The 72,089-nt window shown below is 40.1% G+C and overlaps 1 protein-coding gene and 5 pseudogenes across 1 annotated transcript; all 6 read left to right on the top strand.

Annotated features, from left to right (window-relative positions):
• Positions 1–3,940: 3,940 nt before the first annotated feature.
• LOC110905299 lies at positions 3,941–5,278 on the top strand. The gene is made up of 4 exons (XM_022151263.1): positions 3,941–4,064; positions 4,190–4,474; positions 4,550–5,062; positions 5,253–5,278. Exons 1-4 carry the CDS (start codon positions 3,941–3,943, stop codon positions 5,276–5,278), a joined length of 948 nt encoding a protein of 315 aa, XP_022006955.1.
• Positions 5,279–38,724: 33,446 nt separating this feature from the next.
• LOC110934946 lies at positions 38,725–40,894 on the top strand (annotated as a pseudogene).
• Positions 40,895–40,972: 78 nt separating this feature from the next.
• On the top strand, positions 40,973–43,155 carry LOC110934933 (annotated as a pseudogene).
• Positions 43,156–43,230: 75 nt separating this feature from the next.
• On the top strand, positions 43,231–45,432 carry LOC110934918 (annotated as a pseudogene).
• A 75-nt stretch (positions 45,433–45,507) lies between these two features.
• Positions 45,508–47,728, top strand: LOC110934906 (annotated as a pseudogene).
• A 75-nt stretch (positions 47,729–47,803) lies between these two features.
• Positions 47,804–50,007, top strand: LOC110934895 (annotated as a pseudogene).
• Positions 50,008–72,089: the final 22,082 nt, after the last annotated feature.

Genomic DNA, 72,089 nt, shown 5'->3' with positions numbered 1-72,089 from the left:
TCTCGCGGGTCTCGCAATAAAGGGTGGTTCCTAAATGATCCTTCTCATAGAGAGAGAGAGAGAGAGAGAGAAAGTATATCGTACAATATGCCTTAACGTACGACGCGTACGCGAGTCAAGTTCGCATGTTATAAACTCGTAAAAGAAATATCACATGTTATAAAGAAGAAAGATCGCACGTAAAAAAAACAATATCGTATGTTGTAAAAGGAATATCGCATGTTCTAATGAAAAATATATTTTCGCATGTTGTACGGAAACCAATACAATTTTTGCATGTTATTATGAAAAACCCAATTCGCATCATAGTTACAAGAATTTCGCATTTGATAATGCCCCGCGTACACGTCGTACGTCAAGGCATTTTGTACGTTAACCGGCACACACACACACACATATATATATTATATACACCATGTTTACTTTTTTTGGTTTAAAAACCTACACTACCTCTGTATTAGGGGTGTTCAAAAAACTCGCAGCTCGCTCAAAAAAAGTTCGAAAAAAGTTCGTCTCGAAATTGGCTCGGTTGTAAACGAGCCAGCTCGGCTCGGTTTATAAACGAGCCGAGCTCGAGCTTGGCCTAGCTCGGCTCGTGAGCTGCTCGATAAGGTTTACATTCTTAATTTTTTGTCCCACATCGCTCAGAAGATAAAAACTAAGGGATTGTCTCCCCTATAAAAGAAAGTAAAGACAATGTACAATGTGAACTAACTATTTATACTTGCATATTTAGCCATTTGATTAAATTAAATTGTAAGTATGGCCCTTAGTCTACGAAGAGATTCATTTTTAGGGCTTTTTAAGTAGGAAATTTTGTGGTTCTTTGTTAGTTTGAGCTAGATCGAGCCGAGCCGAGCTAGCTCGAATTTTAATCGAGTCGAGCTCGAGCCTCAAACCTCAGCTCGATTTGAAATTTGAGCTTGAACCGAGCCAGCTCGAATTGAGTTCGAGCCAAGTTCGAGCTAGGTCAAGCTCGGCTCAACTCGTTTACAGCGCTACTCTGCATAGATCTGAACTAGAATTTTTCCACGTTATCTATCTCCATTCTATTTACACATGCAAGACTTATGTTTTAGAATATGAAATATCAACTTTTCATGACAAATCAATTCAACCCTTCCCTCCACCATAATGCAGTCGAAACTCGTCATCATAATATTTTGCATTTTAACTAAATTTACAAACAGCCTCCATGTTCCCCACACCCAAAGCATCGCCACCCTGGACTTCTTACATTGTTTCCATTTTACCATTCTTATCAAGAGGCGCTTCCCATGCAAGAAAGCTTATAGTATTCAACACCCCATCCACAACCTATGAGCAAAATCACTTGTAATTGTTCCCCTCCTTTCTTTCTTTCTTTTAGTTCTAACCGAATCCATCCCTACCTTTTTAATTGACTTTGTTTTGAGAGCATGCTTATGACCATGCATGCTCCGATGCTCGTACAATCCCCATGCATAATTCTACATTTTGTATTTTAAAAAGAAATAAAACCATAGCTAAGCATGTACATCATCTAGCACTCACACCCTCTTTTTCTTGGATTCACACAGCCGAGACAATCATCACTCCCAACATACTTTCTTTTTGGTTGTTGGGAGTGCTCCTTGTACATTAGTACATACGCATTAAACTTAGACAGTTAGACTAAAAAATGGTGTCTTGTACTCTAGTCATCCAATCCAATCTATATATTATAAATAACCAACCTTGTTGCTCATTCAAAACCCATCAACCTACCTCACGAGCTCTCTTTCCCTCCCCTCTCTCCTGACCAATTTTCATGAGCCAAATTTGTAGCATGAGCCAAATTTTCATGACCTACAATTTATATATGACTAGTTATCTTGCTCAACTAAGTTTAAGTTTTGCTAAAACACACATTCACGTACATATGATATGATGTTGGAAGGAAACATTTTCTTTTTACTAACATTTAAAAAATTCGAGGTAACATAAAGTCTAGTTATTTTGTTGTAACACCCCAAAAATTATAAAACTTCATATTAAAATTATAAAGTGCAAAATAAATGAGAATAAGCTAACTAGGGATTTAATAACCCAGTTAGTTATAAGTCTTGTAGTAACACATGAATGAATTAAAATGCCTAAATTATAAACTAGACAAAAGGTGAGGGGTTTATGTTGTAAAACTTGAAATTTAATTCAATTAAAACAAAATAACTCACACCAAACACACACAAAAAAGGTGTGTCTGGTCGATCAAACAGCAGGGGCGAACAAGAGCTCCCCCACCAAACCCTAACTCTCACAAAATTCATAAATTGAAGGCTCAAATCAAGTCGAAATCGAAATCTGAATAAAGATTAGTGATCACCTCGACGAAGGGATCATAAGGCAAGGAAACCGAGACGACAAGCGGACAAGCTAGTGGCGATACGCGTTTGAAAGGATTGCTCTAAAGGTATGTAACTGTGGTCTCGTTGCATTATGTTTATTATTAGTTCTAGCTTGTTGAATTGAAATTTAACGTATGAGGCAAACTCGTTATGTCGCTGAAGTGACGAAGCTCACTAGACAAACAAAACGGGTCGAAATATTGGTTAGAGTAGAGTTTGGTATGTCCTTGAAATGGTGGCCGCCATTAGACATCCAAACGGGTCAAAACAATGTCGAGTTGTAAATGTTGAAGTGAATGGACCATTACTCAATGGTCGATTATAATTAATGCGTAAGCCGTGAAGCGGACACGCTAATCTTGTCGCGAATGAACCCTTGGCCTAGGGGCTAAAGTTCAGAAATTCATGCTCCACAAATTGTTAAAAAGGAGCATGGTTGGACCCTTGAAAATAAAGCATGACGTTAATGCGTAAGTAACCCTCGAGAGGGGAGCGAAACGCTATAGTTGGTAAACCCGGGAATGGGTAAAACGGTGGGAAAAATGGGATGACAACAAAACAAGTTGTAGAACTTGTAAACAAACGGGTCGAATAAACATAGAGCCGAATTATAGGCCAACTGTTCCTAAACTGAATTTTTATGTGAATTGTGTTGATAAACGGGTCCGTAATTTAATTACGGTCATGTAGGAAAAAGAATACATAAAACGGACTTGTATAGCGAAAGTTATGCAAGTTCTAAGTTGTTATTTGGTATTTTTTCCGTAGCTGGGCAATTGCAGCACAATAGAAAGCAACATTCTGTGAAAAATGGGGCGTCGCGCTACGCGACACCAAGCTTAAATCACCGTCGCGTGACGCGACGGCTGTCGCGGGCCGCGTAAAATGGGGGCTAATCTGTCGCGGGGCGCGACAGCCCTAAACTTCAGAATTTTTGTTTCATTTTCGTTGTTTGATACCAGAACTTGTTTATACGTATTCCAACACTGTCAAAACTAACATTTAACGTGGTTTTGGCATTAGGTAAAAGCATACAAGACTCCGGGTGAAGATAAAGCGACTTTCAAGAACCGAACGCACCAAACAAAGCTTCTGCATTGATCTATTTTGTTTTAGTTTATATGTAAACTCTTGAAATTACATTTTGAAGGTTTAATTAGTAGGATGATGACTCAAATATTTTGATCATGTATGATCGTAAACCCAACAAAGTTTTTGTAAGCTCGTATTTTTGTAATTAATGCATGTTAAATATTATAAATTCTGATATTTTAAGATGGGTCTTACAAGTTGGTAATCAGAGCCCAAGGTTGTGGGTGAAGTGTGTTCGGTTCAAGCTTGATCAAACATCCGGTAAGAATTAATTATTTTATGTTAACTTTAACTAAACATCAGAAAGGAAATGTGATTCAATATGCATGGGAATAGTATGTTAACAGACTCAAACCCGGAAAGTGCACCAAACACAAATGGTTGAAGAAAGTCACGAACTTGGCTAAACCTAAGTGGAATATACAATGATAATGAAATGAAATGAAATGTTTAATAATCATTGTAAACGTTTCAGATTCAAGATGTCAACTGGTGGAAATGATGATACGGTGCCGACGGTCACCGAACGAATGAGGGAAGTGATTGCCGAAGAGGTTGGAAAGGCAATTGAAAACAGTTTATCCGGATTCATAGACAGGGTTCAAGGTACGGTGCTTTCACTAGTCGAAGAACGGATCCAAAGGTTGGAGGATAATTCCAACCAAGCGAAGGAAAAGTCCGAAGGACGAAAGCCTTGTTCATACAAAGAATTCATGGCGTGCAAACGCCAGTTTATAATGGGGAGGTTGATCCGATAATATGCCAACGATGGCTAAACGACATCGAGGGAGTGTTTGAAAGGACCCACTGTGATACAAACGACTACGTAGCCTATGGAACGAGTCAATTAAGAGGTCAAGCGAAAGACTGGTGGGATAACAAGAAAAACGAGATTGGAAGTAAAGCGGTTAAGGCTATGACATGGGATGAATTTAAGGCGCCGTTCCTTAAACATCACAGTCCCAAGGCGGTCATTAATCGAATCAAAGAAGAGTTCATGCAGCTGAGACACAAGGGTGAGACCATCGACAAAATCACGGGAATCTTCATGGATAAGATGAAGTTTTGTGATGAACTTGTGACAAATGAAGAACAAAAGATATACTACTACTACAACATGTTGAGCGTCGAGTATAGGGAGTTCATGACTCCTTCAAAGTATGAGACCCTTACTGAGATCATAAACGTTGCTTGGGAACGAGAGATTGAATTGAAAAAGCAAGTTGAACGGGGTGAACGAAGGGCACACAATGTAAATCCAAGCCCTACTAAGAAAGCACGGACGAATGAAACGGTGAAGAAATCTGATGCGAAAGGTGGGTCTCCAAGTTGCAAAATCTGCGGAAAGGGTCATAAGGGCGAGTGTCGCTTCAAGGATAAACCTTGCTCCATATGTCGGAAAATGGGGCACACGGTTCCAACGTGCCCGGACAAAGTGACAGTTTGCTACAAATGCTATCGACCGGGTCACAAAAGGTCGGAATGCCCGGAGCTAGTAGGAAAGAAAGATGGGCAAGACGCGAAGGGTGAGGCCGGGAAAGCAAAGGCTAGATCTTTTCACCTAACCGCAGCTGAAGCAAAAGTAGAACCCGATGTGGTTTCAGGTATATTTGATGTCAACTCGATCCCTGCACGTGTATTGTTTGATACAGGTGCGAATAAATCCTTTATTTCATATGGATTTATTCGACACCCTTCGTTTGTTCTAACAAAGTTACCTATGCCTTTAGAAATAGAGATAGGTAATTACAAAAGCTTTATTGTTTGTGATGTATGCCGAAATTGCAAATTCAGTATCGACAATGAAGATTACTCAATAGACTTGATCCCGATTTCGATGGGAGAATTTCAAGTGATCGTGGGGATGGATTGGTTATCCCGGTACCACGCAAAGGTTGCATGCTTCCGTAAGGAGATAAAGTCATAAAACTGACGTCTCTGAGCGGAAAGCACGTTACCATATACGGCGAAAAAGAGGGTAAACCCGTGGTATGTACAATGCTAGAGGCTCACAGACTTATGAAACACGGATGCAAAGCATATATGATATACGCAAGCGAATCGGAGAAAGTGTCCCCGAAAATCGGAGACGTACCAGTAGTACGTGATTACGAAGATGTGTTTCTGGAAGATTTACAGGGAATACCACCAGAACGGGAAGTAGAGTTCGGGATTGAATTGGTCCCGGGTGCAAACCCCGTAGCTAAGGCACCGTATCGACTCGTGCCATCGGAGCTAAAAGAGTTGATGTCCCAAATTCAAGACATGCTCGACAATGGATTCATAAGGCCGAGTGTGTCTCCTTGAGGCACACCGGTGCTGTTCGTGAAAAAGAAAGACGGGAGCATGCGAATGTGTATCGATTACTGAGAGTTAAACAAACTCACGGTAAAGAACCGATACCCGCTTCCGAGAATTGATGATCTATTTGACCAACTACAAGGCGCGAGTTGGTTTTCCAAAATTGACCTTAGATCGGGGTATCATAAGTTAAAGGTAAAGGAAGAAGATGTACCGAAGACGGCCTTCCGCACGCGGTACGGACATTACAAGTTCCTCGTGATGTCTTTTGGATTGACAAATGCACCCGCGGCCTTCATGGACCTCATGAACCGGATTTGCAAACCTATGCTGGATAAGTCGGTAATCGTGTTTATCGACGACATTCTAGTATATTCGAAAAATAAAGCTGAACACGCGCATCACTTGCAAGAAGTGTTAGAGACACTCAGACGGGAAAAGTTGTATGCAAAGTTCTCAAAGTGCGCTTTCTGGTTACGAGAGGTGCAGTTTCTCAGGCATATCATTAGCGCTGACGGAGTACTAGTAGATCCGTCAAAAATAGAAGCCGTGTCAAAATGGAACCCTTCGAAGAATCCTTCCGAAATCCGAAGCTTCTTAGGGCTTGCGGGATATTATAGGAGATTCATACAAGATTTCTCCAAGATTGCCTCACCATTAACCAAATTGACTCGCAAGGAGGAAAGACTCGTATGGGGCGTTGAACAAGAAAAAGTGTTCCAAACGCTCAAAGAAAAGTTAACCCACGCTCCGGTGTTAACGTTGCCGGACAGAGTTGATGACATGGTGGTTTATTCTGATGCGTCGCATTCGGGGCTGGGATGTGTTTTGATGCAACGAGGCAAGGTTATAGCTTATGCCTCGAGGAAACTGAAGGTTCATGAGAATAAGTACCCGACTCACGACCTCGAGTTGTCGGCGGTGGTATTTACCTTAAAAATATGGAGGCATTATTTGTATGGGATAAAATGCACTATTTTTACCGACCATAAAAGTTTGAAATATTTCTTCGATTAGAAGGAATTAAACATGAGGCAGAGGCGATGGTTGGAAACAGTCAAAGATTTTGATTGTGAGATACATTACCATCCCGGGAAAGCCAATGTAGTGGCAGATGCGTTAAGCCGAAAGGCAGATTATGCCCCAATACGGGTACGATCGATGCAGCTCATTGTGACCTCGGGTTTACTTGAACGAATCCGAGAAGCACAAGTTGAAGTAGTGAAGGTGGAGAATCTGAAGAAGGAAAGAATAGTCGGCCAATTGAAGGATTTAGTAGATGGTAACAACGTGCTAAAAACCCGTTTCGGTAGAACATGGGTTCCTAACTCGTGTGGAGTTAAAAAGCTTTTACTTGATGAAGCTCACAAATCCCGTTATTCTATCCATCCAGGAGCGACCAAGATGTACAATGACTTGAAACAGAATTATTGGTGGCCCGGAATGAAAAGGGATGTGGTAAAGTACGTGGAGAAATGTGTGACTTGTTTGCAAGTCAAAGCTGAGCACCAGAAACCATACGGTAAACTTCAACCGTTGGAAATTCCAGTCTGGAAGTAGGAACATATCACGATGGACTTATTGACCAAACTGCCGAAGACGAACCACGGATTTGATGCTATATGGGTGGTTGTAGACAAACAGACGAAGAGTGCTCACTTTATGCCGATACGTGAGGATTATACGTCAGAAAAGATGTCGGAGGTGTACACTAACGAGATAGTGGCACGCCACGGAGTACCGGTATCCATCGTGTCCGATAGGGATACCCGGTTCACTTCAAACCTCTGGCGCGATTTCCAAGAACAAATGGGAACTAAATTGTTATTAGCACCGCGCGGCATTCTCAAACGGATGGACAAAGTGAAAGAACAATACAAACATTGGAAGACATGCTACGAGCGTGTATTATCGACTTCGGGTGAAGTTGGGATGTTTATCTACCATTGGTCGAATTTTCTTATAATAAAAGCTACCACGCTAGCATCGGTATGGCTCCGTACGAGATGCTTTACGGTAGAAAATGCCGAACCCTGGTGTGTTGGGATGAGGTTGGTCCGCGAGAAGTTGCACATAAGGATGTAGTCCGAATCACGAATGAGAAAATCGACTTGGTCCGAACTCACTTGAAAGCGGCTCAGGATCGACAAAAGTCGTATGCAGACAAAAGAAGAAGACCAATTGAGTTTCAAGTCGGTGACAAGGTTATGTTAAAGGTATCGCCATGGAAGGGGATTATTGTCACACCCCTATTTCCACGTGTCTCACCAGTGGGCCCGGTGGGGGATTACCGTGACGATGTTGGCAACAATATAGTCAAACCACACAATTATATAATGCACAGCGGAAGCTTAAGATAAATATATAAACTTCAACCTCTGATTGTAATATCAAATGTATTACAGAAGTTGAATATATCCACAGCGGATCAAAAAGTAATAAATATTGTTCATTCAGATGCAGCATCGAGTTTGCGTGACTATGTACGATGCTTAGGACGCCTAAACCAGCCCATTTCGTATAGTACCTGCACTTAATCTTTTTGGGGAATATACGTCAGTTTACACTGGTAAATACATTCAACTGACACATTTGAAAATGTTTATTAAAAATTGATTTGAATGCACAAGGCACAAACTCTTTTATAACTTGGGAAAATTATAATAAAATCTTGTGAACGTTTTACATGTTCTTTTATGCGTTCAGTAGCCCGGGTCGTGCCGGGTTAAAGATTTATAGACACACCACATTGCGTAAAACCGTAGTATAAAAACCAACGGCTACGTCTTTTAATTTAATGTCGACAATATATACCGGGTGTACGCCTACACCGGGATGTCGATGGTCGTGGCCATTTCGTAAAATGATGCCAAGGATATCCGGGACAACGGTCATTAAACCCCCCAAAGGCTTTTAAGAAACAAAACTGTTTAAATGAGCCAATCATATTATTTAATTAACCACCTAAGCGATGGAAGAATATAATGCTCAATCAAGCGGTATTAATATACCGTAACCCAAGCCCATATAGGGGAAATAAGTTAAAGTATTTACCTTTGCAAGTATATTTCCTTAATTTGGATTAAATCACCGATAGCTTTTACTGGGGCTCCTAATCTGGAACGAAGGTTTTAATTAACCTCTTAGAATCCTAACGAGTCGTTATAATGGCCGTAGCCTAAACCGGTTGGTTCCGATATATATAGATATGGTTTAATCGCGCGAAAAGGCGAAAACCGAGAACGGAGTGTGATTCTGACCCAACAAGTTCAGAGACTTGTTTTATACGGGTTTATGGTTCACACTCTGGATTTTGGGGTTCAAATAATATAATTTGACCCGTATCGGCTAATTTATGAAAACTAGTTTCATAAGCCGAACCGTGCGCGCAATAGGCGAAACGGTTAACCATGAGAGTCGTACGCTTATTTCCTAAGTCAATATGCCTTAAATGGGTTGTGGTATCAGTAGGATACCTTCCGTGACGCCCGTAACGAGTTTAAATTAATATTATGCCCCGTAGGGGCTTTTCGGTCATTTTAAAGACTTTTAAAGAGCTTTTCGAGTTCTACAGGAAATCTGAGTTTCCCGAACAGCTTATAAAGCTTAAAATACTTTATTTATTATTTAAAATCAGTAGCAACTGGAATCGGGTCAAAAGACCTTGTAGAACTCATGTTTTGGCCGAAAAGGGCATATTCGGTATTTACCGAACCGTAGCCATAACCGCAGGTTATGAGCGAGGTAAAAATTATTAAAAATCTTTAAAATTCCCAAAATATTATTTTAATACAGTGGGTAAAAGTTTTGGTGACGAAATCTTGGTTTAGATAGGTGTTATGCTAATTGCGCCGTTAATTACTAAAGTTTACTTTAAATGCGCCATTTAGCATAACTCTCATTCTAGACCTCGGATTGACGTGAAACTTTAAGGACATGCTTATAATTTAATAAGCAAGGTTCTGGTCCGCTCACGTGTCCGAAATACTCGTTTTATTTACAAAATGGCGCTACGGTCAACTTTTAGGCGATTAACGGAAATGCGTAAAAGACTCGGATAACTCATGAACCGATCACAGAGGTTTATACCATCATGTGACCTGGTCCTAAGAGAGTCCTAGGGCATATCTATACCTCACTAAAACGGGTCAGAACTGAAGTCAAAGCAAAAGTCAAACTTTTGCGACATTCGGCTCCGAACCGGGTCAATATAGCAAATGATCGATTCAAACGAGCGCAAACAAGTTTATATACTTAATATCATGTTTTATAAGTGTCAAAACAGGTTTCATAACATATACATTACAGATTATGCATAAATCGCTAAAATAGCTTTCTGTTGACTTTTTAACCGCACGTTTGACTCGATATTTGACATAGTTAGAGTGGTGATCAGGGGGAACCCTTTTAGAGGTTTATTACCCACATAAATACCAACTCATAACCACTTTGGATTCGTCATAAGACTGATCCATTACTGAGTTATTTTAAAGTCAAACCGTATTTACGACGGTTTGGTTTTTAGCCATTTACTAAGGAAATGTGAAACCACAAAGGGTTAGATCACTTACAGAAGTTGAGTTTTGCTTATAGAGCAGAGATGGATGCTTGGGAGCTTCTTAGAATGATCAGTAATTGTGTTTTGAGTTGTGTGAATGTTGTAACCACAACATGGCCTTTTATAGTGAAAAATGAACCCCAAGATCATTCCACATTGGCCTATACTGATCATGGATCATGGGCAGGTGTCCCTAAGGTGTATGGGTCGAGTAGGGGGCGCCCATGCTCCATTAATTATGTGTATGATCGTTCACAAGCTCCAAAAGGCAAGAAACTACAACTTTCTGCATCTGGGCACTTTACGCGACCCGCATGGGAGTTCCCATGCACTTTTACGTGGGTCGCCTAATATTCAAATATCAGGCGTGTAATTTAGGAGGCTCGCGGCCCGCCTATACTTAAGCTTAACCTTCACGCGGGTCGCGAGAGGCCTGTTTTTTAGATTTTTAAAATCTTTTGAAATGATTACGAAATCCTGGTAATTAATAACGAAATCTTTCGTAATGATTTACCTGACCTTTCAGGTTTGAAGGGGTAACTTTGCGGTTTGGCCCTCGGTTATTTACCGATAGGGGCCTCGTGTTATTTACCCGCATTATAAAGTCCCCGGTTAGTTTATTAATTATTTGGAAAGCCTTAACTTTCACTGTTGACGCTTTTAACCCTTCTCATACGAATCCGAGTATAACTCTCTCGTTTTAAGACGGAACTTCGTGGAATTTGTATAGTATATTCTAGTGAGCGTATAATATTGTTACGAAGCCTTGGGAATGTTAAAGGGTCACTCAGAGGTAATATTAACATGTTGACACAGTTAACCCCTGTAGCTCGTAATCTCTCACTTTCTTCCGCGTTTCGCTTCCGTACGATCTATGATTTATTCGTTTGAAGGTTCAAGCATTATTTAGGGTTACTATACAGTATATTTACCCTTGTTGACATTTATAACCCTCGAATTTATATACTTTCAAGGTTTGTCAAAATTAGTTCTTTATTTAATATCAATGCCACGTGTAAACAAATGACACGTGTTAACACATTATTGGACACAAAAATTCGAGGTGTTACATCCTCACCCCCTTAAAATAAATCTCGACCCGAGATTTACTCAAATAAATAGGGGTACTTTTCTTTCATTGTGTCTTCGACTTCCCACGTATATTCGGGACCTCTACGAGCATCCCATTTGACCTTTACAATCGGTACGTGCTTTCTTCGAAGTTTCTTCACCTGTCGATCTTCAATCGACAAAGGTCTTTCTATGAACTTTAAGCTCTCATCTATATGCACATCTGTGTGTGGAATCACCAATGATTCATCGGCGAAGCACTTTTTGAGATTGCAGATATGGAACACATTGTGAATTCCATTGAGCTCTTCAGGTAAGTTCAACTTATAGGCGACTGACCCGACCCGTTCAATGACCTCAAAAGGTCCTATGTATCTCGGACTCAGTTTGCCTTTCTTGCCGAAACGCATCACCCCCTTCTAGGGTGATACCTTAAGCAACACTTTTTCACCTACTTCGAAGTGAAGATCCTTACGTTTTGGATCAGCGTAGCTTTTCTGCCTATCGCGGGCAGCCTTGAGACGTTCCCGGATCTGGACAATCTTGTCCGTCGTCTGGAAAACTATCTCTGGTCCTGATAATTGGACCTCTCCTACTTCCGCCCAACAAACAGGCGATCTACATTTCCTACCATATAATGCCTCAAAAGGCGCAACCTTTATGCTGGTGTGGTAGCTATTATTGTAGGAGAATTCGATCAGCGGTAGATTCTTATCCCAGTTACCACCTAAATCGATCGCACATGCACGAAGCATGTCTTCTAGCGTTTGGATAGTACGCTCACTTTGACCGTCCGTCTGTGGATGGTAAGCCGTACTAAAGTTTAGACGCGTGCCCAAAGATTGCTGGAAACTCTTCCAGAAGTGAGATGTGTATCTAGTATCCCTGTCGGAAATAATAGACACAGGTATGCCGTGTAAGGCTACAATCTTATCAACATAAAGTTGGGCTAACATATCGGAGCTATACGTCTCCTTGATGGGTAGAAAATGAGCTGATTTAGTCAGCCTATCGACTATGACCCATATTGTATCGTTTCCTTTCCTGGTTTTGGGTAACTTGGTTATGAAGTCCATAGTTACGCATTCCCACTTCCACTCGGGAAGCTCAGGCTGTTGTAGCAAGCCAGACGACTTTTGGTGCTCGGCTTTGACTTGAGCACAAGTCAAGCACTTTGCTACATGGGCGGCTACAGACTTTTTCAAGCCTATCCACCAATAATTCGCCTTCAAATCTTGGTACATTTTGTCAGCACCAGGATGGACTGAGTATTTGAAACTATGGGCTTCCTGGAGGATAACATCTCGTAGTCCTCCATAAATCGGAACCCATATACGTCCGTTTAGTCTAAGGATTCCATCCTTGCTAAGAGTCAACTGCTCCTCAGTTACTCCTAACTTTTCATTAGGATAATTAGCTTCCAACACAGCCTCTCGCTGTGCAGCTAATATCCTTTCAATCAAATTGTTCTTGACCTCAATGCTCTTGGCATTGATTCGAATGGGTTTTACCCTTTCCTTTCTGCTCAAGGCATCGGCGACTACATTCGCCTTGCCGGGATGGTACCTGATCTCGCAATCATAGTCATTCAAGGTTTCCATCCAACGGCGCTGCCTCATGTTCAACTCCTTCTGATTGAACAGGTGCTGGAGGCTTTTGTGATCAGAATAAATCACGAACTTAATACCATAAAGGTAATGCCTCCATAATTTCAGTGCAAATACAACGGCACCCAACTCCAAATCATGGGTGGTGTAATTCTTTTCATGCACCTTTAATTGCCTTGAAGCATAGGCAATCACCTTGCCCTTCTGCATAAGCACACACCCCATGCCCGTGTGTGATGCATCGCAGTAAACTACGAATTCATCTGTACCTTCTGGTAATGTCAGCACAGGTGCGTTGCTTAGCTTTTGCTTCAGTATTTCGAAGGACTCTTGCTGCTTTGGGCCCCAAATGTACTTTTCTTTCTTCTTGGTCAAGGAAGTCAAGGGCGCAGCAATCCTCGAAAAATTTTCAATAAATCTCCGGTAGTATCCTGCTAACCCCAGGAAACTACGGATTTCGGTAGGCGTCTTTGGCTCTTGCCAGTTCATGACTGCCTCTACCTTAGCGGGATCCACTTGGATACCACGCTCACTTACAACGTGACCTAGAAACTGAACCTCTCTTAGCCAGAATTCACATTTCGAGAATTTGGCGTAGAGTTTCTCACGCTGTAGTAATTCGAGAATGCAACGGAGGTGCTTCTCGTGGTCAGCTTGGCTTTTTGAATATATAAGGATATCGTCGATAAAGACTATGACAAATTTGTCCAAATACGGCTTGCAGACGCGATTCATGAGATCCATGAACGCAGCCGGTGCATTTGTGAGCCCAAAAGGCATCACTAGGAACTCGTAATGACCATAGCGAGTCCTAAATGCAGTCTTGTGTACATCTTCATCTCTGACCCTTAGTTGATGATAGCCCGACCTTAAGTCGATCTTCGAGAAGTAGCTTGCTCCTTGCAGCTGATCGAATAGATCATCGATCCTTGGCAAAGGATATCTATTCTTTATGGTCACTTTATTTAGCTCTCGATAGTCGATGCACAACCGCATCGATCCGTCCTTCTTCTTTACAAATAGGACTGGTGCTCCCCAGGGAGATGAACTAGGTCTGATAAAACCTTTCGCCAGCAGTTCATCCAACTGGGTCCTCAGTTCTTTCATTTCCGTTGGGGCTAATCTGTAAGGTGCTCTTGCTATCGGAGCTGCTCCAGGAATGATGTCTATTCTGAACTCCACTTGTCTATCTGGTGGCAAACCAGGTAGTTCTTCAGGAAAAACCTCGGGGTATTCAAAAATGACGGGAAGATCCTCTATCTTCGGCTTAGGTTCTTCAATTATAACCTGAGCCATGTAAATTACACAGCCTCTGTTCAAACACCTTGAAGCTTTCAGCATAGATACGTCTTCAGGCAATCCGTACTGCGTATCCCCTCGAATGGTAAGTGATTCACCACTCGGAGTCTTTAGCACTATATGCCTCTTGCCGCAAATGATTTGGGCCTGATTACGGGATAACCAGTCCATGCCTAGCACAATGTCAAAACCCGCTAATTTGAAGGGAAGTAGAGATAAAGGAAAAGAATGGTTCCTAATGGACATTTCACACCCTTCTAGAACAGTTGAGACGGTTTCTATCGTGCCGTCTGCTAACTCTACTTCGTATTTCATATCGAGGGTTTTGATAGGCATATTTAGTAGTTGGCAAAATTTCTAGTCTACAAAGGATTTATCAGCGCCAGAATCGAATAGTACTCTTGCAAATATATTATTTACGAGGAAAGTACCTGTAAGCACATTGTCGTTCTGGACCGCTTCCTTTGCATCCATGCGAAAAACTCTCGCATTTGACTTCTTTGTCTCTTCCGCCTTCTTGGCATACTTTGGGCAGTTACTCTTGATATGCCCCTTTTCATTACAACCATAGCAGGTTGCATCCTTGATCTTCTTGCACTCCACAGTCTTATGATCCTTGGACTTGCATAGTCCACAGGAAGGAGTCTTTGATTGCGACTGTGAGTTCGATGCAAATCTGCATTTCCCAGAGTGGGGTTTCTTGCAGATTTTGCAGTTGGGCCTTTCACCAGCTTGCCCATCCTTCTTTGCCTCCGACCCTCTTTTGCCTTCACCGTTTCCACGGTGCTTCTTCCCTGATTTTCGTGAGGTATCATCCTCACGTTTTCTCTTGTCAGCCTCCTTGCTCCTTAATGTCCTCAGACGAACAGCGTCTAAGGTGAGAGACAAGGAGAGGTCAGTAACTGACCTGAAGGTCGTCGGCCGAGAGGCCTTTACACTCGCCTTTATTGCGGGCTCCAAGCCCCCAATAAAACGGGCGATTCTTCGGGGTTCTGGTGTCACAAGGTATGGGACCAGACGAGACATGGTATTGAAACTCGTCAAATATGCCTGGCAGTCCAGGTTCGTCATTACCAGTGACACAAAGTCAGCCTCGATCTTCTCAACCTCATGCTGAGGGCAGTAGTTTTCCTTAATGAGAGCAATAAATTCCTCCCATGTCATCTTGTACAAAGCATACTTACCAGATGCCTGCACCAACGCCCTCCACCATGCCAGGGCCTCGCCCTTAAAAGACTGGGACACATACTTCACCACATCCCTTGCTGCACACCCGCTGATGTCCACAATGGTGTTCATCTCGTCTAGCCAGGTGATACAATCAACCGCACCTTTTTCCCCTGTAAATTCCCGGGGCTTACAAGATACAAAGTATTTGTAAGTGCAACCCTTAGCATTTGATGCATCGGTATATTCTCTATCGCGATGAACGCTGTTCTCAGTGGACGTGTGTTTGTCGTCATCTTTCTTGGGTTCAGAGGGTGGTTTGGAGTGTGTCTTTGGTTTAGAGGGTGGTTTTGACACGGTTTGTCACACCCCAACCGATGGCGGAATCATCGGGGCGTGGCACTGAGCGAAACAGATTGTTCAGAAGTTTCCACAACAACTATCATACAATTCAGTTATATAACACGTCCCATACCGTGTCCCAAATAATAACAAGTTATCATAGAAATCAACTAAACAATATGGGAACTGTTCCGACAACTCAAATTCTTAGTTATTACAGACCGAAATAAATATTGTTTTAAGACTTCTAGACGACTAACTATAGATCTTACTGACTACAGGTGCCAGTACAAGATCTACAGATAATTATGGCCCTGGAGCAGGTATGTGGACACTGTCCTAAGGTCACAGGCTCCTAGAAGCTTATTATTGCCTCGCTTCCCTAGCACGCTAGTAGCTTAAACACCTGTCACATACGTTAAAATAAAAGTCAATACATATAATGTAAAGGTGAGTACACAAGTTTGATATAGCATATAGAGTTCGAATAGTTTACGCATAACCAAGCACGTACACAAGGGCAAACGATGCATGTAAATTATCAACATGGGACCATCGATACCAACGACTTCGAGTTGACTGTCCGAGACAGTTCGCGATACATGATTACCACTGTAATCCATGCAAGTAATTGTCCTTAGCAACCCCCGTGTGCACGGGTGCTGAGTCCAAACTATAGTACTACGTTGCTAAAGCAGGTAGATAGCACTCCACGTGTAAACATAATAAACAGCAATCATTTAGGCAAGTAATACATGCAGGTAGGTTAGCGTTCAAATAGTTTGTGTTGTTTGTGAATTTGATAGATTACGTATGTAACACCCAAAAGTGCTGAAAGCGAAAAGGGATCGAGTATACTCACAGTGGTTGATCGTGGATTGAGAGGAGCACTGAGAATAGGTTAGCCTGAATAGTTTGATAACACAACGATGAGTAACGCGGAAAAAGTAAACAATGTACTTGGATCGAGTAGGCCATTCGATCGGACAGCAGTTCGATCGAGTGGGCTGTTCGATTGGTTTGAAAGTCCGTTCGAACATCCATTCGATCGGCCGGCTGGCTCGATCGGCTGGTTCTTTCAAGTGGATTGTTTCTTCCTTTGATGTGAAGGTTGTGTTTGTGTATGATGGTTTGTACTACCTTTCAAGTTGGCCGATCGAACAGCTGTTCGATCGGTTAGCCCAACCGATCGGCTAGCACTTCATTGTTTTCAAATATGTCACTCGATCGGTTGGCATGTTCGATCGGGTGACATTCCAATGTTTCGAAAAGTCTAAGTGTTTTGAAGTGTAGTATCTCATGATTCGAGTAGTGATGATCACAATCGAGTGGCTCGATCGATCGAACAGAACCTCGTCAATACTACACTTTGTGAGTTGGGGGGTCTAAGTGCTAGTCGATCGGTTAGCCTAGTCGATCGGCTGGCATAGTCGTTCGGTTGGGCTGTTCGATCGAACAGCCTAGCCGTTCGGCCAGCTTCTCGATTTGGTTAACCTATCACTTCACACTTGGTTATTCCCGTTAATTGTTGATGTTTTAGAGATATTTTGACTACGAGTTGAACCACAAAGCTGAAGTCCCTACTTAGTCTACTGACTCGAGCAGGAATCACCCAAGCTCGGCCAGAGGCGGTTTGGAACTTAAGTTTAACGTTTAACCCGAAATCGGTATATCTCTCGGTAGAACCCGAATCTTGAACCATGTGTTTGTTTAGAATGGTTTATAAGTCGGTTCAAGTCTCGTTTTCACCTTTTTGAGTGTAAAAAAGTTGAAAGATAGATGAAAACCCATCTTCCAATCCTTTTCCACCGTGAAATGTTAAGATCTTTGGAAGATTTTAGGTTATTTATGTGGAAATCGGTTAGATCTAAGTTATTCATGGTGGAATGATGCCAAAACTTAGTGTTCTTGAAGAACACATGATGACATCACCCAAGAACACCTAGATCTTGGTGATTTCATGGATGAAATTCAGATTTTGAAAGATAGAATGGTGGAGAATCGATTAATGAACAAAAACGTACAAGGATTAGAGCGAAATACTTACCGGTTTGAGAGAAATCTGAGATTTAGTGAGAAGAAGAGGCTGGTCGGTCAGAGCTTTTCCAAAAGTGGAAAGTTTGACAAGGACAGCCCTATTTATAGGCTTCCAAAAGAGGAAAGGGTCAGCTGATCGAACAGCATCCCTGATCGAGCAGCTGTCCGATCGAACAGCCTGTTCGATCGGCTAGCCTGTTCGATCAGGTTGCCCTGTTCGATCGGCTTGCCTGGTTTGAGTGTTTCGCGACGATTTTTGATATTTCGACTTCGATGAACGATGATTTGAGAATGATGGAATTCCTAATCAAATTACTTTTAGTCTCAACTACTATATCTAACATACGAGCATCCTTACACCACGATTTGGGTTCGATTTCGATTGAGTTTGATTCACCTTTGAGTCTTGATTGATTTTGATTGATTCACCACACACTTTAACATAAAAGTAAACATGCACAAGTAACACATAAGGCACACACACACGTATAAAAAGTACTAAAATCCCCACACTTGAGTTTGATGATTGATTTGATTAGCTTGATTATTGATTGACTAGCTTTATTGCATTGTTACTTCCTATCATTCACAGTCGGTCGTTGATTCACAGTTCGATTGTCGGCCGTTTAGTTTGATTATACAACACTTACTCCAAATAATAGGAAATCTAAATGAAACTAAAATGAAATTAATCTTTATTTATCTTTAATTCCAATAACAGTCAACACTTGACTTTGACTTTGACTTTTTGGAAAACACGGGGTGTTACAGTCTCCCCTCCTTTAGGGAATTTCGTCCCGAAATTAGGCCGAGAACCGTACATCACCGTGTGATTTTACCAATTTGATGCTTCAGATCTATCTGAACAACTGCGGGTACTTGGCCTTCATGTCACTTTCGAGTTCCCAAGTGAACTCCGCGCCTCGTTTGCCTTCCCATCGTACTTTTACAATAGGAATGCGAGAGCGTCTGAGTTGCTTGGTCTGTCGGTCCATGATTTCGACAGGCTTTTCCACGAAGTGTAGCGTCTCATTGACCTGAAGATCGTCGAGTGGTATTATTGCGTCGTGGTCGGCTACGCATTTTCGAAGGTTTGAAATATGGAAAGTCGGGTGGACATTGCTGAGTTCCTCCGGTAATTCGAGTTTGTAGGCAACCTTACCGATCCTTTCCAGAATCTTAAAAGGTCCAACAAATCGAGGCGCAAGTTTCCCTCTTTTGCCGAATCGGACTACTCCCTTCCAAGGTGATACCTTTAGGAGTACGTAGTCGCCAACTGCAAATTCGCGGGGCTTGCGTCGTTTATCGGCGTACATCTTTTGTCTGTCCCGGGCCTTCACCAAATTTTCCCTTATCTGGTGGATCTTGTCAGTCGTTTCTTGCAGAATCTCGGGCCCAGTCAATTGTGAATGACCGACCTCGTGCCATACAATAGGCGAGCGACATCTCCTACCATACAAGGCTTCGAAAGGTGCCATTTCGATGCTGGAGTGATAGCTATTATTGTACGAAAATTCGACCAACGGTAGGTGTTTGCTCCAACTACCACCAAAATCGATAACACACGCACGGAGCATGTCTTCAATAGTACGTATCGTTCTTTCAGTCTGCCCGTCGGTTTGCGGGTGGAATGCGGTACTCAAATTCAGCGTCGTCCCAAGAGCTGCTTGAAAAGTTTCCCACAATCTCGATGTAAACCGAGCATCGCGATCAGAAATGATGTCTCGAGGCGTACCATGATTCTTAATGATCTCGTCGGTGTAGATTTGGGCTAGCTTGGCCACCTTATAGTCTTCTCGTATTGGCAGAAAGTGGGCTGATTTGGTTAGACGGTCGACTATAACCCAAATACTGTCGTGACCTGATGGCGTGGTCGGAAGCTTAGTTATGAAATCCATAGCTATGCTTTCCCACTTCCATACGGGTATCGGCGGTTGTTCGAGTAAGCCTGAAGGTCTTTGGTGTTCAGCCTTGACTCTTGCACAAGTTAAACAGCTACCAACATATAGAGCAATATCCCTTTTCATCCCAGGCCACCAGTACTTGTAGCGAAGGTCCTGGTACATTTTGTCCGCACCGGGATGAATGGAATATCGGGATTTGTGGGCTTCGTTCATGATGATCTTTCGCAAATCTGTCCTCCTCGGAACCCAGATTCGGTCCAGATAATAGAATATCCCGTTGGCTTTGCTCACAAGCTGAGTTCCATCGTGATAGATTCGTTCTTTCTTCAACGTACGCTCGTTAAAGCAAGCGTGTTGTGCTTCGCGGATGAGAGCTTCGAGGTTATACTGAGCCTGGATGTTTCGAACACCTATCACGTAATTCTTTCTGCTGAGGGCGTCTGCAACTACATTCGCCTTGCCTGGGTGATAACGGATCTCACAGTCGTAATCGTTGAGAAGTTCTACCCATCGGCGTTGACGCATATTGAGTTCTCTCTGGTTAAAGATATGTTGTAGGCTCTTGTGATCGGTAAAGATCGTACACCTTGTACCATACAGATAGTGTCGCCAAATCTTTAAGGCAAAGACAACTGCGCCTAGCTCGAGGTCATGGGTTGTATAGTTCTTCTCGTGGATTTTGAGCTGTCGAGATGCGTAAGCTATAACCTTGTCTCGTTGCATGAGAACACAGCCAAGTCCAAGGTTTGAAGCATCACAATAGACAACGAAGTCATCGCTTCCGTCCGGCAGCGTAAGAACTGGTGCATGGCACAGCATGTGTTTGAGGGTTTGGAAAGCAGTCTCCTGCGCGGTTCCCCACACAAAAGGCTTGTCTTTATGAGTAAGGGAGGTAAGCGGTACAGCAATCTTTGAGAATCCTTCGATGAATCGCCGGTAGTAACTGGCTAATCCGAGAAAAGAGCGAACTTCTGACGGATTCCTTGGCGTAACCCATCCCTTGACTGCCTCAATCTTTGCAGGATCCACGTGTATACCCCGACTATTCACAATGTGACCCAGAAATTGAACCTCTTCCAACCAGAACTCACACTTGGAGAACTTGGCGTAGAGTTGGTTTCCCTGAAGCAACTCGAGAACCAATCGCAAATGCTGCGCATGTTCGGCCCTCGATCTGGAATAAATCAGGACATCGTCGATAAATACAATGACGAAACGGTCTAAGAACGGTTTACACACGCGATTCATCAGATCCATAAAGACCGCGGGTGCGTTGGTCAAACCAAAAGGCATGACAACAAATTCGTAGTGGCCGTATCGGGTTCGAAAAGCGGTTTTGGGTATGTCTTCCTCTTGAATCCGCAACTGATGGTAGCCTGAACGTAGATCAATCTTGGAGAAACACTGAGCACCTTGTAATTGGTCAAACAGATCATCGATTCTTGGTAAGGGGTATCGGTTCTTGATGGTCAGCTTGTTCAATTCCCGGTAATCGATGCACATTCGGAACGACCCGTCCTTCTTTTTGACGAAAAGGACTGGCGCGCCCCATGGAGAAGTGCTCGGGCGAATGAAGCCTTTTTCAAGTAACTCTTGGAGTTGGTTTGAGAGTTCTCGCATCTCAGATGGAGCGAGTCGATACGGAGCTTTGGCCACTGGGTTGGCTCCTGGAATAAGGTCGATTCGAAAGTCGATGTCACGACTTGGAGGTAATCCAGGAAGATCATCAGGGAACACCTGAGGAAATTCTCGGACAACGGGAACATCCTTGACTTCAACTTTCCTTTTCTTGTCCGTCTCTGCTACAACAATGTTGGCCAAGAAGGCTCGATATTCCTTGCGGAGATATTTGTGAGCTTGAAGACAGGACATGAGCTTGAGATCTTTTGCAGTAGTTTCACCATAAACACATAGAATATCACCACTAGCTAGCACAAAACGAATCATCTTATCGGAACACACAACTTCAGCACGGTTTTCACGAAGAAAGTCCATGCCTACTATGACATCGAAACTTCCGAGTTGCATTGGAATGAGATTAATCGGGAATATATGATTGTTGAGCTCGAGAGTACAATCACGGAGCACGGAATTGACAGCAATGGTTCTTCCGGTAGCGACTTCTACTTCGAAGGGTGACGAAAGATAAGAGCGCTTACGTCTAAGAAGTTTCTCAAACTCAAATGACACAAAGCAGTTATCGGCTCCAGTATCAAACAAACATGATGCATATATACCATTCACGAGGAACGTACCATTGACCACGTTGTTGTCAGCTTGAGCCTGGCGTGCGTTGATGTTGAAAGTTCTGGCGTGAGCGGCTTGTTGTTGAGGCTGCTGTTGTTGTTGCTGGGGTTGTTGAGCTTCTTGTTTCACCACTCTGTTCGGGCACCGGTTTGCGAAGTGGTTAGGGTCACCACATGCAAAGCAGGTCCGAACATTGTTTGCCGGGGCCTGTGCAGCTTGAGGAGCTTGAGGAGCTGGTAGCAGGGCTTGGTTAACAGCGGCTTGAGCTTGCGTTTGACGAGGACCATAGCGGCAATTTGCAGTGAAATGCCCGTAAACGTTGCAGTGGGCACAGTAACGGCAGGCCACACCCACCGGGTGATGATAAGAACATGTAGCACAGAGTGGGTGGGGGCCGGTGTACGCACGCTTAGCCGGCGGCGCATTGATCACTGGCGCAGTGCGCTGTGGTTGTTGCTGTTGTGGCGGTACTGACTGAAGAGGAGCAGCATTGGTTGCGGCGGCACAACCCTTGTTCTTCTTTCTTCTTCTTGAGGACTTGGAGGCTTGAGCAGTAGGGTTGTCGGTTGATGTGGCAGTAACTTGATGCAACGACTTGGATGGCTTATCCCAGACACCAGCCTTAACTCGCTTGTCGTTAATCTCGGCAGCGAGTAGGTAGGTTTCCTCGATTGATGCGGGTTTGGCGGCGAACACATAATCTGCAACACAATCCGGAAGAGCACGGATGTATTTCTTGATGGTCATCTCGGGAGTCTTGACCTGGTCTGGACAGATAATGCTCAGTTGTTTGAAACGGGCGGTGAGACCAGCGTTGTCGCCCTCCTTCTGCTTGATGGTCCAGAACTCATCCTCCAACTTTTGGCGTTCGTGGGGAGGACAGAACTCGTCCAGCATGATAGCTTTCAGTTCCTCCCACGTCAGCTCGTAGGCAGCGTCGTTCCCGCGCTTATTCCTTTCGGCCGTCCACCAGTCCAATGCCCTTGACTGGAAGACACCGGTAGCATTGAGAGTTCGAAGATGATCCGGGCATCCGCTTTGACGAAGGGTAACTTCCACAGAGTCAAACCAGTGAAATAAGCCTGTAGGGCCCTCTTCACCGGTGAACTCCTTCGGTCCACATGCCTTAAATTGCTTGAAACTGAACGAAGCTTTGCTGGGTTCAGTGAGGGTTCGGGATTCTTCCGACGACTTGCTGGTGTTTTCGTACACCTCACTGACAGCTTTCGCTACAGACCTCGAGATGAGCTTGGCGAGACGTCGGTCTCTCTTTTCCTGACGGGAAAGGTTTTGGCGAATTCTTGATGATGACGACATGGTCTGCAATAGACATCGCCATAGGGCTCAACACAACGAATTCGAATCTCGCGCGTCTTAGTTTACTAAAGCTTAGAATCACGTCGCATCTCACGTCACGTAACACATATAAACACATAAGCACATCATCATAGAGGCACATAAGCACAGAAGCAATTAGAGCACATAAGCAATTAAGCAAATAGAGCACTTAATTTCCTAAACACGTACGAAATTTTATCACAGAGGTTGTCAGAAAACAGAAACCTATAACCACAAGTCGAGTATCGTTCGTTTTGCATATCGGATAGCATCACACTGTATCGTCTAACTTAGTCGTATAGCGTAGCATAGCACACTGGTTTCGTTTAGATCACATCAACAGGGATTTGAATCGAGATAGGATAGCAACAAAGGTCACGCAGATTGATAACAAATGGAGCAATCAACGAATCTCAAAACACGTAAACAGGTAAATCATATAAAATCAACAAAGTAACTCTCAAAATCGGAAAATGGATTGTCTGCGGCTACTAGACTTCGACTAACCATGGCAATTTAACTATTCACAGTTGACTTGTCGTCACTTTCGACTCTAGGGGACATGCTTCTGCCTCGATTCTTGGGCATTATGCACGCGCATTCTAGGCCATACTCGTGAGTTCAGGTCGTTGGAGTCCGTCAATTGCCTTGGCGAGATGTAATAAAGTCGGAATAACTGCCAAGGTTAGGGTTTCACCCCTAGCTCAGCAATTTCTTCCTTGCTTTAAGAAAATTTTAGAGGAAAGTTTTCATCAAATTATGGGTTTCAGCCCTGATTTGGTATAATTCTCCCCCGTTTGTTGATAGAAAATCGCACAAATAGTTGGCAAATATTCGTAATTTAGGCAGGAATTTGCGGGTTTCACTCCTAATCCCGTCCAAATTACAAAATTTGGCTCGGAGTTCGGATGTAATGATAGAACAGAAGGAAACAATATAAAATAAACACATAAACTTGGTCTCTTGGTTCCTAACTATAGTCTAGGTCTCTAAGACAGCGATCCGGACTAGATCGTGTCTAACCTAATTCCCTATAGTTATGGCTCTGATACCAATCTGTCACACCCCAACCGATGGCGGAATCATCGGGGCGTGGCACTGAGCGAAACAGATTGTTCAGAAGTTTCCACAACAACTATCATACAATTCAGTTATATAACACGTCCCATACCGTGTCCCAAATAATAACAAGTTATCATAGAAATCAACTAAACAATATGGGAACTGTTCCGACAACTCAAATTCTTAGTTATTACAGACCGAAATAAATATTGTTTTAAGACTTCTAGACGGCTAACTATAGATCTTACTGACTACAGGTGCCAGTACAAGATCTACAGATAATTATGGCCCTGGAGCAGGTATGTGGACACTGTCCTAAGGTCACAGGCTCCTAGAAGCTTATTATTGCCTCGCTTCCCTAGCACGCTAGTAGCTTAAACACCTGTCACATACGTTAAAATAAAAGTCAATACATATAATGTAAAGGTGAGTACACAAGTTTGATATAGCATATAGAGTTCGAATAGTTTACGCATAACCAAGCACGTACACAAGGGCAAACGATGCATGTAAATTATCAACATGGGACCATCGATACCAACGACTTCGAGTTGACTGTCCGAGACAGTTCGCGATACATGATTACCACTGTAATCCATGCAAGTAATTGTCCTTAGCAACCCCCGTGTGCACGGGTGCTGAGTCCAAACTATAGTACTACGTTGCTAAAGCAGGTAGATAGCACTCCACGTGTAAACATAATAAACAGCAATCATTTAGGCAAGTAATACATGCAGGTAGGTTAGCGTTCAAATAGTTTGTGTTGTTTGTGAATTTGATAGATTACGTATGTAACACCCAAAAGTGCTGAAAGCGAAAAGGGATCGAGTATACTCACAGTGGTTGATCGTGGATTGAGAGGAGCACTGAGAATAGGTTAGCCTGAATAGTTTGATAACACAACGATGAGTAACGCGGAAAAAGTAAACAATGTACTTGGATCGAGTAGGCCATTCGATCGGACAGCAGTTCGATCGAGTGGGCTGTTCGATTGGTTTGAAAGTCCGTTCGAACATCCATTCGATCGGCCGGCTGGCTCGATCGGCTGGTTCTTTCAAGTGGATTGTTTCTTCCTTTGATGTGAAGGTTGTGTTTGTGTATGATGGTTTGTACTACCTTTCAAGTTGGCCGATCGAACAGCTGTTCGATCGGTTAGCCCAACCGATCGGCTAGCACTTCATTGTTTTCAAATATGTCACTCGATCGGTTGGCATGTTCGATCGGGTGACATTCCAATGTTTCGAAAAGTCTAAGTGTTTTGAAGTGTAGTATCTCATGATTCGAGTAGTGATGATCACAATCGAGTGGCTCGATCGATCGAACAGAACCTCGTCAATACTACACTTTGTGAGTTGGGGGGTCTAAGTGCTAGTCGATCGGTTAGCCTAGTCGATCGGCTGGCATAGTCGTTCGGTTGGGCTGTTCGATCGAACAGCCTAGCCGTTCGGCCAGCTTCTCGATTTGGTTAACCTATCACTTCACACTTGGTTATTCCCGTTAATTGTTGATGTTTTAGAGATATTTTGACTACGAGTTGAACCACAAAGCTGAAGTCCCTACTTAGTCTACTGACTCGAGCAGGAATCACCCAAGCTCGGCCAGAGGCGGTTTGGAACTTAAGTTTAACGTTTAACCCGAAATCGGTATATCTCTCGGTAGAACCCGAATCTTGAACCATGTGTTTGTTTAGAATGGTTTATAAGTCGGTTCAAGTCTCGTTTTCACCTTTTTGAGTGTAAAAGAGTTGAAAGATAGATGAAAACCCATCTTCCAATCCTTTTCCACCGTGAAATGTTAAGATCTTTGGAAGATTTTAGGTTATTTATGTGGAAATCGGTTAGATCTAAGTTATTCATGGTGGAATGATGCCAAAACTTAGTGTTCTTGAAGAACACATGATGACATCACCCAAGAACACCTAGATCTTGGTGATTTCATGGATGAAATTCAGATTTTGAAAGATAGAATGGTGGAGAATCGATTAATGAACAAAAACGTACAAGGATTAGAGCGAAATACTTACCGGTTTGAGAGAAATCTGAGATTTAGTGAGAAGAAGAGGCTGGTCGGTCAGAGCTTTTCCAAAAGTGGAAAGTTTGACAAGGACAGCCCTATTTATAGGCTTCCAAAAGAGGAAAGGGTCAGCTGATCGAACAGCATCCCTGATCGAGCAGCTGTCCGATCGAACAGCCTGTTCGATCGGCTAGCCTGTTCGATCAGGTTGCCCTGTTCGATCGGCTTGCCTGGTTTGAGTGTTTCGCGACGATTTTTGATATTTCGACTTCGATGAACGATGATTTGAGAATGATGGAATTCCTAATCAAATTACTTTTAGTCTCAACTACTATATCTAACATACGAGCATCCTTACACCACGATTTGGGTTCGATTTCGATTGAGTTTGATTCACCTTTGAGTCTTGATTGATTTTGATTGATTCACCACACACTTTAACATAAAAGTAAACATGCACAAGTAACACATAAGGCACACACACACGTATAAAAAGTACTAAAATCCCCACACTTGAGTTTGATGATTGATTTGATTAGCTTGATTATTGATTGACTAGCTTTATTGCATTGTTACTTCCTATCATTCACAGTCGGTCGTTGATTCACAATTCGATTGTCGGCCGTTTAGTTTGATTATACAACACTTACTCCAAATAATAGGAAATCTAAATGAAACTAAAATGAAATTAATCTTTATTTATCTTTAATTCCAATAACAGTCAACACTTGACTTTGACTTTGACTTTTTGGAAAACACGGGGTGTTACACGGTTCTGCCTTGGGACTCAGTATATTGACGATCAAGAGCTGCCTGAACAGCATTGTCAATCAGAGCCTTCAGTTGTGCGCCTGTCAGATGCACTGGCGCATTGTCGTATTCATCATCATTAGTATGGCTATTCTCTCCGTTGGGATCCGCCATTGTAACTTGAATCTGTTACAGAAGATAACAAAATTTTTTATTCAGGAGATTATTATATAATCGTCTTTTATGACAATTTGTCAACCATGGTACAGAGACCATATTTGGTTAACTTATTTGTTTCATTACATATTAGGATTTGAATATATCCTATTTCAGCTATATAAATAGTATTGGCGGCATAAAGCCTAATCATGATGATGTTTTATAATATTATCCGAGATTTCAGAGAATCAAAGGCATAGAGAGTTGAACCGTAGTTCTTTTATCTCTTTCTGACAGGGAGTCATAGACCACCACTGCCTTTTGTCGTTATAAGACAATTATTACGACCCATAGGCACTACACCTCTAATGGATGTTTTAGTATGGTTGGCCCGTAGGCACTACATCTCTAATGGATGTTGTAATATGGTTGGCCCGTAGGCACTACATCACTAATGGATGTTTTAATAATACTGGCCCGTAGGCACTACATCACTAATGGATGTCTTTAATAATACTGGCCCGTAGGCACTACATCACTAATGGACGTTTTAATAAGATTAATCACCTTCATTGGTGATTTAACCCATGATTTATAAATCATTTAGTTGGGTTTTGAAATCCTTAAAGGATTATTGTATAAGAATGACGTGCGTGATTTTAACGAATCACATCTGCCATGATGGTTAACATGCGTACAGAGGTTAACAGGGAATCAAAATCTTTTCATTTAGGTCGTACCATCTTGACTGGATCTTAAAAGACACCAAGCTAGGTTTCACCTTTTAAGATTCTTTATTTAGGCAGATCAATTAAAAGGATTGGTTTTGATTTATTTTATACATATTAAAACAAAACTCATAACATACATTCCATAATCTCAAATACAATTACATATTGCCCTAAACGGGTCTTTCAAATAGTACATACCTTCATAGAGGTTTAAAAATAAGTGACAAGTCCACGCAGGGACTAATACAAGATAGGTGTCCATGCAAGGACTAAAGATAAGTCCACGTAGGGACTGAAATATGATAAGTGTCCACGCAGGGACTTATTTCAAAGTAGATATTACATTAGTACAACTATTAAGGGCTAGTGGTCACGTTTCTTCTTTTTGCCCTTTAGTAGGTTCGCCAAGCCCTTGAGAAATCCTTGGTGGCTCTTTTTCTCTTCTTCGAACTCTCTCTCCACACGATCTAGTCGATGGAGTATTTCTTCCTGTTCAGGAGGAGAGAAACGTGGTTGCGGCGCTTGATGCGGAACGGGAGGTCTGGGAGGTATTGGATACCCATGAGCTGAGTAGTCCGGTGGTCCCCTGTTCCCATGAGCTCCGTCAGGGTAGCGCGCATTATACCTAGCCGACACCACATATGGGTCGCGCTCATAGCCGTAGTTGTATTGTGCTTGTGACGGTTCGAACGGGTTGTAAGCCGTTGGACCCGTGTAAGCAGGTATGGGTTGGTCATACCCAAATGGTGGCGAATTTTGTGCAGCTGGTGCGGAGTTCGCCTCCTGTATAGGACTTGAAGGTCCTTCTTCTTGTAGTGGCGGATAGTGGCTACTACTAGAATGTCGAGGAGTGCTGAAGCGGATACCCCCTCCTCCTCGTGTAGACATACGAGCATTTGTCCTCCTACGCCTTGGCGGATCAAGTATTACTGGTTGTGCCGGTGGCGGAGGTGGTGGCGTAACTGCCTCAAAGCGTGAATCCTCAGAGGGATCCTGTGGATGTCGCGGTTGTTGAGATGTCTGTTGAGGTGGCGTGTAGTACCACTCATGTCGGTCAAACAACGCTTGGAAACTGTCTGGTCCTTGATAGGGCGTGCCATGGAAGGATGACCCATCAGAGACTTCTATCGGATGCGTGGGCGTACCACGCGCAGGTTCAGTTGGATCAGTATCTTCATCCATATGGTCCTCGGAGAAATGATCTTGTGGCCCTAGTGGAACAAAGCCTGAAGGTTCCTGTATGTAGTCAGCCGGATTAAACTGACCTATGTAGTAGGGAGTAGGGTCGTCATAATTCCGGTGCGATACCGAACGTTGTAGAGGTATGAAGGAAGGTTGTGGGTTGTTGGGATCATTTTCTGAGTTTGGCCCAAAGGAGTGCCGGTAAGATGGCGTCGAGCTGTGTGAGGTGGAATGCCTCGCGGGTTCGTAAAGATCTCTTCGTCGTTGTGGCTCTTCGCTCCGTGTCATCGAAGGATGTCTTGTACCTGATGGTCCAGCTTCGCTATCGTGATGTGTCACGACTTCTCCTCTGCCTCTTCTTCCTCTTCCTCTTCCTCGGAATATAACAGGTGGCATTTTCCTGCTCCAAAACTTATTAAAAATCGAATTGAAAATAAAGACAAAAAGGAGTATTAATCCGAATTTGTCCTAAGTTATTGTCTAGACTCAAGTATGTGCAATTGTGTCATTGAGATTAAACACAATAGGGTATTGTTTAATTCACTCAATGTTGGCTCTGATACCAACCTGTCACACCCCTATTTCCACGTGTCTCACCAGTGGGCCCGGTGGGGGATTACCGTGACGATGTTGGCAACAATATAGTCAAACCACACAATTATATAATGCACAGCGGAAGCTTAAGATAAATATATAAACTTCAACCTCTGATTGTAATATCAAATGTATTACAGAAGTTGAATATATCCACAGCGGATCAAAAAGTAATAAATATTGTTCATTCAGATGCAGCATCGAGTTTGCGTGACTATGTACGATGCTTAGGACGCCTAAACCAGCCCATTTCGTATAGTACCTGCACTTAATCTTTTTGGGGAATATACGTCAGTTTACACTGGTAAATACATTCAACTGACACATTTGAAAATGTTTATTAAAAATTGATTTGAATGCACAAGGCACAAACTCTTTTATAACTTGGGAAAATTATAATAAAATCTTGTGAACGTTTTACATGTTCTTTTATGCGTTCAGTAGCCCGGGTCGTGCCGGGTTAAAGATTTATAGACACACCACATTGCGTAAAACCGTAGTATAAAAACCAACGGCTACGTCTTTTAATTTAATGTCGACAATATATACCGGGTGTACGCCTACACCGGGATGTCGATGGTCGTGGCCATTTCGTAAAATGATGCCAAGGATATCCGGGACAACGGTCATTAAACCCCCCAAAGGCTTTTAAGAAACAAAACTGTTTAAATGAGCCAATCATATTATTTAATTAACCACCTAAGCGATGGAAGAATATAATGCTCAATCAAGCGGTATTAATATACCGTAACCCAAGCCCATATAGGGGAAATAAGTTAAAGTATTTACCTTTGCAAGTATATTTTCTTAATTTGGATTAAATCACCGATAGCTTTTACTGGGGCTCCTAATCTGGAACGAAGGTTTTAATTAACCTCTTAGAATCCTAACGAGTCGTTATAATGGCCGTAGCCTAGACCGGTTGGTTCCGATATATATAGATATGGTTTAATCGCGCGAAAAGGCGAAAACCGAGAACGGAGTGTGATTCTGCCTCAACAAGTTCAGAGACTTGTTTTATACGGGTTTATGGTTCACACTCTGGATTTTGAGGTTCAAATAATATAATTTGACCCGTATCGGCTAATTTATGAAAACTAGTTTCATAAGCCGAACCGTGCGTGCAATAGGCGAAACGGTTAACCATGAGAGTCGTACGCTTATTTCCTAAGTCAATATACCTTAAATGGGTTGTGGTATCAGTAGGATACCTTCCGTGACGCCCGTAACGAGTTTAAATTAATATTATGCCCCGTAGGGGCTTTTCGGTCATTTTAAAGACTTTTAAAGAGCTTTTCGAGTTCTACAGGAAATCTGAGTTTCCCGAACAGCTTATAAAGCTTAAAATACTTTATTTATTATTTAAAATCAGTAGCAACTGGAATCGGGTCAAAAGACCTTGTAGAACTCATGTTTTGGCCGAAAAGGGCATATTCGGTATTTACCGAACCGTAGCCATAACCGCAGGTTATGAGCGAGGTAAAAATTATTAAAAATCTTTAAAATTCCCAAAATATTATTTTAATACAGTGGGTAAAAGTTTTGGTGATGAAATCTTGGTTTAGATAGGTGTTATGCTAATTGCGCCGTTAATTACTAAAGTTTACTTTAAATGCGCCATTTAGCATAACTCTCATTCTAGACCTCGGATTGACGTGAAACTTTAAGGACATGCTTATAATTTAATAAGCAAGGTTCTGGTCCGCTCACGTGTCCGAAATACTCGTTTTATTTACAAAATGGCGCTACGGTCAACTTTTAGGCGATTAACGGAAATGCGTAAAAGACTCGGATAACTCATGAACCGATCACAGAGGTTTATACCATCATGTGACCTGGTCCTAAGAGAGTCCTAGGGCATATCTATACCTCACTAAAACGGGTCAGAACTGAAGTCAAAGCAAAAGTCAAACTTTTGCGACATTCGGCTCCGAACCGGGTCAATATAGCAAATGATCGATTCAAACGAGCGCAAACAAGTTTATATACTTAATATCATGTTTTATAAGTGTCAAAACAGGTTTCATAACATATACATTACAGATTATGCATAAATCGCTAAAATAGCTTTCTGTTGACTTTTTAACCGCACGTTTGACTCGATATTTGACATAGTTAGAGTGGTGATCAGGGGGAACCCTTTTAGAGGTTTATTACCCACATAAATACCAACTCATAACCACTTTTGATTCGTCATAAGACTGATCCATTACTGAGTTATTTTAAAGTCAAACCGTATTTACGACGGTTTGGTTTTTAGCCATTTACTAAGGAAATGTGAAACCACAAAGGGTTAGATCACTTACAGAAGTTGAGTTTTGCTTATAGAGCAGAGATGGATGCTTGGGAGCTTCTTAGAATGATCAGTAATTGTGTTTTGAGTTGTGTGAATGTTGTAACCACAACATGGCCTTTTATAGTGAAAAATGAACCCCAAGATCATTCCACATTGGCCTATACTGATCATGGATCATGGGCAGGTGTCCCTAAGGTGTATGGGTCGAGTAGGGGGCGCCCATGCTCCATTAATTATGTGTATGATCGTTCACAAGCTCCAAAAGGCAAGAAACTACAACTTTCTGCATCTGGGCACTTTACGCGACCCGCATGGGAGTTCCCATGCACTTTTACGCGGGTCGCCTAATATTCAAATATCAGGCGTGTAATTTAGGAGGCTCGCGGCCCGCCTATACTTAAGCTTAACCTTCACGCGGGTCGCGAGAGGCCTGTTTTTCAGATTTTTAAAATCTTTTGAAATGATTACGAAATCCTGGTAATTAATAACGAAATCTTTCGTAATGATTTACCTGACCTTTCAGGTTTGAAGGGGTAACTTTGCGGTTTGGCCCTCGGTTATTTACCGATAGGGGCCTCGTGTTATTTACCCGCATTATAAAGTCCCCGGTTAGTTTATTAATTATTTGGAAAGCCTTAACTTTCACTGTTGACGCTTTTAACCCTTCTCATACGAATCCGAGTATAACTCTCTCGTTTTAAGACGGAACTTCGCGGAATTTGTACAGTATATTCTAGTGAGCGTATAATATTGTTACGAAGCCTTGGGAACGTTAAAGGGTCACTCAGAGGTAATATTAACATGTTGACACAGTTAACCCCTGTAGCTCGTAATCTCTCACTTTCTTCCGCGTTTCGCTTCCGTACGATCTATGATTTATTCGTTTGAAGGTTCAAGCATTATTTAGGGTTACTATACAGTATATTTACCCTTGTTGACATTTATAACCCTCGAATTTATATACTTTCAACGTTTGTCAAAATTAGTTCTTTATTTAATATCAATGCCACGTGTAAACAAATGACACGTGTTAACACATTATTGGACACAAAAATTCGAGGTGTTACAATTATCCGGTTCAGAAAAAGGGGAAAGTTAAGCCCGAGGTTTATTGGGCCATTCAGAATTATCGAACGGGTCGGTAAGGTAGCATACCGTCTCGAACTTCCCGAGGAGTTGAGTGGGATACATAGCACGTTCCACGTGTCACATCTCCGAAAATGTCTAGCCGACGAAACTGCTTATATCCACTACCACGACATCGAGGTGGATAACAGTCTCAATTCGATTGCAATTTTAGATCGTAAAGTGAAGAGTTTAAGAAACAAAGAAATTGACCAAGTAAAGGTCAAATGGGAGTACAGGAAATGTTCGGATACCACTTGGGAGTCCGAGGAAGAGATGAGACGTCTCTACCCTACACTTTTCGGTACGTATTCTAGTTTCAGGGACGAAACCCTTTTAAGGGGGGTGGACTTGTAACACCCTGAAAATTATAAAACTTTATATTAGAATTATAAAGTGCAAAATAAACGAGAATAAGCTAACTAGGGATTTAATAACCCAGTTAGTTATAAGTCTTGTAGTAACACATGAATGAATTAAAATGCCTAAATTATAAACTAGACAAAAGTTGAGGGGTCTATGTTGTAAAACTTGAAATTTAATTCAATTAAAACAAAAAACTCACACCAAACACACACAAAAAGGTGTGTCTGGTCGATCAAATAGCAGGGGCGAACAAGAGCTCCCCCACCAAACCCTAACTCTCACAAAATTCATAAATTGAAGGCTCAAATCAAGTCGAAATCGAAATCTGAATATAGATTAGTGTCACAGCCCCCGACCCCACCCTGAGAGCGGGAGCCATGAACCAGTCAGATGGTATCGGTGTTTATTAATTACGCAGCGGAAAAATTTTCATCAGGATCGTAGTTAGGAAATGATTTCAGAGTTTGTAAAACACCGAACTTTTAACATTAAACAAATGGGCTAAAACCCATATTTCATTCAATTGTTTTTATAGGGATAAACCCAAATAAATAAAACATAATTTTCTTCTTTAATTATAGCCACTTTATTTAAGCCTTCAGTGCTCCATAGCTGGCTTCTACTATCCTTACATCAAGTTACCTGAAATGTGTTTTGAAAACATTTTATAAGTAATAAATACTAGCGAGTTCATTCCATTTTTATAAAAATATATTGTTATACTTTACAGCATAAAAAGTTTTTATATTTGTTTATATTTACCCAACTCAATCAATATTTGTTATATAGTGGCAGTTCCGATGTGACAGTGGTCATATCACTCATTGGCTCTCTTTTGTCCAATAGTGAATTTATCAAGTAATTATATTTTACTATTATTCAATGTATCTGTCACTAGGCGGTTCCCGTGACAGTGGTCAAATCACTGTTGATCATTCTTTCAACTAGTGACTGTGGTCATAACACTGTTGATCATTCTCTCAACTAGTGTCAGTGGTCGTATCACTGTTGATCGTTCTCTCAACTAGTGACTTTGGTTATAACACCGTTGATCATTCTCTCAACTAGTGTCTCTGGTCATAACACTGTTGATCATTCTCTCAACTAGTGCCTTTGGTCATGTCACTGTTGATCATTCTCTCAACTAGTGACTCTGGTCATATTTCTGGTCATATCACTGTTGATCATTCTCTCAACTAGTGACACTTTTCAAATAAGGTATACCAAATTTCAGTCTAAGTATGTTTTAAAATTCCTATGGATACTTATATATAGATATTTATTTTAAAAGTTGGTATAATGATACATAAATAATAAATTTCATATAATAACAAGTATAAATTATAGATAACATTAAATTTCATATATTTAATGTATAATTATATATATAGATAACATCACCACAGAAAAGGTATATACTTTTCGTACCATATCTGAACTCTTATTTTAAAACAAAGCATCTACTTTAACAAATATAATATAAGGGTAGGGCTAGATAGAAAACCCTATATATATAAAAAACCCGAGAAAACCCAAGCTCCCGACATTTTTTTTTTTTTGAAAAAAATAACACATGTAATATACATGTTTTTAAGACTTTTGGGCCAAAAAAATCAAAAAAGCGCCGAAGGGATATTTTAAAAAAAAAAAAAACAAGTTTCAGCAATTTTCAGCGAAATTATGGATTTTTTGCTTAACACGTGTTAGGAGCTGAAATTTGTTTATTTTTTTAAAAAAAATCCCTTCGGCGCTTTTTTGTTTTTTTTTGGCCCAAAACACTCTAAAACATGTATATTACATGTGTAATTTTTTTCAAAAAAAAAAAATGTCGGGAGGTTGGGTAAAAATGGCTTCCCATTTGGGTTTCCAGAGTTTTCTAAGAATTTTAGGGTTTTTTATCTAGCATTATCCTATAATATAATATATTCATTAACCTAAAACACTTATTCGTTAAAATATTATATATAGAGTGTCATTTTAATACAAATATACTCACATGGTTTATAAATATGGAATTAGTACAAACCATTTAAATTTATTTCAATCATACATTAAATTTATTAATGATTTAATGTAAAAATAATATTAGTTATAGGCTATGCCACTGGGGCATAATTCCCCCTGTGATTGTGGTCATGTTCCTATTGGCTAACTTTTTGGCCAATAGTAACGAGGGTCAAATAATGTATAAAACCTCTCATACCGGTAGTTATTACAAAATATAAAAATCTAATCACTGTAAGTATAACTGGTAAACATTTAGGATTTTGTAAAACATTTTTAAATATAATTGTATCACAAAGGTGATAAAACTGTGAGAAAAGAAAATGGACTCACTTTATAACTTTAGGGTTCAACTAGAAAGCCTCCTGGTAGAATCTTGGGTATAACTTCTGAACTATTTTAAATATATATATATATATATATATATATATATATATATATATATATATATATTTGCACTCGTCTTAAGTATAGTAACCCTAATTCAACCTTATCCCTATCGAGATAGAACCCCAACGAACTTAGTCGGGCAGAGCCTTGACATGCGTTATGGGCCTCCAGATCAATCGAAAAGAGTATCAGAGTGATCGGGAGTTAAAACACTTAAAACAAGACAAGGTCTTATTATTATTCTTATTATTATTCTTATTATTATAGATAAGAATAAGAAAAATAAAAAATAAAATAGAAATTTAGAGAGAGACTGTGCGACAGATTGGAACAAAGGTATGCAATACCTCCCCTTTCCTATTTATAATTTTGGAAATTTCCTCTCCACGTATCCATCCTTTTGAATTCATATGTTACACCTAATTGAAATTACTATGCAGAGGTACACGTACAAAATATTTAATGTTGATTTGTTTTATTATTTTATTTATATATATTATAATAATTAATTCAGCTGCTTCACTTATTTAGCGCTTATAACTTCTAAAATATAACGTTTTATAAAACAATGAATATATGTCATTAAAACGAGAATATTCTTATCTACATTTTGAAACAAGTTTCATTAAAAACGGAGTAAGTCCAAATACAATGTACTTTTATAATTTAATTATATAGACGGTCACTAGGCCCGTCTAGGTACTTTATATTTTTAACAGTCAACTTACCCGTAATCTACATGTCTAATAATATAAGTTTTTATATACTTTTATTTTAATAGAAAGGTCACCCATATACAAGCCAATTAATTAGTATAACATTCCAACCAACTATATATAAAATAGTTTTTAAAACTATTTGGGTCGAATAAGGCAAGGAAACCGGGACGCCAAGCGGACAAGCTAGTGGCGATACGCGTTTGAAAGGATTGCTCTAAAGGTATGTAACTGTGGTCTCGTTGCATTATGTTTATTATTAGTTCTAGCTTGTTGAATTGAAATTTAACGTATGAGGCAAACTCGTTACGTCGCTGAAGTGACGAAGCTCACTAGACAAACAAAACGGGTCGAAATATTGGTTAGAGAAGAGTTTGGTATGTCCTTGAAATGGTGGCCGCCATTAGACATCCAAACAGGTCAAAACAATGTCGAGTTGTAAATGTTGAAGTGAATGGACCATTACTCAATGGTCGATTATAATTAATGAGTAAGCCGTGAAACGGACACGCTAATCTTGTCGCGAATGAACCCTTGGCCTAGGGTCTAAAGTTCAGAAATTCATGCTCCACAAATTGTTAAAAAGGAGCATGGTTGAACCCTTGAAAACAAAGCATGACGTTAATGCGTAAGTAACCCTTGGGATGGGAGCGAAACGCTATAGTTGGTAAACCCGGGAATGGGTAAAACGGTTGGAAACATGGGATGACAACAAAACAAGTTGTAGAACTTGTAAACAAATGGGTCGAATAAACAAAGAGCCGAAGTATAGGCCAACTGTTCCTAAACTGAATTTTTATGTGAATTGTGTTGATAAACGGGTCCGTAGTTTAATTATGTAAAACGGACTTGTATAGCGAAAGTTATGCAAGTTCTAAGTTGTTATTTGGTATTTTTTTCGTAGCTGGGCAATTGCAGCACAAAAGAAAGCAACATTCTGTGAAAAATGGGGCGTCGCGCTACGCGACGCAAGCATAAATCACCATCGCATGACGCGACGGCTGTCGCGGGCCGTGTAAAATGGGGGCTAATCTGTCGCGGGGCGCGACAACCCTAAGCTTCAAAATTTTTGTTTCATTTTTGTTGTTTGATACCAGAACTTGTTTATACGTATTCCAACACTGTCAAAACTAACATTTAACGTGGTTTTGGCATTAGGTAAAAGCATACAAGACTCCGGGTGAAGATCAAGCGACTTTCAAGAACCGAACGCACCAAACGAAGCTTCTGCATTGATCTATTTTGTTTTAGTTAATATGTAAACTCTTGAAATTACATTTTGAAGGTTTAATTAGTAGGATGATGACTCGAATATTTTGATCATGTATGATCGTAAACCCAACAAATTTTTTGTAAGCTCACATTTTTGTAATTAATGTGTGTTAAATATTATAAATTATGATATTTTAAGATGGGTCTTACATTTGTTGTATATAAATAAGTAGGTACAACACCCTATTATACCATTTTGCAGTTAAAATGGTTAGAAAAGTTATTAGTCAGTATACCCTTCTTGAGAGGTAGTTTCATACTAGATGAAATCAATGTATTCCTGGGAAGGTAAATATTTATGTTTGGAGAGTTGTGATGGACTCTAGTTCAACATCTTTTATAGAAGATGAAATCAATGTATTCTTAGGAAGGTAAATATTTATGCTGGGAGAGTTGCGATGGACTCTAGTTCAACATCTTTTATAGAAGATGAAATCAATGTATTCCTAGGAAGGTAAATATTTATGCTTGGAGAGTTGTGATGGACTCTAGTAATCTAGTTCAAAACATCTTTTATAGAGCTTAGTGCATTATGTTCTCTTTATGTGATTTTGAGGTGGAAACCTCTTCAAAAAGCTCTTGAGATTTTATACATTCCCCAACCTCCCTCAATCACTCACTGTCACTGATTCACTCAAACAACCACCACTGAAAATCATCAGAACCACCATGGAACCAACCGAACAACCACCACTCCAAGTGCAGAACCATGAACTGCTATGAAAAAGGCCCATCTAGCAAATCGTAATGGTATCTGCCATAGCCGCTGGGATACAATTTGGCTGGGCTCTCCAGCTGTCACTGCTTACTCCGTATGTGCAACTAATTAGTGTACCCCACCAATGGGCGTCCTTCATTTGGCTCTGCGATCCTTTATCCGGCTTGGTTGTCCAACCTATTGTTGGATACTATAGCGACCGATGCACCTCCCGCTTCGGTCGCCGCCGTCCCTTCATCGTCGGCGGAGCGTTCCTAGTCGCCATCGTTGTATTCTTAATCGGATACGCGGCTGACATTGGCGTCTCTACTGGTGATAAAATTGGCGTACCAAGGAAGCCGCGTGCCATTGCAGTCTTCGTGTTTGGGTTCTAGATCCTGGACGTAGCCAACAACATGTTGCAGGGCCCCTACAGAGCGCTCCTCGCAGACCTAGCCAATTCGAATTCTACCAAAATTCAAGCTGGGAACACGTTGTTCGCCTTCTTCATGGCTGTAGGGAACGTGCTGGGATACTCAGCCAGGTCCTACACCCATCTGTACAGGATTTCCCCCTTTACTAAAACTGATGCATGTGACATCTTCTGTATGAATCTAAAAACATGTTTTTTCATCTCGGTCGCGCTTTTGATAAGCATCATGTTGCTGGCTGTTTGGGCCGTTTCAGAAGATCCCTATGTACCAGAGGCGGCGGTTGAGAACGGTGCGACTGGGAAACAACATATGGTTGGGGCCTTAAAAGAATTGTCAAAGCCCTTGTGGATTTTACTGTTGGTCACTTTCTTCAACTGGCTGGCATGGTTTTCGTTTTTTGTTATTTGACACGGACTGGATGGGCAAAGATATATATGGAGGGAAGCTGGGTGCACAGTTGTACAACCGCGGTGTTCGTGCCGGGGCACTTGGTTTGATGTTAAACTCGGTCGTGTCGGGTCTGGCGTCACTTTGCATTGAGCGTTTGGCTCGGTGGTGTAAAGCGGCTCTGGGGTGGTATGAATTTTCTGTTGGCGGTATGTCTGGCGATGAAATTGGTCGTGACACACATGGCTAGGTCCGAGCCAGAGTTTCCTAAGGCGACACCTAAGCCTGGTGTCGTCGGCTTAGCTTTGGCTACATTTGCCGTTCTTGGTGCCCCGCTCGCAGTGAGTAAATTTTCAGTTAAAATTTTATCATTTATAAAATTATGTTACTAAATTTTATCATTTTCTTTGTTTGAATTAGGTGACTTTCAGTGTTCCATGCGCTCTGGCTTCTATATTCTATAACAACTCTCGAGCTGGACAAGGTAAATTCTAACTTGTATTATTCTAGTTAAATGACTAAAGATACAATTTTTTTAACTATTAAATTCCAATCTTATAACTTACAGGTTTCTCAGTCGGTGTTCTGAATCTTGCGGTTGTCATACCTCAGGTACAAACAACTCTGTTTCAAAATACGATTTATAAGATTTTTATATCATGGGTGCTAAATTTTAATTCCCTTTTTCACAGATTGTGGTCTCCTTGCTGAGCGGGCCGGGTGTTCAAGATCGGATTATCCGGTTTTCGGATATCCGAAAACTGGATATACGAAAATTTCGGATAGTAAATATTGATATCTGAATCCGTATCAGAAATTTCGGAAATCCGAAATTTCGGATGCAGGTTCGGTTATCCGAATTTATAAGAAATAAAAAAAAATTGTTTCGTATATAGATTAAAACTAAACTTATATTCGATTTTCCAACATTTAATATTAAAAACAATCATAAATTCACACGAATATAATTATTTACTACTTTTTTACTAATTTTTACAATACTGCAAACTAAATATAATGCTCATATACTATATATATTTATAAAAAAATAATTAGTTTTCGGATATCGGATAATCGGATTATCCGAAATTTTTGAAATTCATATCCGGATCCGAATCCGAAAATTCGGATTATCCGGTTTTCGGATATCCAAAATTTCGGATATTTCGGATACGGATTTTCGGATAATTTGGATTCGGTTTCAGATCCGGATTTTTTTGAATACCCATACGGGTCGTGGGACTCGCTAATGGGCGGTGGTAACATGCCTGCATTCGTTGTGCGAGCCGTGGCTTCTACTGTCAGTGGAATTATCGCATTCACCATGCTTCCTTCACCACCACCAGACGTCCTTGAAACGGTTTCCGGTGGCAGAGGGATGCATTAGAGTAACAGACTTTTTTATCCAACCGAACAACCACCACTCCAAGTGCAGAACCATGAGTTGCTACGGAAAAGGCCCATCTGGCAAATCGTAATGGTATCTGCCATAGCCATTGGGATACAATTTGGCTGGGCTCTCCAGCTGTCACTGCTTACTCCGTATATGCAACTAATTGGTGTACCCCACCAATGGGCGTCCTTCATTTGGCTCTTCGATCCTTTATCCGGCTTGGTTGTCCAACCTATTGTTGGATACTATAGCAACCGATGCACCTCCTGCTTCGGCCGCCGCCGTCCCTTCATCGCCGGCGGAGCGTTCCTGGTCGCCATCGTTGTATTCTTAATCGGATACGCGGCTGACATTGGCGTCTCTACTGGTGATAAAATTGGCGCACCAAGGAAGCCGCGTGCCATTGCAGTCTTCGTGTTTGGGTTCTAGATCCTGGACGTAGCCAACAACATGTTGCAGGGCCCCTGTAGAGCGCTCCTGGCAGACCTAGCCAGTTCGAATTCCACCAAAATTCGAGCTGGGAACACGTTGTTCGCCTTCTTCATGGCTGTTAGGAACGTGCTGGGATACTCAGCCGGGTCCTACACCCATCTGTACAGGATTTCCCCCTTTACTAAAACTGATGCATGTGACATCTTCTGTGCGAATCTAAAAACATGTTTTCTCATCTCGGTCGCGCTTTTGATAAGCATCATGTTGCTGGCTGTTTGGGCCGTTTCAGAAGATCCCTATGTACCAGAGGCGGCGGTTGAGAACGGTGCGACTGGGAAACAACATATTGTTGGGGCCTTAAAAGAATTGTCAAAGCCTATGTGGATTTTACTGCTGGTCACTTTCTTCAACTGGCTGGCATGGTTTCCGTTTTTGTTATTTGACACGGACTGGATGGGCAAAGATATATATGGAGGGAAGCTGGGTGCACAGCTGTACAACCGCGGTGTTCCTGCCGGGGCACTTGGTTTGATGTTAAACTCGGTCGTGTCGGGTCTGGCGTCACTTTGCATTGAGCGTTTGGCTCGGTGGGTTGGTGGTGTAAAGCGGCTCTGGGGTGGTATGAATTTTCTGTTGGCGGTATGTCTGGCGATGACATTGGTTGTGACACACATTGCTAGGTGCGAGCCAGAGTTTACTAAGGCGACACCTAAGCCTGGTGTCGTCGGCTTAGCTTTGGCTACATTTGCCGTTCTTGGTGCCCCGCTCGCAATGAGTAAATTTTCAGTTAAAATTTTATCATTTATAAAATTATGTTACTAAATTTTATCATTTTCTTTGTTTGAATTAGGTGACTTTCAGTGTTCCATGCGCTCTGGCTTCTATATTCTATAACAACTCTCGAGCTGGACAAGGTAAATTCTAACTTGTATTATTCTAGTTAAATGACTAAAAATACAATTTTTTAACTATTAAATTCCAATCTTATAACTTACAGGTTTCTCACTCGGTGTTCTGAATCTTGCGGTTGTCATACCTCAGGTACAAACAACTCTGTTTCAAAACACGATTTATAAGATTTTTATATCATGGGTGCTAAATTTTAATTCCCTTTTTCACAGATTGTGGTCTCCTTGCTGAGCGGGTCGGGTGTTTAAGATCGGATTATCCGGTTTTCGGATATCCGAAAACCGTATATCCGAAAATTTCAGATAGTGAATATTGATATCTGAATCCGTATCCGAAATTTCGGATATCCGAAATATCAGATGCAGATTCGGATATCCGAATTTATAAGAAATCAAAAAATTTGTTTCGTATATAGATTAAAACTAAACTTATATTCGATTTTCCAAATTTCCAACATTTAATATTAAAAACAATCATAAATTCACACGAATATAATTATTTACTACTTTTTTACTAATTTTTACAATACTGCAAACTAAATATAATGCTCATATACTATATATATTTATAAAAAAATAATTAGTTTTCGGATATCGGATAATCGGATTATCCGAAATTTTTGAAATTCATATCCAGATCCGAATCCGAAAATTCGGATTATCCGGTTTTCGGATATCCAAAATTTCGGATATTTCGGATACGGATTTTCGGATAATTTGGATTCGGTTTCAGATCCGGATTTTTTTGAATACCCATACGGGTCGTGGGACTCGCTAATGGGTGGTGGTAACATGCCTGCATTCGTTGTGCGAGCCGTGGCTTCTACTGTCAGTGGAATTATCGCATTCACCATGCTTCCTTCACCACCACCAGACGTCCTTGAAACGGTTTCCGGTGGCAGAGGGATGCATTAGAGTAACAGGCTTTTTTATCCAACCGAACAACCACCACTCCAAGTGCAGAACCATGAGTTGCTACGGAAAAGGCCCATCTGGAAAATCGTAATGGTATCTGCCATAGCCATTGGGATACAATTTGGCTGGGCTCTCCAGCTGTCACTGCTTACTCCGTATATGCAACTAATTGGTGTACCCCACCAATGGGCGTCCTTCATTTGGCTCTTCGATCCTTTATCCGGCTTGGTTGTCCAACCTATTGTTGGATACTATAGCAACCGATGCACCTCCTGCTTCGGCCGCCGCCGTCCCTTCATCGCCGGCGGAGCGTTCCTGGTCGCCATCGTTGTATTCTTAATCGGATACGCGGCTAACATTGGCGTCTCTACTGGTGATAAAATTGGCGCACCAAGGAAGCCGTGTGCCATTGCAGTCTTCGTGTTTGGGTTCTAGATCCTGGACGTAGCCAACAACATGTTGCAGGGCCCCTGTAGAGCGCTCCTGGCAGACCTAGCCAGTTCGAATTCCACCAAAATTCGAGCTGGGAACACGTTGTTCGCCTTCTTCATGGCTGTTAGGAACGTGCTGGGATACTCAGCCGGGTCCTACACCCATCTGTACAGGATTTCCCCCTTTACTAAAACTGATGCATGTGACATCTTCTGTGCGAATCTAAAAACATGTTTTCTCATCTCGGTCGCGCTTTTGATAAGCATCATGTTGCTGGCTGTTTGGGCCGTTTCAGAAGATCCCTATGTACCAGAGGCGGCGGTTGAGAACGGTGCGACTGGGAAACAACATATTGTTGGGGCCTTAAAAGAATTGTCAAAGCCTATGTGGATTTTACTGCTGGTCACTTTCTTCAACTGGCTGGCATGGTTTCCGTTTTTGTTATTTGACATGGACTGGATGGGCAAAGATATATATGGAGGGAAGCTGGGTGCACAGCTGTACAACCGCGGTGTTCCTGCCGGGGCACTTGGTTTGATGTTAAACTCGGTCGTGTCGGGTCTGGCGTCACTTTGCATTGAGCGTTTGGCTCGGTGGGTTGGTGGTGTAAAGCGGCTCTGGGGTGGTATGAATTTTCTGTTGGCGGTATGTCTGGCGATGACATTGGTTGTGACACACATTGCTAGGTGCGAGCCAGAGTTTACTAAGGCGACACCTAAGCCTGGTGTCGTCGGCTTAGCTTTGGCTACATTTGCCGTTCTTGGTGCCCCGCTCGCAATGAGTAAATTTTCAGTTAAAATTTTATCATTTATAAAATTATGTTACTAAATTTTATCATTTTCTTTGTTTGAATTAGGTGACTTTCAGTGTTCCATGCGCTCTGGCTTCTATATTCTATAACAACTCTCGAGCTGGACAAGGTAAATTCTAACTTGTATTATTCTAGTTAAATGACTAAAAATACAATTTTTTAACTATTAAATTCCAATCTTATAACTTACAGGTTTCTCACTCGGTGTTCTGAATCTTGCGGTTGTCATACCTCAGGTACAAACAACTCTGTTTCAAAACACGATTTATAAGATTTTTATATCATGGGTGCTAAATTTTAATTCCCTTTTTCACAGATTGTGGTCTCCTTGCTGAGCGGGTCGGGTGTTTAAGATCGGATTATCCGGTTTTCGGATATCTGAAAACCGTATATCCGAAAATTTCAGATAGTGAATATTGATATCTGAATCCGTATCCGAAATTTCGGATATCCGAAATATCAGATGCAGATTCGGATATCCGAATTTATAAGAAATCAAAAAATTTGTTTCGTATATAGATTAAAACTAAACTTATATTCGATTTTCCAAATTTCCAACATTTAAAATTAAAAACAATCATAAATTTACACGAATACAATTATTTACTACTTTTTTACTAATTTTTACAATACTGCAAACTAAATATAATGCTCATATACTATATATATTTATAAAAAAATAATTAGTTTCCGGATATCGAATAATCGGATTATTCGAAATTTTTGAAATTCATATCCGAATCCGAATCCGAAAATTCGGATTATCCGGTTTTCGGATATCCAAATTTTCGGATATCCAAAATTTCGGATATTTCGGATACGTATTTTCGGATATTTCAGATTCGGTTTCAGATCCGGATTTTTTTGAACACCCCTACGGGCCGTGGGACTCGCTAATGGGCGGTGGTAACATGCCTGCATTCGTGGTGCGAGCCGTAGCTGCTGCTGTCAGTGGAATTATCGCATTCACCATGCTTCCTTCACCACCACCAGACGTCCTTGAAACGGTTTCCGGTGGCGGCGGGATGCATTAGAGTAAAAGACTTTTTTATCCAACCGAACAACCACCACTCCAAGTGCAGAACCATGAGTTGCTACGGAAAAGGCCCATCTGGCAAATCGTAATGGTATCTGCCATAGCCATTGGGATACAATTTGACTGGGCACTCCAGCTGTCACTGCTTACTCCGTATGTGCAATTAATTGGTGTACCCCACCAATGGGCGTCCTTCATTTGGATCTTCGATCCTTTATCCGGCTTAGTTGTCCAACCTATTGTTGGATACTATAACGACCGATGCACCTCCCGCTTCAGCCGCCGCCGTCCCTTCATCGCCGGCGGAGCGTTCCTGGTCGCCATCGTTGTATTCTTAATCGGATACGCGGCTGACATTGGCGTCTCTACTGGTGATAAAATTGGTGCACCAAGGAAGCCGCGTGCCATTGCAGTCTTCGTGTTTGGGTTCTAGATCCTGGACGTAGCCAACAACATGTTGCAGGGGCCCTGTAGAGCGCTCCTGGCAGACCTGGCTAGTTCGAATTCCACCAAAATTCGAGCTGGGAAAACGTTGTTCGCCTTCTTCATGGCTGTAGGGAACGTGCTGGGATACTCAGCCGGGTCCTACACCCATCTGTACAGGATTTCCCCCTTTACTAAAACTGATGCATGTGACATCTTCTGTGCGAATCTAAAAACATGTTTTTTCATCTCGGTCGCGCTTTTGATAAGCATCATGTTGCTGGCTGTTTGGGCCGTTTCAGAAGATCCCTATGTACCAGAGGCGGCGGTTGAGAACGTTGCGACTGGGAAACAACATATTGTTGGGGCCTTAAAAGAATTGTCAAAGCCCATGTGGATTTTACTGCTGGTCACTTTCTTCAACTGGCTGGCATGGTTTCCGTTTTTGTTATTTGACACGGACTGGATGGGCAAAAATATATATGGAGGGAAGCTGGGTGCACAGCTGTACAACCGCGGTGTTCGTGCCGGGGCACTTGGTTTGATGTTAAACTCGGTCGTGTCGGGTCTGGCGTCACTTTGCATTGAGCGTTTGGCTCGGTGGGTTGGTGGTGTAAAGCGGCTCTGGGGTGGTATGAATTTTCTATTGGCGGTATGTCTGGCGATGACATTGGTTGTGACACACATGGCTAGGTCCGAACCAGAGTTTACTAAGGCGACACCTAAGCCTGGTGTCGTCGGCGTAGCTTTGGCTACATTTGCCGTTCTTGGTGCCCCGCTCGCAGTGAGTAAATTTTCAGTTAAAATTTTATCATTTATAAAATTATGTTACTAAATTTTATCATTTTCTTGGTTTGAATTAGGTGACTTTCAGTGTTCCATGCGCTCTGGCTTCTATATTCTATAACAACTCTCGAGCTGGACAAGGTAAATTCTAACTTATATTATTCTAGTTAAATGACTAAAAATACAATTTTTTTAACTATTAAATTCCAATCTTATAACTTACAGGTTTCTCACTCGGTGTTCTGAATCTTGCGGTTGTCATACCTCAGGTACAAACAACTCTGTTTCAAAATACGATTTATAAGATTTTTATATCATGGGTGCTAAATTTTAATTCCCTTTTTCACAGATTGTGGTCTCCTTGCTGAGCGAGCCGGGTGTTCAAGATCGGATTATCCGGTTTTCGGATATCCGAAAACCGGATATCCGAAAATTTCGGATAGTGAATATTGATATCTGAATCCGTATCCAAATTTCGGATATCTGATTTTGGATATCCGATTTTTGGATATCCGAAATTTCGGATACAGATTCGGATATCCGAATTTATAAGAAATCGAAAAATCTGTTTCGTATATAGATTAAAACAAAACGTATATTCGATTTTTCAAATTTCCAACATTTAAAATTAAAAACAATCAAAGATTCACACGAATACAATTATTTACTACTTTTTTACTAATTTTTACAATACTGCAAACTAAATATAATGCTCATATACTATATATATTTATATAAAAATAATTAGTTTTCGGGTATCGGATAATCGGATTATCCAAAATTTTTGAAATTCATATTCGGATCCGAATCCAAAAATTCGGATTATCCGGTTTTCGAATATCCAAATTTTCGGATATCCAAAATTTCGGATACGAATTTTCGGATATTTCGGATTCGGTTTCAGATCCGGATTTTTTAAACACCCTTACGGGCCGTGGGACTCGCTAATGGGCGGTGGCAACATGCCTGCATTCGTGGTGCGAGCCGTGGCTGCTGCTGTCAGTGGAATTATCGCATTCACCATGCTTCCTTTACCATCACCAGACGTCCTTGAAACGGTTTCCGGTGGCGGCGGGATGCATTAGAGTAACAGACGTTTTTATCTAACCGAACAACCACCACTCCAAGTGCAGAACCATGAGTTGCTACGGAAAAGGCCCATCTGGCAAATCGCAATGGTATCTGCCATAGCCGCTGGGATACAATTTGGCTGGGCTCTCTAGCTGTCACTGCTTACTCCGTATGTGCAACTACATGGTGTACCCCACCAATGGGCATCCTTCATTTGGCTTTGCGATCCTTTATCCTGCTTGGTTGTCCAACCTATTTTTGGATACTATAGCGACCGATGCACCTCCTGCTTCGGCCGCCGTCGTCCCTTCATCGTCGGCGGAGCGTTACTGGTCCCCATCATTGTATTCTTAATCGGATACGAGGCTGACATTGGCATCTCTACTGGTGATAAAATTGGCGCACCAAGGAAGCCGCGTGCCATTGCAGTTTTCGTGTTTGGGTTCTGGATCCTGGACGTAGCCAACAAAATGTTGCAGGGCCCCTGCAGAGCGCTCCTGGCAGACCTAGCCAGTTCGAATTCCACCAAAATTCGAGCTGGGAACACGTTGTTCGCCTTCTTCATGGCTGTAGGGAACGTGCTGGGATACTCAGCCGGGTCCTACACCCATCTGTACAGGATTGCCCCCTTTACTAAAACTGATGCATGTGACATCTTCTGTGCGAATCTAAAAACATGTTTTTTCATCTCAGTCGCGCTTTTGATAAGCATCATGTTGCTGGCTGTTTGGGCCGTTTCAGAAGATCCCTATGTACCAGAGGCGGCGGTTGAGAACGGTGCGACTGGGAAACAACATATGGTTGGGGCCTTAAAAGAATTGTCAAAGCCCATGTTGATTTTACTGCTGGTCACTTTCTTCAACTGGCTGGCATGGTTTCCGTTTTTGTTATTTGACACGGACTGGATGGGAAAAGATATATATGGAGGGAAGCTGGGTGCACAGCTGTACAACCGAGATGTTCGTGCCGAGGCACTGGGTTTGATGTTAAACTCGGTCATGTCGGGTCTGGCGTCACTCTGCATTGAGCGTTTGGCTCGGTGGGTTGGTGGTGTAAAGCGGCTCTGGGGTGGTATGAATTTTCTGTTGGCGGTATGTCTGGCGTTGACATTGGTTGTGACACACATGGCTAGGTCCGAGCCAGAGTTTAATAAGGCGACACCTAAGCCTGGTGTCGTCGGCTTAACTTTGGCTACATTTGCCGTTCTTGGTGCCCCGCTCGCAGTGAGTAAATTTTCAGTTAAAATTTTATCATTTATAAAATTATGTTACTAAATTTTATCATTTTCTTTGTTTGAATTAGGTGACTTTCAATGTTCCATGCGCTCTGGCTTCTATATTCTATAACAACTCTCGAGCTGGACAAGGTAAATTCTAACTTGTATTATTCTAGTTAAATGACTAAAAATACAATCTTGCGGTTGTCATACCTCAGGTACAAACAACTCTGTTTCAAAAACACGATTTATAAGATTTTTATATCATGGGTGCTAAATTTTAATTCCCTTTCTTTCACAGATTGTGGTCTCCTTGCTGAGCGGGTCGGGTGTTCAAGATCGGATTATCCGGTTTTCAGATATCCGAAAACCGGATATCCGAAAATTTCGGATAGTGAATATTGATATTCGAATCTGTATCCGAAATTTCGGATATCCGATTTTCGGATATCCGAAATTTTGGATACAGATTCGGATATCCGAAATTTCGGATACAGATTCGGATATCCAAACGGATATCTGACTTTATAAAAAGAGATCAAAAAATTTGTTTCGTATATAGATTAAAACTAAACTTACATTCGATTTTCCAAATTTCCAACATTTAAAATTAAAAACAATCATAAATTCACACGAATACAATTATTTACTACTTTTTACTAATTTTTACAATACTGCAAACGAAATATAATGCTCATATACTATATATATTTATAAAAAAATAATTAGTTTTCGAATATCGGATAATCGGATTATCCGAAATTTTGAAATTCATATCCGACTCTGAATCCGAAAATTCTGATTATCCGGTATTCGGATATCCAAATTTTCAGATATCCAAAATTTCAGATAATTCGGATACGGATTTTCGGATATTTCGGATTCGATTTCGGATCCGGATTTTTTTGAACACCCTTACGGGCCGTGGGACTCGCTAATGGGTGGTGGCAACATGCCTGCATTCGCGGTGCAAGCCGTGGCTGCTGCTGTCAGTGGAATTATCTCATTCACCATGCTTCCTTCACCACCACCAGACGTCCTTGCAACGGTTTTTCCGGTGGCGGCGGGATGCATTAGAGTAACAGACTTTTCTGAACAGGGGGTTACAATTAATGTAACTTTACATAAACAAACGTACGTTAATAACATTTATTTGGTTTATGTATTGCAAACCCTGTAACAAGTTTAACTTGCTAATGATAAGCTAGATATTTTTACCAATGAATATTTGTTTTGAGTTTTTTCATTAAAGTTTATTATAAAAAAATAATAATCAAACTAAAAAAAATCCTGCACATATTAAAAAGAGTACATCAGTTTATTAAATTAAGTAATGTATCGAATTGATATACTAAAGTTGTAGGATCGTGTTTTGACCCGAACGAGTCGTTCAGAGGCGTTCTCCTATGTTTCAGGTGCGGAATAACAAGAAACGTAGGTAGAAATAGCTTATTCTTCACTTTAATCTACTAATTTATTGATTTGACAATGTTTACAGCTCGTTCTTCACACCGGCAGCACTTCGGTATGGAATTGGCAAAGTTACAAATGAGATTCGCTCAAAGGTATATATAGTGCTAGTAGGTTCCCATATACGGACATGTTAGAATAAGCGAACCTGATAGGTTCCCACATACGGCATGTACGAATAAGCGAACCTAGTAGGTTCCCACATACGACATGTACGAATAAGCGAACCTAGTAGGTTCCCACATACGACATGTACGTATAAGCGGACCTGCTCTCTAAAACACCTATACTCTCCAGTTTTCTCGTAAAACACGCCCTAATCTATACAATACAATGAAAGACTTGATCCAAGACGAAATCAACAGATGTAGTGCACCAACAGACTCCCCCTCAGATGTTGATGGAGTCGACTATCGAGTCACAACAATGATGTGTCTTCACATCTTCAGTCTTGATCAGTCTCTGGGCTTTTCTTTCTCTCTATCTTCAGACTCCCCCTCTCGATTTACTGGCATTCCTTTGTTCTTCAGTAACATCTTCAGGATCGTTGTCTGGCCTTCACAAGTTCAAGATTGATTTCCAGGATTGAAACTTGGCTTTCTTCAATCAGAGGTCTTCAGGAATCGAAACCTGACACTCTATCTTCAGATCCAAGATCAAAACCTGGCTATTCCTGCACAATCTTAACCCAGAAATAAAATTTCTAAATTTAACACTTTGTGTGCACCAATACTAACTCCCTCTCATATACAAGTGCACCAACTACAACTTTTCCTCAGATTACTTTCTCTAAGATGAACCACTTGTTGATTAAACAAAACAAAATTATTTTGACAATTTAGACACACTCCACTCCCCCTCACAACAAGATCATCATGTCTAGCACTTTGGAATTTTGAAGATCAGCTTTCCAACATCAGTTGTCGGAAATCTTTTTTGACTTTTTCAAAAGTTTATGCTAAAACACACACAAAATCTTTTTGGATTTTTTGAAAGAAATTGACACCATTTGTAAAAATACGAGAATGTAGAAAGAAATATTTACAAATATATTTTTGTGAGTTCGTGTAAGAGGATCATATCAGTTTATGAGACATGTCACTAACACCGTTAAGCTTCATTTCATTTTCAGTTCAAAACAATTCACCTAGATTGTCAGTATATCGGTCCACTGAAATTTTCACACAAAGTTCAATTGATCTGAGATATGATGTTAATGTCTTAGATACTGACTTATTCGTGTGTCTCACTACTTGAATATATTCCCGTATCCAGATCCCAGTATTCAGTCTTACAGGTGAGTATACCACAGCTGATATCTGTATAGGGGTTAGATGCGAGGGCCGTGAGAGCTCAGGTCGATACTTCCGTATACGCAGAGAGATGACGGCTTCAACTTTTGGTGTGTCCCCTTTAGAGGATCTTTTAATTTCAACAGCAGCGACTATCAATTTTATTGTTTCATCAGCATGCTGAGGGCGAAGCTATGTTTCAAGCTTTTGCGGAAAGCATTATCCGGGGACTAGGTCAGTACTTCCATACAGCAGAAGTCCCGGGATAATACCCCAGATATCACTGAGCATAAAGACCTAGTATCTCAGAATAAGGGACCTTTCAAACAAGATTTCAGGGGTTACCTATATATCCAAGTTTGTGTTAACCCACAGAACAAGAAAGTTTGAAATTTAGTTTATATCTCGTCACAATTTACTAAATGTGTAAAAACCTACTGGCACATCCTCAGTGAGATTGTTTATCACATTTTATCTTTACATTTCTTTAGCATGTTGTGACAGCCTACTGATGTACTATCATTTCCTCTTTTCACAACAAAACTCATTTTTGAATTTTATCATGTTTTTGTCTTTTTCAAATTTTCTAATGTTTTTGGATTTTCTGAAATTTCCCTACTCCCCCCTAAAATGCAAACACATTTCAAAGAAAATTTGAAAACTTCTAGACTCTTGACCCACTAGAAACATGAAAAGTAAAACAAACTGTACAGAAAATTGACAACTGACATCGAATCACATCAAATCGCCATTCACTAGGCATAAACAATCTGAACTCCCGCTTTCAACAAACCATTTTCTAATTTAGATCTCAAAACACTTAAGTTTGTTTTAATCGAAATGATTTTTCCGGAAAATGAGTTTGTGTTTACCACTTTTAAGTTTACCACTTATGAAGCATGGGGATATGGTTCATCATCTTGTTTATCAATCTCATATGAATAGTAAATTAAGTACAACTTAATGTCCCTGATTTACCATTTGCAGTGTAGAAACCTCTGTATCACTTGTAACATAATCTCTTCAGAGTATAACCAACAAATACCATTTGTAAGTAAACCAAATAATACCACTTGTAGGTTTTCATATAGGAATGAGACATCTACAGAAACCTCTTTACCACTTGTCGAATTAGACAGAAAGATGCCGATTCCTGCTTCTCAATTACCAACCTGGAAGCTCCGGCGTAGTCCTTTCACCTGTAAACATTCAAACACTATTCAAAATCTTTCAAACAAACTTTTCAAACACTAGAATGATGCCGATTCCTGATCCACGATATAAACTTGGGATCTCCGGCATAGTCCTAAGACTTTATGGAAAACAAACTTCTATCCAAGTCTTTTCAGACTTGATGGATTTCAACTCTTGCGCAGTGGGGTTGTATGTTGCCTTTTTAGTTGCGTAAAAGTCTTTAACCCCCTTCGCTTTCCCACTTAACATTTTCCCAAAAATCTTTTTAACATTCCTGTTGAATGTTTTCTCGACATCAAAATCTTTTTTCACATTGTAAAACTGATTTGAAATCTCAGTTTTTCCAACTTTCTTTTTAACTTCCTCAAACTTCAGTGATGGAAACTCTTCATCATTCACTGAAATTTTCTCCTCAACCTGTGGCTCTTCTGGCTTTGTGGAACCAGATTCATCGCCGACATTTTCATCATTCTTTTTAACAACCCACACTTGGTTGTCTTTTTCTTTCTTTTTGTAAAAATTTTTCTTCGAACACTCACCAACCTCATATTTTGAATTTTCAAAAATTTTAAGTCTATTGGTTGGTGGTTCAACATCAACAACTTTTTCTTTTAATTTTTGAGAAACTCCCTTTTTGTTTTTGCATTTGTCGAACAGTTCCATGCAATATGACCAGCTTCATTGCACTTGTAACAGGTTCGAGTCTCTCTTTGATAAAACACTTCAGTTCCATTCTTCTTTCTTTCAGCAAGAAACTCTTGATTTGACTGTCTCCAGAATGGTTTCTTCTGTTCATCTTCTGAGCTTCCACCTGACACAAATTCTGTTTTTGTTTTAGAATTTTTATCATTTTTATAGTTTTTTGGTGGAACAAAGCCTAATCCTTTCTTTTTGTAGCTATGATTTTGGTTAGGTTTCTTTTGAAAACCAGAACCAGAATTGTAACCCTTTTTCTTGTTTAGACGTTGTTGAACTCTTGAAGTGTGCTTTTTAGGTTTTTCAGTAAGATTTAAATCTTTTATTTCAGAAATATTGATTTCTGTTATTTTGAAAACCTTTTTGATCATATCAAAACGAACACTTCTTATTGGAAATTCTTTGTCATAGTATAATTTGTCCGAATCATTTAAAGTGTATGCAACTTCAAATGTTTCATCATCCAAATTTGCTTTCGAAAACAAAAAATCTATATTGTACGACCGTTTAACCGACGAATTTTGACTGTTAACTGACGAATTTGACCCTCCAGACTCAGATTTTGACTCGGACTCCTCATCAGTATCCAACACCTAATCGACCGCCTTTTTAATTAACTCAGACTCATGATCGGTATCGGACGAGGTAAACGTGACATCAATGTTATCTGGTAAAACGTCAGTTGTGTCGGTTTTTAGCTTTCTATTGACTGCTTTCTCAAATTGCTCCTCGTTTGGTTTTCTAGGAGAATACCCTTCCCAAATTGGAGGCGGACACTTGTTATAGCTAACAGTCGGTTTCTTACCACAATCTTTCTTCTTCTTTGGCTTCTCATCTTGAAAAGCTTCCATTCCTGCAACAGTTAGGTAAATACGATCAATGAGATAATCAAAACTAGAATAACTTTGTAACAAACGTCTAATTCTCTCATTCTCTATTTTCTCTGTCTCCAACTCTTGCTTCCATTTAGCACTTTCTTCGATGTAGAAATTTATAGCTTTCTGCTTTGACATCATGACTGCATTCATCATCGTCAGTGCTTGTTCTCTTTCTGAGTTTGTCTTTTGGAGACCAGTTACTGTTTTGTTCAAGACATCGTACGATTCATTCACGTAGTTGAGATTGAACAGTAACTGCTCCTTCTTCTTCTCGTACTCAGCAATTATATCGTCTTTCGCTGCACATTCCTTGCAAGCTTCTAAACACTTCTCGCAAGGCTTGACAACTTCAACAATCTTCTCAACCTCGATTGTTTTCACAACTTCAATCACCTTTTCTTCTTCTTTCACCTGCTCAGCTTTAATTACTTTCTCAACTTCAGTAATCTTCTCAGCAACACTTTCAACATTTTGAACATCACCTTCAGATTTCTTTTGTTGTTCTTTAGCAGCTCTTTTCTCCTTCAGTTTCTCCATGCGATCTGCAAAATAGAAATGAAAACTTTCAGGAGAAAGATGAGATTTAGAAACATTTATATGTTTCTCCTCCTCATCATCACTGCTACTGTCAACTGGTGATTGATCAAATTGTACAGATTTTTCAGAATCAGCATCTGATACACCAGAATCAGACGGTGTTTGATCAAATACTACTTCCTCTTGAACCAATAACATGTTCAACACTCTCATCTGTACTCACTGAAATTTCCTCAATATTTTCTAAAAGTTCATCACTACTTTCAGAATTTTCATTAGACGTAACAGACTTTTCATCCTCACTCATCACATTCACTCCGATAGACTTCATCCATGTAGCAAACAAGTCTGGCTCTCTGACAATCTTGGCAATGAAGGCTTTATACTCTCCTTTTTCATCAACAAACATATCCCAACTAAAACCTTCAGGTAGTTTCTCATCATCTTGATCGACTATGCATGCTGCTTTGCCATCAGATGATATGTAGTTACTCCAGCTGAAATCTACCAAACATGCTCTCTTGGAGTCTTCAATCTTCCTACCATGAGCCGTCTGTGAGTCTTGAGATTGACCAACTTGCTGATAAATGGCTTTCTTGTAGTAATCGTCTTTACCAAACGGATTCTGTGCACCGCTAGCTTCTCTATTCTTGCATTCCCGTTTGAAATGGCCTTTCTCCCTGCATCGAAAACAAGTAACTTTAGATTTATCAAAACCTAAAGTAGATACATGAGCATCAAGAAAGTCATTTCTCCCGGTGATTGTTTTGAACTTTTCAGCACGTCGAAGAACACTTGCAAGACACCATTTGATATCCATTAATTCCATCTCTTCGGCGTCTATTTGATCGTAATCCTCTTTGGTGAGCATAGGATTTCCGATCCGACCAGCTACTAGTCCCTCATAAGATAACAATACAGAACCAAGTAGAGCCATGTGGTCTTTAGCAGTGTCTTCTGAGAAGCTTTGGCCTTCTGGAAGATTTAGCGCGATGTTACACTGAATTACATATCCATTTCCCGTTTTTGTGCTTTGTGACTGAAAACTTGTATTTGATTCTTTAGGATTGACACTCGGAAAGGATGAGAGTCCACTGCTGCTTTTGCCAGAACTTTGATCTGCTTTTTCTGTTGAATCACCAGCACTGAATGCAGTTTGGATTTTCGGACTTCTCTATGACTCGAGAACCGGAACACTTCCTTTATAGTACATCTTTACATCCTGTTGACCACTGGGACTGTTTATCCTAGCAATCTTTTGTTGTTCCAGATCCTGACTTTCGATCTTCTCGATGAACTGTGAGATTGTTAAACCATCATAAACACCCGTATTCTTCAAAATCATCAGATAAGTTCCCCACTCTTTTTGCGGTAGTGCATCAGCCAACTTATCCACCCACTCTTCACGATCTTTTTCAACACCCAACATCGACAATGATCGCACTAAGTGACAGTATCTCTCAGTCAGCTTCTTTGTATCCTCTCCCGGTAAGCTGCTGAACAGATCAAACTCTTTCTTAAGCAGCGCCTTCTTGCTCTTTATCATATTCTCGCTTCCCTCAAATTTAACTTTAAGAGCATCCCATATCGACTTTGCAGTTTTGTCGTGCTGTAGCAGAATGAATATATCTTCTTTGATCGCTTGCTGCAACAAACTGATCATCATCTTCTCGGCTTTGTACATCACCCGTTCCTGATCCGTGAATTCGGATAACTGTTTGATAACTTGCAATTCTGTTCGAGGCAACACATACTTCTTCAATATACACTCCCATGATCTAAGATGGTTTGCCTGAACCCAGTTCTCGAATCGATCTTTCCACCCGTAATATTCTTCGATACTCATCAATTTCGGGGGCTTTTGGGTGGTTCCCGTCTCGTTCTCTAAATTCATGGCCTGAGCAATCGCGGCTGGAGTAGACGGTGTTGCAAATGCGTTGTAGAACTCGGTATCCATGTTTCACACCTGTATCACCTCCAATTTGGAGCGGATCTATTGCAGTTTGGAGCGGACCTATTGTAGTTTGGAGCGAACCTACTACATGTTCGAAAAAGCGGACCTAATTCCGAAGATGATTTCACCCATTTTTCATCTGAATTTCAAACTCAAACTTTCAAGGGTTTATCTATGAGCAATTACCTACAACCTGTGAAATTTTGAGCGGATTTCGACCGTTAAATCTCGTACTGATGAAGAAAGAAGGTGTAGAAGTGAGAAATGATGATGAATTCCAGCTATTTTCTGTAGAAAACCTCCTCCCAAGCTCTGATACCACTTGTAGGATCGTGTTTTGACCCGAACGAGTCGTTCAGAGGCGTTCTCCTATGTTTCAGGTGCGGAATAACAAGAAACGTAGGTAGAAATAGCTTATTCCTCACTTTAATCTACTGATTTATTGATTTGACAATGTTTACAACTCGTTCTTCACACCGGCAGCACTTCGGTATGGAATTGGCAAAGTTACAAATGAGATTCGCTCAAAGGTATATATAGTGCTAGTAGGTTCCCATATACGGACATGTTCGAATAAGCGAACCTGATAGGTTCCCACATACGGCATGTACGAATAAGCGAACCTAGTAGGTTCCCACATACGACATGTACGAATAAGCGAACCTAGTAGGTTCCCACATACGACATGTACGTATAAGCGGACCTACTCTCTAAAACACCTATACTCTCCAGTTTTCTCGTAAAACACGCCCTAATCTATACAATACAATGAAAGACTTGATCCAAGATGAAATCAACAGATGTAGTGCACCAACAGACTCCCCCTCAGATGTTGATGGAGTCGACTATCGAGTCACAACAATGATGTGTCTTCACATCTCCAGTCTTGATCAGTCTCTGGGCTTTTCTTTCTCTCTATCTTCAGACTCCCCCTCTCGATTTACTGGCATTCCTTTGTTCTTCAGTAACATCTTCAGGATCGTTGTCTGGCCTTCACAAGTTCAAGATTGATTTCCAGGATTGAAACTTGGCTTTCTTCAATCAGAGGTCTTCAGGAATCGAAACCTGACACTCTATCTTCAGATCCAAGATCAAAACCTGGCTATTCCTGCACAATCTTAACCCAGAAATAAAATTTCTAAATTTAACACTTTGTGTGCACCAATACTAACTCCCTCTCATATACAAGTGCACCAACTACAACTTTTCCTCAGATTACTTTCTCTAAGATGAACCACTTGTTGATTAAACAAAACAAAATTATTTTGACAATGTAGACACACTCCACTCCCCCTCACAACAAGATCATCATGTCTAGCACTTTGGAATTTTGAAGATCAGCTTTCCAACATCAGTTGTCGAAAATCTTTTTGACTTTTTCAAAAGTTTATGCTAAAACACACACAAAATCTTTTTGGATTTTCTGAAAGAAATTGACACCATTTGTAAAAATACGAGAATGTAAAAAGAAATATTTACAAATATATTTTTGTGAGTTCGTGTAAGAGGATCATATCAGTTTATGAGACATGTCACTAACACCGTTAAGCTTCATTTCATTTTCAGTTCAAAACAATTCACCTAGATTGTCCGTATATCGGTCCACTGAAATTTTCACACAAAGTTCAATTGATCCGAGATACGATGTTAATGTCTTAGATACTGACTTATTCGTGTGTCTCACTACTTGAATATACTCCCGTATCCAGATCCCAGTATTCAGTCTTACAGGTGAGTGTACCACAGCTGATATCTGTATAGGGGTTAGATGCGAGGGCCGTGAGAGCTCAGGTCGATACTTCTGTATACGCAGAGAGATGACGGCTTCGACTTTTGGTGTGTCCCCTTTAGAGGATCTTTTAATTTCAACAGCAGCGAGTATCAATTTTATTGTTTCATCAGCATGCTGAGGGCGAAGCTATGTTTCAAGCTTTTGCGGAAAGCATTATCCGGGAACTAGGTCAGTACTTCCATACAGCAGAAGTCCCAGGATAATACCCCAGATATCACTGAGCATAAAGACCTAGTATCTCAGAATAAGAGACCTTTCAAACAAGATTTCAGGGGTTACCTATATATCCAAGTTTGTGTTAACCCACAGAACAAGAAAGTTTGAAATTTAGTTTATATCTCGTCACAATTTACTAAATGTGTAAAAACCTACTGGCACATCCTCAGTGAGATTGTTTATCACATTTTATCTTTACATTTCTTTAGCATGTTGTGACAGCCTACTGATGTACTATCATTTCCTCTTTTCACAACAAAACTCATTTTTGAATTTTATCATGTTTTTGTCTTTTTTAAATTTTCTAATGTTTTTGTATTTTCTGAAATTTCCCTACTCCCCCTAAAATGCAAACACATTTCAAAGAAAATTTGAAAACTTCTAGACTCTTGACCCACTAGAAACATGAAAAGTAAAACAAACTGTACAGAAAATTGACAACTGACATCGAATCACATCAAATCGCCATTCACTAGGCATAAACAATCTGAACTCCCGCTTTCAACAAACCATTTTCTCATTTAGATCTCAAAACACTTAAGTTTGTTTCCGGAAAATGAGTTTGTGTTTACCACTTTTAAGTTTACCACTTATGAAGCATGGGGATATGGTTCATCATCTTGTTTATCAATCTCATATGAATAGTAAATCAAGTACAACTTAATGTCCCTGATTTACCATTTGCAGTGTAGAAACCTCTGTATCACTTGTAAACATAATCTCTTCAGAGTATAACCAACAAATACCATTTGTAAGTAAACCAAATAATACCACTTGTAGGTTTTCATATAGGAATGAGACATCTACAGAAACCTCTTTACCACTTGTCGAATTAGACAGAAAGATGCCGATTCCTGCTTCTCAATTACCAACCTGGAAGCTCCGGCGTAGTCCTTTCACCTGTAAACATTCAAACACTATTCAAAATCTTTCAAACAAACTTTTTAAACACTAGAATGATGTCGATTCCTGATCCACGATATAAACTTGGGATCTCCGGCATAGTCCTAAGACTTTATGGAAAACAAACTTCCATCCAAGTCTTTTCAGACTTGATGGATTTCAACTCTTGCGCAGTGGGGTTGTATGTTGCCTTTTTAGTTGCGTAAAAGTCTTTAACCCCCTTCGCTTTCCCACTTAACATTTTCCCAAAAATCTTTTTAACATTCCCGTTGAATGTTTTCTCGACATCAAAATCTTTTTTCTCATTGTAAAACTGATTTGAAATCTCAGTTTTTCCAACTTTCTTTTTAACTTCCTCAAACTTCAGTGATGGAAACTCTTCATCATTCACTGAAATTTTCTCCTCAACCTGTGGCTCTTCTGGCTTTGTGGAACCAGATTCATCGCCGACATTTTCATCATTCTTTTTAACAACCCACACTTGGTTGTCTTTTTCTTTCTTTTTGTAAAAATTTTTCTTCGAACACTCACCAACCTCATATTTTGAATTTTCAAAAATTTTAAGTCTATTGGTTGGTGGTTCAACATCAACAACTTTTTCTTTTAATTTTTGAGAAACTCCCTGTTTTGTTTTTGCATTTGTCGAACAGTTCCATGCAATATGACCTGCTTCATTGCACTTGTAACAGGTTCGAGTCTCTCTTTGATAAAACACTTCAGTTCCATTCTTCTTTCTTTCAGCAAGAAACTCTTGATTTGACTGTTTCCAGAATGGTTTCTTCTGTTCATCTTCTGAGCTTCCACCTGACACAAATTCTGTTTTTGTTTTAGAATTTTTATCATTTTTATAGTTTTTTTGGTGGAACAAAGCCTAATCCTTTCTTTTTGTAGCTACGATTTTGGTTAGGTTTCTTTTGAAAACCAGAACCAGAATTGTAACCCTTTTTCTTGTTTAGACGTTGTTGAACTCTTGAAGTGTACTTTTTAGGTTTTTCAGTAAGATTTAAATCTTTTATTTCAGAAATATTGATTTCTGTTATTTTGAAAAAACCTTTTTGATCATATCAAAACGAACACTTCTTATTGCAAATTCTTTGTCATAGTATAATTTTTCCGAATCATTTAAAGTGTATGCAACTTCAAATGTTTCATCATCCAAATTTGCTTTCGAAAACAAAAAATCTATATTGTACGACCGTTTAACCGACGAATTTTGACTGTTAACTGACGAATTTGACCCTCCAGACTCAGATTTTGACTCGGACTCCTCATCAGTATCCAACACCTGATCGACCACCTTTTTAATTAACTCAGACTCATGATCGGTATCGGACGAGGTAAACGTGACATCAATGTTATCTTGTAAAACGTCAGTTGTGTCGGTTTTTAGCTTTATATTGACTGCTTTCTCAAGTTGCTCCTCGTTTGGTTTTCTAGGAGAATACCCTTCCCAAATTGGAGGCGGACACTTGTTATAGCTAACAGTCGGTTTCTTACCACAATCTTTCTTCTTCTTTGGCTTCTCATCTTGAAAAGCTTCCATTCCTGCAACAGTTGGGTAAATACGATCAATGAGATAATCAAAACTAGAATAACTTTGTAACAAACGTCTAATTCTCTCATTCTCTATTTTCTCTGTCTCCAACTCTTGCTTCCATTTAGCACTTTCTTCGATGTAGAAATTTATAGCTTTCTGCTTTGACATCATGACTGCATTCATCATCGTCAGTGCTTGTTCTCTTTCTGAGTTTGTCTTTTGGAGACCAGTTACTGTTTTGTTCAAGACATCGTACGATTCTTTCACGTAGTTGAGATTGAACAGTAACTGCTCCTTCTTCTTCTCGTACTCAGCAATTATATCGTCTTTCGCTGCACATTCCTTGCAAGCTTCTAAACACTTCTTGCAAGGCTTGACAACTTCAACAATCTTCTCAACCTCGATTGTTTTCACAACTTCAATCACCTTTTCTTCTTCTTTCACCTGCTCAGCTTTAATTACTTTCTCAACTTCAGTAATCTTCTCAGCAACACTTTCAACATTTTGAACATCACCTTCAGATTTCTTTTGTTGTTCTTTAGCAGCTCTTTTCTCCTTCAGTTTCTCCATGCGATCTGCAAAATAGAAATGAAAACTTTCAGGAGAAAGATGAGATTTAGTAACATTTATATGTTTCTCCTCCTCATCATCACTGCTACTGTCAACTGGTGATTGATCAAATTGTACAGATTTTTCAGAATCAGCATCTGATACACCAGAATCAGACGGTGTTTGATCAAATACTACTTCCTCTTTAGAACTAATAACATGTTCAACACTCTCATCTGTACTCACTGAAATTTCCTCAATATTTTCTAAAAGTTCATCACTACTTTCAGAATTTTCATTAGACGTAACAGACTTTTCATCCTCACTCATCACATTCACTCCGATAGACTTCATCCATGTAGCAAACAAGTCTGGCTCTCTGACAATCTTGGCAATGAAGGCTTTATACTCTCCTTTTTCATCAACAAACATATCCCAACTAAAACCTTCAGGTAGTTCTCATCATCTTGATCGACTATGCATGCTGCTTTGCCATCAGATGATATGTAGTTACTCCAGCTGAAATCTACCAAACATGCTCTCTTGGAGTCTTCAATCTTCCTACCATGAGCCGTCTGTGAGTCTTGAGATTGACCAACTTGCTGATAAATGGCTTTCTTGTAGTAATCGTCTTTACCAAACGGATTCTGAGCACCGCTAGCTTCTCTGTTCTTGCATTCCCATTTGAAATGGCCTTTCTCCCTGCATCAAAAACAAGTAACTTTAGATTTATCAAAACCTAAAGTAGATACATGAGCATCAAGGAAGTCATTTCTCCCGGTGATTGTTTTGAGCATCTTGTGTCAGCCCATTATTTGTTTTGGTCCAATCACATTTTAATATCAAAATTGTTGTCAGCCCATTATTTGTTTTGGTCCAATCACATTTTAATATCAAAATTGTTGTCGGCTAGCATATCGGTCCAAGATAGTGTATCGGTCCAATTACTGAAGTGTGTCAGCCCACTAAAATAAATTTAAAATGAAAATTAAAAAAATTTGGGAGTGATAGAATTCCATCACTAGTGATACCACCCCCCTTACATTTCTATCACTAGTGATAGAAATTTGGTTGATGACATGGCATGATTTTATTGGATAGTGAAAGTGATAGAATCTATCACTAGTGAATCACCCCTCCTCCCCTTAACTTGCATCAAGGAGTTTTTTTAACTTTTATCTTTTACATTTACCAAGTGCTCATTAATAGTCCCTTTTTTTTTAACTTTAAACTTTTTCTTAATTATTAATATCTATCAATATCACATTATTTATGTACTTTTTATTATTGAAAAGTAAATTTTCTTAGCCCGGGATGTTCCCGGGTGATAGCCTAGTTTATATTTATATATACTATAATTTGCAACATACCCAGGGGCGAAGTATTATGGGTGCCCGGGGGTGCACCCGCCCACCCCCAATGTTTTGGTTAGAGTGTATATGGTCCGATTTTTCGTCCGAAAATTTTAAAATTATATAGGTCCCCCCCCCCCCCCCGATTATTTTTCCTAAATGGTGGGTGGTTTGGTAAATATATTTTAACTCTTATTTTATTTGTTTAACTCTAGATTACCCACCACACAATAAACTTAATATCTCACAAATAGCTTGCTGATTTATATAGAAAAAGAAATTGCTGATAAGTTTGATTCGGAAGACATAATTGATGAATTCAAAAATCTTAAAGGTCGTCGGGCTGAGTTGTAATTCTTCATCCAGATTCCATTTTTCTCATATCATTATATATATTATATATATAGGTCTTTTGTTTGTTATACAATATTTAGTTTTTCTATGTGCAAGAACATGTCCTTTGAATGAATGAATTTTTTTAGTTTTATTTGGAACTATTATTATTTGACCCGACATGAATCGAATAGCCGAACCAACCCGACCCGAAACATAACGATAGGAAAAAAAAATTTGGGTCCTACCACTTTACACCCACTCGAAACTTTTGGTCAAGCTTCGCCACTGAACATACCTAGACATGTTGCTGTTGTACCATTAGCATTGATGATTTTATTAGCTTTGTCTTATTGTAACCATAGCATTGCATTACATTGCATTGCATTTGAGGTTGTACATTTTTTTTCTAGTTGTGTCAGCTTCAGATGCCACACACTTCCGAACCCTTTAGCTACGTTTGTCTAGAAAGTTGAAAACACTTTCTGAAGTGGTGTATAAGCAAAAGAGAGAAAGACTAAGAGAGAGAACCAATTGATTTGTTCCAAATTTTCATCTATATCTAAACTGAGGGTACATTGCGAATTTGTTGAACATGTCTTCAAATTAGTTGTAATTTTGGTTAACATGTTGCCAGGTAATACCTTTCACTCCAATGATCAACCAGTTTAATTTATGTCGTTCTATACTTTTTTTTTTTTTTGCTTCGAATTCTATTGATTTGAGTATTGATATGTCCCTAGGGTTTAATAATTGTCCAAATAGTTAATTTGCACGAGAAAATGTATGAGATTTTGACCTAGGTATAGAAATTTGGGGTAATTCAAAGCTTCAATCTTTTTTATTGTATGTGTGTGTTTTATATGAAATTTTAATTTTGATGTTGGCTATTTATGGCTTGTTATTATTTGGTTAAATAATATAATTTTATGGTGTCATTTATGAAAAACTTGTGACTTGCACGAGCACACCTTGCGCTTCCGCCTACGAGCGGGTGTGACAGATTGGTATCAGAGCTTCGATTGTAGTGAATCTTTAACATTTGCAATTTTTCAACCATTGTACAATTTCAACGAAATACGTAATCGTGCGGTCGAGCAAGACAATATTCATAACACTTCCGGAACAAAATCCAAGTTACACATGCCCTAACACCCCTATATAACCTAAATATTAGGTTAGAGGGGTAAGAATGACAAACAAACGAAAATATAAGGGTATTTTGGTCATTTAAGGGTAAATTACTTTTTGAGTCCCTATGTTTTATGGGTTTTAACTAGTTGAGTCCAAAAGCAAAAGGTTTAACGACCTGAGTCCCCATAAGCATTTTCTTTAACCATTTGAGTCTAAATTTCTAACACTGTTAGAATTTTTTTGGTTAAGTATTGCTAAATGACCAAAATACCCTTATAATTAAAATATAAAAAATAAATTATTATTAAATTTTTTTCTCTCTCTCTCTCTCTCATATATATCTCTCAAAACTCACCAAATTCCTTTTACACAGTTGCACAATCCAACAAATATCACAAAATTCTGGATTCAACACACATCATATCCATCTCTTCTGGATTCATTTCAAAGGGACAAATCCTTTGAAAAAAAAATTCCTCCAAACTGGGAGAACAAGTAATTAAATAACAGCATATAAAGGCAATCTTAAACACCTTTAAAACGGGTTAATTAGGGTACCAAAAGGAACAAAATAAGTAAAAAGTTTGAATAATCATGATAAACACCCCATAAAAAAACAAAACATATAGATGATGGAGTCTTACTTATCAACCCTCTCTCTGAATTTTTTCAAGAACTTTCCATCATCCTCTTCAGCATCCTTGAATATCGGAACCAGAACCATCTGTCTGAACAGATCAGAGGCATCGCCGTCGCCGGAATCATCTGCCCTAACCGTCGTCGCCGGAACCATCTGTCGGAACAGATCGGAAGCATCGCCGGAACCATCGGAACATCTCACTTAACTGTTTTTCTGGGCATGTTTGGCTAAGCTTTTTGAAACAACTTATTGACTTATTGGCTTTTTGAAAAGTCATGAGCTTCAAAATGATGTTTGGCAATGAGGGTGTATGTGAGGGGAAAAAACTAATAAGTCAATAAGTCACTCCATACTGACTTTTCCAAAAAACCAATAAGTCGATAAGTTGTTTCAAAAAACTTAGCCAAACATGCCCTCTCTCTAGGAAGAAGAAAAGGAAAGAAGAAAAAAAGAAGTGGAAGAGAGTGAGGAAGAAAGACCAGATATGAAGGGTGAAGAGAGAGAAAGAGAGGGAGTTTTTTTATTTTTTAAATATAAGGGTATTTTGATCATTTGATAATACTTAACCAAAAAATTCTAACAGTGTTAGAAATTTGGACTCAAATGGTTAAAGAAAATGTTTATGGGGACTCAAGTCGTTAAACTTTTTGCTTTTGAACTCAACTAGTTAAAACCTATAAAACACAGGGACTCAAAAAGTAATTTACCCTTTATTTAAATATTTAGTTATGGATACTTTTTATTTAATCATGGATAGTTATTATACATTAACTAACGTTTACCTTTTAATTTTTTTTATAATTGCAATTTAATTGAACTTACCGATGTTAAAAGCCTGAAAGAATATTTAAAAGAACAAGATATTTTAATTGAGTTAACATTTATAAATAACATAAAAAATTAGTACTCAGTAAAAAAAAATATTAAAAAATTAACTTAACAAAGTTTATAATTGTCATCTCAAAGTTTATTTTTTTTTATTTTTTTATGTTTTTAGACACATCTTGACGAAAATATGTAGTAACACATTACGTTGTATTTTATACAACACGTGTAATAAACTGGTTTATTCAACCCGTTTAATAGACGAGTTTTTAAGGACATAACTTTTGTATTACTCGATATATAACATTGTATTTGCTCAACACGTGTAATACATGGGTAGCTAACACTAGAGGTGTTATTTAGGATTTCTTTTTTTTCATACACTGTTGTATTTATGTTGCCCTGTGTAATACACGGAAATTAACACTAGTATTCTTACAAAATTGATGCAGCTAGCGTTAAGCCTCCGCATTGTGGAGCAAGGCGTAATACCGTAACCGTACCCCCCCCCCCCCGGGTTTATCGGTGTGGCTAATCAGAAACCATGAAAGCAAATAATGATACCGATTCCAATAAAAAACTCGCTGAACTCTGGTGACTAAAATTATAAAAACCAAAAGTTTGTTACAAAATTCAAAACCCTAAAACTTACTATGCTTAGGGGAGAGGGGGTGGTCACTAGTGATAGAATTCTATCACTAGTGATAGAAATGTAGTGGGGGTGGTCATCACTAGTGATGGGATTCCAATGTACAAGTATTAATACACAATGTACAAGTCATACACATTCCTCAATAATTATTCAACGCGTTATATAAACAACGAGTTATTCCTATCACTCGTTACCAAAGTGGTGGCGGCGGTGTGCAAGAAGCAATAACGAGTGATAGGAGACTATCACGGAAAAATAACACACCACCCCTCCTCCCCTTATGAAAAAAAAATAACAAAACAGAATACCCAAAAATACAATTTAAGCACTATTCATCCATCCACATGCTAGAAATTAATATATGAACAATTAATTGACTATTGACTATTGACTATTATTGATGTGTGGTGACGAGCAGTACGGTTTTAAATCAAGAATGAAGTCATTTCTTTAGGCTCAAACTATCTACACACCAATAGTCACCCCAAAAAGTGTTTTTTTGTTCTATATGCACACACTGCAGTGTCGAGCTGTGGTCAAAGCGTGCCGTTTTGGTCCAGCCAATCAGACAAAGACTGACGGGTTTATGTATTTAAAGTAAAAGACCCAAGCCCATTTTGGTATCATTGATGTGTGGTGACCAGTTGTACGGTTTTAAATCGACAATGAAGTAATTTCTTCATATTCTAAACTTAGAAGCAGGGGCGGACCAATATGGTGCGGGTCGGGGTTCACGGACCCCAGTGTTTTTTAAAAAAATAGTAGAACCAGTATATTAAATTTTTCAAGGACCTCTTGTGCTTCATCAAATAGGTCTCAAGTTCAAGTCTTACATCTCTTGTTTTTTAGTTTATTTTTTCCATCAAAATTAAACTAGTGTTTTAAAATAGCGAGTAAATTACAAGTTTTGTCCTTTATGTATGTCCAAAATTGCAGGCGCTGTCCTTTGTCTTTAAAATTGATGAGTTTTGTCCTTAATGTTTGCAAATCTTGCACGTTATGTCCTTTAGGCCAAACCCAGTTAGATTTTTTGGTTAAATGAAGGCATGTGCAGGGCACATGAGGGTAGAAATGTCATTTCACCTCCCACTTGTCTTTTCCCTTATTTAATAAAGGTTTTAGAAAATAAAAAAACTCACAAGTCACCTCTCTAAAACACCCACCCTCACTAGTCACCTCCACCTCCCCCCACCATTTGCCATCACACCAGGAGGAGCCGCTGCAAGGATTCTTATCCAGTCTCCCCACTCCTTCATGGGAATGATGGTTTTGGGTGAAAGTCAAACCCCTGATAAATCGGCTAACCCAGACACTCATATGAGTAATCAAGATACTGTCATGTATCATCGGTCACCATCCACAAGCCACCACCACTCCGGCCACCACCACCTGCAATCGCCCCTAAAACCACCTCCACCACCGGTCCACACACCACAACCCACCACTCCGGCCACCACCACCTGCAACCGCCCCTAAAACCACCTCCACCTCCACCACCATCCCCCATAACCAGCAACAACCACCATTCCCATTACCTGCAAACCACCCAAAATCAACAAACCTATATACCAGATTAAAAACCCCCCAAAATCCCCAAAACCAAAAATATCAAAAACCCCCAAATCTCGAATATCGCCAATTCTGGTTCCGATCTGGATCAGAGACCGGTTAAATCTCCGGTGACGATGTGTGATGCTTGATGCTTGATCTCCGGTGACCGATGTGTGATGCTTGATGTTTGATGACGATGTTCCGATCTGTGATGCTTGATGCTTGATGACGATGTTCTGATCTGGACCAGAGACCGCTTCTTGTTCCGCTTCTGATTTCTCCGGTGACCGATGTGTGATCCTCAAATAATCATCCAAACATTGATCTCCGGTGACCGATGGATGATTCTCTGTGAGAACTAGAAGAGAGAGTGAGAGAAGAACGGGAGAGAGGAGAGAGAAGCGCTGGAAGAGAGAGGGAGAGAGAGGAGAGATGGGATTCTACATATTTGTTTTGTTTTTTTCACAGCCCCTACATATTAAATATTTTGCACAATAGTCCCTATTATGGTGAAAAGACAAATGTACCCTCACATGCCTTGCACATGACCAGTTTTAACCAAAAAAATTAACTGGGTTTGGCCTAAAGGACATAACGTGCAAGATTTGCAAACATTAAGGACAAAACTCATCAATTTTAAAGACAAAGGACAGCGCCTGCAATTTTGGACATACATAAAGGACAAAATTTGTAATTTACTCTAAAATAGCACAACCACCCATTGACCATCTAATTTGCTTCTTTAAAATGATAAATTTAATATATTCGAATGATTTTATTTCACATTTGATTACCAAATAAGACTTCCAACATATAGTGGCGTTCAAAAAACAAAACGCTTAAACAAAAATTTGAAGTTATGTGAAGTAGTTGTGTTGTTTAGGTAGCTATTGGTTTCAATCAACTTATTAATCACCACGATTTGATAACTTGATTCTTAAAAATGGTTCTTAATAATGTAGTGGTTTCATGTCCACTAAATGCTTTTACGTTATTTCCTAGCCCCGACCCGACCCGACTACGATGACCGACACGAAAATTTTAATGTTTGGTTGTGAAAAATTCTAACACAAAAAAATGGACCCCAATGAAAAAAAATCCTAGGTCCACCACTACTTGGAAGGATGTCATTTTAGGTTTATGTATTTAAAGTAAAAGACCCAAGCCCATTTTGGTATTAGAGAAAATGGATTCTTAACTCATAAGCAAACTCTTTCGTGTGCGTGAGTTGCAGTTTGGAATTTATCTGGTTTAGTATAATACAAACAGAAATAAAACAGCTCTAGATTTGTATTTAGGTCTTGATCTTGAAAACCTTAATCCTCTTACAACCTTTATAACTAACAAGAACTCAAATGATGATAATATAATGCATGGCAAGATACAACCATTACATAAAAACATACATTCAATTCAAGATTTATAGAGGGAGATGTAGACAAGTACCACAAGCAGTGGCGGATCTTGCCCGTTGAACGTCCCAGGGCCGAAAGACACGGGCACTAAAAAATGCCCGGGCCGAACATAGCATATATGTGAAATTTATGGTATCAACAGAGACTAACTCGAAAATACTCAAACTCAGATGATTAATATGAAGAAATACGAAAGACGAACTGAGATACAACACTACTCTCAATCACTCTTTAAAGATCATCATCACAATGATCTTCTCAACAAAACGATCTAAAGACTTACAAGAACTGAGAATCGAAGAGATTCTCAATCGAAACCCTAATCGCTACTAGAGAGATACACGGAGAACAAAGTGAACAAAATATCTCAGATAAAAAAAAACTAATACGGATGAGGGCTTTTATATTAGATCACATGTGGGTAACCCGGGTTGTTATAACAACCCGGTCTTCACCAATCTTTTATAAGCAATAGCCAGCAGCCCATAAGTCTCCAAGCCCACTGCCCATAAGTCTTTTATAGCAGCCCAGTAGCAGCTTTATGCAAGTCCAGCAATTCCAGCAGTAACATGCAACACAAATCAACACAAGATGGAATTGAGATGTGACAACTGTTACTTATGTTTTGAACAATATATAAAAAATTTCGATCGAAATGCGGAAAATTAGCACTACGGCCGAAAAACTTGCCAGGGCGGCCCTGGCCTTCTAAGAACCGCCCCTGGCCACAAGGCCTAATTTGGAGCCAACACAAGTTTCATGTGCATGTGAACATGTTTCATAATGCACGTATGCACTCAAATTCAATGGTCTCTTTTCCTTGCAATCTTGGGCTGTCTTACAATTTACAGAGGGAGATGTAGACAAGTACCAGCTTTTCCTTCAATTTTTTTAGGCTTTTTTCACTTATTACATAAGGACAAAATATACAATAGCCAAAATTGGAAATTTTGATTTAAATAAATAAATAAAAGATGGCAAATTAGTTGGGTTTTAGGATTGTTTACATCATAATTATGCTATGAAATATAGATGCATGATAAGTGATTTAAAGATGGGAAATTAGGTCGAAACAAGCACTCACTAATTGAGCTTGTGCTTAAATAATATTTACTATGCCCGTGACTTTATAGCCTAGTGACATTTTAGGGGTGGGATAAGGCTTTAGAACCAATGGTCCTGGGTTCGATTCTCAAAGAGGGGATTCCCATATTTATTGGGTTTTCTCCTGAATTGGTGTATAAGCATTATGCCCAGTGGAGATGGATATGATCGGCTGGTTCCTTTGGTGTCAGGATAATACTCCAGTATTCTGTTAGTGATCCAAAATTTGCCGCTCAAAAAAAAATTATTATATTGTTTCACCAAACATTAAATGTGTACTGGGCCTGGTATGTGGTGTATAGCGAATTGTTTGAAGGCCCAATGCAGGTTGTGGAAGACAATGCGGACTAGGCTGGCCAGCTTCCTCGACAACAGTGGTCACATTCAGGCCTGTCAAAATTTTGGACCGTGCAACAGTCTTCTGGGCTTATTAATTTTGGGCCGATGGTATTGTTTTTTGATAAGCATTGAGGTCACGGGTTCGAGACCACTCCGGTTCCAATATTGGGTAATTCCAGTGCGACTGGACCTTAGGGGGGGCCTGGGGATCGAACCCGCGTACGGGCGATACCAGATCAAGGGGAATACCAAAAAATAGGATGCCACTAACAAGCTTCGTCTAAAAAAGATGGGGTTTATGTAGGAAAGTTGGCATCTAGCTAGGGTATTCAAAGGTTCAAAACGCCAAAACAAATTCAAGAAGAAGAGGCTGAAGACAGTGAAGATTTGGATGAGAAATTAGATTACCATTTTTATTTTTTTTTCTTTTTCATTTTGTATTGTTTTGTTATCAAATTATCTGTTGTTTGTTATCTAACTAGTTGATGCCCCGCCCGCGTTGCGGGGCGATGCCCGAATAGTTCTCAATCAATTAAAAAACAATGCTATAATTTTGCTAGGAAAAAACAAAAACGATGATAAGACTGTAATTTTGGGCTAAAGGCAAAACTGTAATTTTTCAGGACTAATATGAGCGCGTATTAGGCAGCTCCTTTAGACGAAAAAAAAAATTAAATCGAGTGAACCAATTAAAACAAAAAAACTTTTATAGTTTTGCTAGAAAAATTAAAACGATCGGGAAAACGTAACTTTGAACTGAGGGGGAAATCATAATTTTGTTTCAGGGATAAAATCG

This window comes from Helianthus annuus, chromosome 1, assembly GCF_002127325.2.
Source record: "Helianthus annuus cultivar XRQ/B chromosome 1, HanXRQr2.0-SUNRISE, whole genome shotgun sequence".
NCBI classification, from domain to species: Eukaryota; Viridiplantae; Streptophyta; class Magnoliopsida; order Asterales; family Asteraceae; genus Helianthus; species Helianthus annuus.
Note: the sequence above shows the minus strand (reverse complement) of the source record. Positions and strands in the feature narration are given on the sequence as shown.

What these genes read in the sequence shown, in the direction of transcription:
- LOC110905299 (XM_022151263.1), top strand. Translation starts at nt 3,941, where the DNA reads ATGTCAACTGGTGGAAATGATGATACGGTGCCGACGGTCACCGAACGA. An exon ending in ATTCATAGACAGGGTTCAAG is followed by an intron (nt 4,065 to 4,189) that starts GTACGGTGCTTT and finishes TGCAAACGCCAG; the next exon opens with TTTATAATGGGGAGGTTGAT. An exon ending in AGAACCCGATGTGGTTTCAG is followed by an intron (nt 5,063 to 5,252) that starts GTATATTTGATG and finishes TTGCAAATTCAG; the next exon opens with TATCGACAATGAAGATTACT.